The sequence below is a fragment of the Psammomys obesus genome, unplaced genomic scaffold (assembly GCF_907164565.1).
Source record: "Psammomys obesus unplaced genomic scaffold, mPsaObe1.curated_primary_1811, whole genome shotgun sequence".
NCBI lineage: Eukaryota > Metazoa > Chordata > Mammalia > Rodentia > Muridae > Psammomys > Psammomys obesus.
The window spans coordinates 2713980-2776003 of NW_026585626.1; the positions used below are offsets into that span (position 1 = coordinate 2713980).

General features: G+C 44.8%; 2 protein-coding genes across 4 annotated transcripts in view; one reads left to right on the plus strand and one right to left on the minus strand.

The window, feature by feature from the left end:
* Positions 1–17095: 17095 nt before the first annotated feature.
* Positions 17096–39093, minus strand: Ankrd66 (ankyrin repeat domain 66). 3 transcript variants are annotated; one of them, XM_055615027.1, is made up of 4 exons: positions 39040–39093; positions 28159–28329; positions 23897–24125; positions 17096–18335 (listed from the first exon to the last, which is right to left on the minus strand). In XM_055615027.1, the coding sequence occupies exons 2-4, from the start codon at positions 28319–28321 to the stop codon at positions 18149–18151; spliced, it is 579 nt and encodes a 192-aa protein (XP_055471002.1). In that variant the 5' UTR covers positions 28322–28329; positions 39040–39093; the 3' UTR covers positions 17096–18148. The 3 variants fall into 3 exon arrangements, with proteins under 3 accessions (XP_055471002.1, XP_055470996.1, XP_055470999.1); XM_055615021.1 differs by lacking the exon at positions 39040–39093 and adding an exon at positions 38172–38229; XM_055615024.1 differs by lacking the exon at positions 39040–39093 and adding an exon at positions 38172–38204 and having other exon boundaries at positions 28159–28332.
* An 18376-nt stretch (positions 39094–57469) lies between these two features.
* The window catches only part of Pla2g7 (phospholipase A2 group VII), a 35202-nt gene continuing 30647 nt past the window's right edge, over positions 57470–62024 (plus strand). Inside the window, exon 1 of the mRNA XM_055612247.1 lies at positions 57470–57641. The gene's annotated coding sequence lies outside the window, so the exon portion shown is untranslated. The remainder of the gene's footprint in view (positions 57642–62024) is intronic.

A 62024-nucleotide genomic window follows, 5' to 3' on the forward strand; every position in this document is an offset into this window, starting at 1 on the left:
TTTTATTTTATTTTATTTTATTTTATTTTATTTTATTTTATTTTATTAATTACACTTTATTCACTTTGTATCCCCCCATAAGCCTCTCCCTCCTCCCCTCCCAGTTCCACTCTCCCTCTCCCTTCTTCATGCATGCCCTTCCCCAAGTCCCTGATAGGGGAGGTCCCCTTCTCCTTCCTTCTGATCTTAGTCTATCAGATCACATCAGGAGTGACTGCATTGTCATCTTCTGTGGCCTGGTAAGGCTGCTCTGCCCTCAGGGGGAGGTGATCAAAGAGCAGGCCAATCAGATTAGGTCAGAGGCAGTCCCTCTTCCCATTACTATGGAACCCACTTGGACACTAAACTGCCATGGGCTACATCTGTGCAGGGGATCTAGGTTATCTCCATGCCTGGTACTTGGTTGGAGTATGAGACTCTGGGAAGACCCTGTGTTCAAATTTTCTGGTTCTGTTGCTCTTGAGATTCTATTTTTTTAATAGCCACCCCATGATTCTATGAACTATGTGTTAAAGAACAGGACTCTACAGAATTTTCACCAACAGATGATTCTGCCGGTCATTATTGGATAGCTTCTCCTGGTTATTTTCTTATAAGGAAACCAAAAGACTTTGCTAAAGGACTAGCAGTCTCTAGTCCCCTTGTGGTGAGGGACTTAGCAAATATTAAGAATCAGAGATTCCTGGGGTGAGAACCACTCCCTCCTGAGATTTTAAGATGCTTGGGGTGGATCTGGTTTGGAAGTTGTGAGACCCCAGCAGACAGGATGTGAAGAGCAATGCAGTGAGTCTGGTGAGAGCGTACAGAGGGTGTGCGCCTCCCCTGAGCACTAAGGCAGAGGCCTGCCGGCTCTCCCGATTTCTCCATCCAGGTTGGCATCCAGTAGATTCCATTTCAGGTTTTCACCTTTATGGAACATAAAGAACATACTTCCATACTCCTTCTTGGTATGGAGAGAAAACTTTACACCGCTCCTTCACATTTTTGCCAACAATCTTCATACTTGGTGAAACGGACACACAGAGAAGCAACTTTGGCTAAAAGGCACTGATTTCTCAATGTTGCCAACAAGGTAACTAAACATAGCACAAAAGCCTGGCGTCTCTGACTTTAGGCTCGATCTGTCTCCGTTGCATTGGGTCACCCGCTTCCCTTCTCAAGCCAGCATACTCTTCATTCAAGGAGTGCCTGCCTACCTAACCTCTCACATCACTTCTCAAGGCTAAAGTCACAGAGATAGGTCATTGCCCTAAGCATGCATGCACACTGAATTCGGGAAGAGCACCATCGAGGGCAGAGCCCTTCCCCTACCCCTGAGAAAGCCTCCTGACCTCTTTATTTGATCGTTTAATTTGCATATTGGGGTGGAGGCAGAGTATAGCCTGTTGGGACTGCCACTGCACCAGCTTTCGTCCTAAAGACTTGAATTACATTCAGACTTTGTGGAGTATTTAAATCTGTTAGTCAGCCTCGATCTGCACAGCCATTGACGTCTGGGCCAGGAGGCCCCACTGGACTGGGTTATCTGGAAGGAGTGTCTAAACACATGGAGTTGGGTGAAGACACAAGTGGGTCAGGCTTTTCTCAGAAATGTGGTTTTTGAGGGGGGAGAGGGAGAGATTCTGTTTCTCTCTTGATTTAGAAGTGAGGACCCAAGGAGACAAGCTCAGTTGCAAAAGGGACACTTAATCATTCCATATAAAGTCCATTCCTGGTCATCTGAGGATTCTTGGATCCTGAAGCATTTTTAAGGAGGGAGCTGGTATTAGTCATAAAGAATTGGTCTCAAGGCCAAAAGACTGATGAAATCCCTCTGAGGAAGATGGCATTGGACAAGGATTGGGTGGGGTATAGTTTAGAGAGGTTTTTCTTTTGTGTGTGTGTGTGTCCTAGAAAAAGTTTTTCAGCTTTGAAGTCTTAAATGGAAGCAAGATGGTGGTAAGGTCACACACATAGCTCGATCCAGAAAACAGGAGGTTCATCCCATTCAGAAAACAAATGAGATTGGGCATCTCATTTCCCTCAGAAAACCACAACGCTGATTTGGGGACATATGCTTCTTTTGTGCAAGTGGACAAGGGCTTCATTCCCAACAGCCCATCAACTGCCTCATCCACAGCAGTACAAATTCATGTAACCAGGAGAAGGTAATGGGATGCCCTGGGTAGGGGCAGTGTTGGAAACTCTCTCAGAATAACTAGTCCAAGCTAATAGATTGACGAAGGAGCCATCCTGAGTTCTATCTCCAGGCTCAGCGAAAGTGCTTAGTACAAACCCACATCTAAAGGGTGGAGGACCACAGGTCCAGCTGCTTTCTAAGACACCACCACATCCCACACTAATGAGGACAGCTTTATGCAACCATGTAAAAGTGTCAGCCACTAATGCCTGTGTGTGAATGGACGGGCTAAATGGCTTTATAAACCAAGTGAGGAAGAAAAATAGTCACACCTTGGTTTTTCAGTTGAATTTCTGGGACCAGCTGGTTGCCAGCCTTGTTTGAAGCTGCTCGCCCTGCATTTCTACTTGTTGGTGACTTAGGAGGCATCTATCATGTGGCAGCTTTTTCTTTTCTTTTGCTTTTTCTTTTCTTTTTTCTTTGTTTTATTTTTCATTTTAAAATTATAGACAGAGTTTCACTGTGCTGCTGTAGCTAGCCTGGAACTCACTATGTAGACCAGGCTGGTCTCAAACTCATAGAGCACCACCTGCCTCTGCTTCCCAATTGAAAGGCATATACCACCGAACCCAACCGCATATGACAGAATTCTAGCAATCACTTTATGTGGATGGTCTTGCTTGATCAACCTAACAGTCATAAAGTAATAATTGTTTCTCTCCTTTGATAAAAGGCCCAAGATTCTACAGAATAGTGCTCAACACCTAAAAAAAAAAAAATCCAAGTAAAGAAAGATAAGTATTTAAGTATTTAACAGACAGGGTCTCATATAGCCCATGTTGACTTCAAACTTCACAAACTCTGTCAAGAATGACCTTGAACTTCTGACCCTCCTTTTTCTTTTTCCCAAGTGCTAGAATTATAGACGTGTGCTTTCACACGCATGTGCTTTCAGGCTTTCGTCTCCAATAGGCAAGCACTCTGCCAACCAAGCTACATCTCTTCCCTCAAATAGAGAAATTATTGACTGACAGGTCTTTCTTTCCATTCATTGACTAAAGGAGTCCTGGCTGCTTTGACACACTCATTCTTTATTCATCCATGCATTTCTCCATAGAAGTGTCATCGCACACTTCCTGTGTGCCAGATATAATATCAGAGACAAGGAATCCAGTGTGGACCAGTGTTCTCTCAAGGGGCTCGGACCTTGATGAATGTCTAGATGACTAAACCAGCACAGTCTAGTATAAAAATGAACCAATAGGTAATATATAGAGTAGTAAGTTGTGATATATTGTGACAGAAAGCACAGCAGAACCTGACCCATGAGACACTATGGGCCCTGTGAGTCATGATCAGCCGTTGTTAGGGAAGTGAAGAGATTGCAAGAACTCCGGTATAAGGTGTCAACCTGTTCTAAGTGACATGTAAGTCTGTGACTTGCTCATCCCTTCCCTGAAGATCACCTTATCCTGATTCTTGAGTGAATTTAGTTTAATGTGTTTCATAACACTTTGTTTTTGATTTCCTTCTAAAAAGAGCAGCCTCCACATCTGAGCCAGACCTAGGTTCCTGGGTCAGCATGCTTTAGGGAAAACTCACCCATCTGCTCCAAATTTGAGCCATCAACCAGCTGAGCAGATGGAAACAATGTCTTTTGAAAAATGTTTTGCCAGTAACCACACATCCCCAAATAATTAAGAAGCCCTTGTCCTCCGTGTGGCTGGGTGCTGAAGGCGAGTCACAGAGTGGGCATGGGACAAAATGAGCTGTTGACAGCTCTAGGCCTGTGTTTAGGAAACGCTGGTTGTCTTCCAGCAACCTAGCTCCTCCGTGATGGCTGTTTCCCCCCAAAGAAGCAAAAATATGATTTCTCAATTCTCAAAGCAATGTTTCACCATGATTGGTTTTTGTTCGATTCTATTTAGCCTAGAGTTCACTTTGCTACTAATTTTGAACCCAACTATACTAAGAAGGAACATTTACAATTAGGAACATTTACAATTAGGAACATTTACAATTACAGATAATCCCTCTTGCCACAGTAACCACAGCCAGTATTTAATACGGGCCCTCACATACACTTGGGTTTCACACTGAATCCTGGGTAAACCAAGAGGAATGCTGTTTTTAAGTTACTACAACGGGTAGCGGCCAAGGCAGAGATGAATGACTGTTCAAATGCTAAGATTGGGACTGAGAATGCTCAGTCACAGAGATAAGATGTCTGTACCAATCTGCCCTACCACAAGACTCGGGGAACATCTTCAGAGAAGGTTAGAAAGATTGTAAGAGGCAGGGATGGGTGGGAGTGGTATGACATGCTCTCTTCTGGTTGCACACAGAACTCATGCTGTGCTCTGGTTCCCTGCACAAGATCTAGCCACTCAAAAGGCCAGCATGGAGGGGCGAGATGCTACCAAGAAGACACCGCTTCCTACCGAGCCGGTGTCGTCAGTGATCACACACTGATGGTCTGCTCAGGGAAGGGATGTCACTTCTCTGCGTCAGGAGTGGCCACTGTTGGCTGTCCATGCGCTAGTGGATAGCATGGATGTGCATACAGACATCTCTAACTGGACACAAAAAGTTAAAGAAAAGAAAAGGAAAAGGGTAGGAAGTTGAGGGGGAGATGTAGAGGAATTGAAGGGGAATGTGAAGGGTGAAAAAATGCTTTTCCAAGTCATGACATTTTCATAGACTGAGCAAGCATCTTAGAATAGAAAAGCATAATGCCATTTACGACATATACAGTTTTAACCCATTTCTGCACGCAAATATACGATAATATAAATATAACTCCATTCAAATTTGACCAGCAAGGCTTTGGGGGAGTTGCAGATTTGAGGTCTCATCAGTTTTCCTAAATGATCTCTTCTGTGGGAACCCATCAGTGTTCAAAAAAGCTGGCGTCACAGAGCTCTGCCCAAGACACTGTCCTTGAATGTCTCAACTTCAAAAACAAAACAAATAACAGACAAACAACAACAACAAAAATCCCCAATGCTTAAGTTGCTCTTGTTTCGCAATTCAGAGATGTTGAATGCAGAAAGCCAGAAAACACCCACTTTATTCAAATCCTCAGTGTTGGTGTCCACATACATGGCCAGGGCAGTTTTTCCTGTCTGTTCACTTACAAAAATAAATAAATAAAGGCTGGGTTGCGTTAGGCTTATGGACTGGCTTGCAAATGTTTTCCCATGTTGATATCCTTAGGCATCATCCTTTGCAGTGGCTAGAGATAATTTTCCTGCACATGTGCAGAACTTATCTAACTGAGCCTGTGCTGGGCCTATATAGATCATTTCCACGTGATCCAGTTTGTTACAGACAATGCCCCACTGATGCAGAAACTTGCACTGGTAATCTTAGGCACCGCAGGCTATTCCCTTAGAACAAATATCACAGAGAACCAAGATGCTTTCTTTTACCAAAAAGAAACCTGTTGCGGAAGATCCCTAATCCCCTCGCCCTCTGAAAGCATCCCATAGAATCTTCCTTTCAGCTCAGACCTTCAGAGTGCAGGAGCTGCAGGGACACAGCACAACAGCACTGTGGTTTGGGGGCTCACACAAGGTGAGCGACACAAAGGAAGCGACTGCTATTTTATCTTAGCGAACAATTTAACACGCTGTGGTTTCATCCCCGTGGACACCGCAGCTAAGAAATGTGAGGGAGTCCAGCGATTTATCCAAGGCCACAAGAAAGCCAGACAGCATCCGAATTCAGTTCTAGCTGATATCACATCCAAAATTACACCTGTCTTGACCTCTCGACTTTACAAAGACTAAAAATTGGTGTTACTCTAAACACTCCATGAATTCTTCAAGGCCCCCCAAACCTGTCCTTTATCTACATTTTTTTTAAAGTACCATGTTCCAGTACTTTCTCTCTTTTGTTGGAACACCCCTAAAATTTCCAATATTGCTAGCAGGAATAATATTTTAAGCCAAGGAATCTGATTCGTAAACATCCTTCATGACCTCACCCAATGTACAGTCCACCGAAGCCTTTTGAGACAGTATGCTTTCCTATAAAGCAGATCATATAAAGAAATGGACCAAGCTTACCCACTTGCTCATTAGTGATAGACAACAGTCAGACAAGGAAGACAGAATCCATAGTTAATCATAATTGAAATCAAGTTGAATTGTCATATCTGTCATGATTATATTAGTGGGTATTACTAAGGTTTACATTTATTTACTTATGTGTTTATGTGTTTGTTTGTTTGTTTATGGGAGTGTATGACTGTGGGTGAGTGTGCCATGAAGCCAGAGGACAGCCCACGGGAGTCAGGTCTGTAGGAGTTGAACTCAGGTAAGCAGCCTTGGTGACAAGCACCTATATTCACTGAGCCACCTCTCCAAGCCATGAATATTTTATTATAAGAACATTAACAGAGCAAAAACATACCAAAGCCTCCATTTCAACATATCCTCACTTATTCATTCAAGCCTGCCCTTCTATTCCTATCTCCTACCTCAACTGCTGACTAAATTGTCCAAAATCAGAAACACAGGAACCATCTTCCTCTCTGCTCTGTAGCTTCACTCTTATACTGAATTCAGCTCTCTGAGGGGTCAGGGCACTTATGACTTTTTGGATTTGCAACTTGATGGAATTATTTACGGGAGCTGCACAATTGAGTTACCAAAATAAACCTCATCAGGTTTTCGGTGAGTTTATGAGTTCGTGTTGGGCCATCCATAGCTATCCTGAGCTGTAGGTTGGACACATCTTCAACGGTCTGCTTCATGCCCTCCCCTTTGACCCCTCCCTACCTCATTGCCATGAGTGACAACTATTTGGCTGGCTACTAGCCGGAGTCCCACAGTTCATGCAGAAGGGTAAAAACATCAAGAAGGTCTGAGAAATACACAGAAGTAAGATACTGTAGAAAACATGTGTGTGTTTCTCTTGATGTATTTCTTTGTGGTGTAACAGGTGTTCAGCATGCCAGTTCTGGCTTCATGAACTGATTCCTTTCCCAGCCAAACACCAAATTTCTAATTCTTTTTAAAATTAATTCATAAATAATTAATTACAATTTATTCACTTTGTATACCAGCTGTAGCCCCCTCCATCCTCTCCTCCCAGTCCCCCCACCCTCCCTCTTCATCCTCTATGTCCCTTCCCTAGTCCACTGATAGGGGAGGACCTCTCTCCCCTTCTATCTGACCCTAGCCTATCAGGTCTCATCAGGACTGGCAGCATCATCTTCCTCTCTGGCCTGGCAAGACTGCACCCCCAAGGGGGAGGTGATCAAAGAGCCAGCCACTGAGTTCATTTCAGAGACAGCCCCTGTTCCCCTTACTAGGAATCCCATTTGGAAACTGAGCAGCCTGGACTTCCTCTGAGCAGGAGTCTAGGTCCTCTCCATTCATGGTCCTTGGTTGGAGTATCAGTCTCTGCAGGGGCCCCTGGGCCCAGGTTTTTTGTTTTGTTTTGTTTTGTTTTTGTTTGTTTGTTTTGTTTTTGGCTCTGTTGGTCTCCTTGTGGAGTTCCTGTCTACTTTAGGTCTTTCCATCTCCTTCTTCTTCCATAGGATTCTCTGCACTCTGCCCAAAGTTTGGCTATGAGTCTCAGTATCTCCTTCAATACCCTGATGGATAAAGCCCCCTGTGGAAGGCTCCTGTCCTGTTCTTTGTCTTCTCCTACTTCGGATGTCTATCCTGTTTGCCCTTCTGAGTGAAGATTAAGCATCTTCCGTAGGGTCCTCTTTGTTGTTTAGCTTCTTTAGGACTGTAGATTTTAGTATGATTATCCTATATTATATGGCTAATATCCGCTTACAAGTGAGTATATACCATATGTGTCTTTCTGCTTCTGGGATACCTCATCAAGATGATCTTTTCTAGTTCCATCCATTTGCCTACAAATTTCATGATTTCCTTGTTTTTAATAGCTGAGTAGTATTCCATTGTATAAATGTTCCACAATTTCTGTATCTATTATTCAGTTGAGGAACATCTAAATTTCTAATTCTTACTGTATGAGGGCACTTAACTTTTTAAAGCTTTGGTTACCTTAACTATAAAATGAGGTTACACATTCATGGTGTTGCTCTCAAATTCTTGTTTTTTCTGCTAAACATGTATCTACTAGTATTTTGTTTGCTTTTGTAACACACTTCTAGAGAATCTATGCTTAATAGAACTCCTTTTTATTGTTGAGCAGCACTCCATTTTATTTATTATTATTGTTATTATTTACAATTTATTCACTTTGTATCCCAGTTGTAGCCCCCTCCCTCATCTCCTCCCGGTTCCACTCTCCCTCCCCTATCCCTCTCCCCTAATCCACTAATGGGGGAAGTCTGTCTGACCCTAGCCTATCAGGTCCCATCGGGACTGCCTGGATTCTCTTTCTCTGTGTCCTGGCTAGGTTGCCCTATCAGGGAGAAGTGATCAAGTTCATGTCAGAGACTCTCTCTTCTCCTCTTACTAGGGAACCCACATGGAAACTGAAGAAATTCTTAATAGGATTTCTGGTAACAGAGACCCTTCTTTGATTTTGCACGTTCTCCACCAGGGGGCGACCACATTCTAGTGAATTAAATATTACACGGCTTTTTCACAGACATCATTTTTCTCAGACTTCTGGGAAAAAAACCACTATGGTTAATGCTGTCAACAAGATGAGACCTAGAGTCACCTTGAGGGCAAGCCTCTCGCTGTGTCTTTCAAGGATTACCTTGCCTAGGTTAGATCATGTGGGAAGATCCATCTTAGCTGTGGGAGAAAAGAGCTGGGTGCTTGACATACATTCATTCCTCTTCTCTGGCTGCAAATGTCATGTGACCAGTTACTTAAAACACCTGCTACCTTGATTTGTCTGATGTGCTAGACTGAACCTTGAGCTGTGAACTAAATGAACCTTTCCTTCCTTAAGTAGCTTTGGTCGGGCCATTTAGCACACAACAACAAAAGATGTTAAGGCATTACTGTGGGCACAGATTACAAAAACCCTGAAACACCAATTTTAACTTACTTAATGATTTCAAAGGATAATTTTTACTACAGAGTGACTTAAGATTCTTAAAAAAGTGGGGTGAGTTTGTGATTCTGGTCACTAAAATGATAAAATAAGGAACTCACCTTGAGGTTCTATTAGCACTATAGAAAGCTCTCCCTTCCTTAACTTACCAACACCCTGCTCAATCACTGTGCTTCCTAGTTACACCTGGGTGGCCTACAAAGACTGTGAAGATGATTTGGAACTCTGCCTAAATCCAAGTGTCCAACTCACAACCCACAGGCTACAGGTCACCCAGGGTGACTATGAATTAAGCCCAACAAAAACTAAAAAGTCACTTAAGACGTATGAAGAGGAGGCAGAAAGAGTGTAAGAACCAGAGGGGATGGAGGACTCCAAGAAAACTGGGCCTTCTAAACACAGCAGGATAAACACACAAATGAACTCACAGAGACTGTGGCAGCATGAACAGGGCTTGCATGGATCTGTACCAGATGGGGTCCCGGTGCTGAGAGAAGCAGACACAAGCCTGTATCCGGGTTGGCTGGTCTTATGTCAGCTTGACACAAGAAGAGCCTTCAGGGAGATTGGAGCCTCGATTGAGAAAAGGCCTCCACAAGAATAGGCCTTATCCAGGCCTGTAGGGCATTTTCTTAACTAATGACTGAGGTGAAAGGGCCCAGCCCAATATGATGTTGCTTTCCCTGGGATGGGGGTCCTGGGATCTATAAAGAAAAAAAAAAAAAAAAAAAAAAAGACTGAGCAAGCCGTGAGGAGCATAACCAGTAAGCAGCACTGCTCTCTGGCCTCTGCATCAGCTCCTGCCTCCAGGTTCCCACAGAAGATCATCATTTTAGGTAATGATCTTCATCACATTTCAGGGAGTGAACAAGCAACTTCAGGAGAAGGTTCCTACAGAAGATCACAGTGTTGGTAGAAAGTATGGGTTTTCAATATGGGTTTGCACGACCTAGAGAAAGTAAGTGCTGCTGAGCCTCGGTCTCTTGAATTTTAAGACGAGGATGGTAATATCTCTCAGTGACACTGTGAAGTATCAAACTTGTTTATACAAAGCTGCACAAAGTAAGTCTTGCAGGAAGGGCGCGGCTAATACTGCCATCACCATGCAATCCTCCTGCCTTCACTAATATCGCCATTGTCATTATCTTCCTGCCCACACGAATATTGCAGTCCTCATTATTCTCTCATTAACAGCGTCGTTGTCATTACCTGCCTGCCGTCCTCTCCATCATCACTTTTATCTGTCTTCTTTCTAAAACTGATATGCAAGTCCTTCCATGAAAGGACCTGGCTTGATGCTTGTGTGTTTTCTTATTCATGGCTACTGAATTTAAAACAGAGCTTTTGTAAAGTTTAGTGTGTGTGTGTGTGTGTGTGTACCCAGTGGCGAAGCCACTTCCCTCCTAGGTGATTACACAGGGAGAAATGAAAACACTTAATGAGCAGTCATTATAATTTTGATTACAGTGCTCTCAAACTGAAAGCTACCCAAATATCCGTCAGGTGGTGAGCCATTAAATAACATGTGGTATATTCAGGGCCTAGGCTGTTGGCAGAGTCCATAACTCAAAGCTCAAAAATACGTGGAACGGGAGGAATCTCACACAAAGGATTCATGATACTGAGTTCTTTATAGAAATTCAAGAAAGCCGAAGCTAATTTACAGTGACAAAAATCATAAAAGAACATAGATGGGGAAAGGGCTGGACTAAAATGTAGCATTGACTAAAAAGGCACATAGAGAAGGACACTCTTCGGCCATAGGGACATTCTAGGACCTTTTAAGGATTGAACGTCACAGGCACACACATAAATAAAAGGGTATGCAATGAACAGTCATTGTAGCTTTATTACGAAGTCCTTAAAGTGAAAGCAACTCAAATAACCATCAAATGGTGAATTGCTCACTTGGGCTTTGTGCGTATCAGACTTGCCCAGCAGTACCCAGTAAGAGCCCAGTTCTCTGGGTATGTTTAACTTCATGAGACCTCACCAACAGATGACAGACCACTAAGATATAGTGCAGGTCAGCAGGCAGGGAGGTGGCTTTGCTGGCAAACAGACAAGAGCAAATGATGTTAGGTAAAGAAAGAACAACTTTCTAGAAGAGTGGAAACATTGTAGAAGAGTGAAAAGTTGCCAACTGGCCAGAGCTACCACAGCCAAAGGCTTCCCTTTGCAAAGCTTACTTGTCATCAGACACAATTGAAGACCATGAATGGGACTGACATGACATGTTCTGAGCATCCGTGTACTCATCTTAGAGTTGGGCCCTCTGTCTCCTATGGAATGCTGTCCTCCAGGTATGGCATGGCCATGTCCTGTGGCACTCTCAGTAGCTATAATTAGCATAAGGATTGGGATTATTAGCTTTCTGTCATGGAGCAGGAAGTGCTCGGACAGTCTTACCTCTCCTCAAGGATGCATAGACAGTTAAAGTTGGTGAAAGAGAGGTTGTTTTCCTCAGTGAGGCAGCTGCTTCTCAGTGGCCCATTTCCTGGTAGTAATCTCTCACTCACCCCCACTCTTACAAGTAATTCTACTTAAACACTTGTTTCCCTAAGATAGATTTGCATGGAACCGTACCTTTGGTCTGCCATTGGTATCCTTTCTAGGCACATAAAGACAACTGTTCATATTGCCTCAGGAAGAACTCACACATTTCCCTCTAAAGCACATTCATGAATCTGAGTTGCAATGTATAGTTTCACCACAGCCAAAGAGGCCTGTAGAAAAATACAAAGACATAGAAGGACTGTGGCAGTCAATCAGTCGGTAAAGTGCTTGTCACACAAATATGAGAACTGAGTTCAATCCCCGGCACCCATGTAAAGAAGCCAGCATGGTAGCAAATGCTTGTAATCCCAGTGGTGGGAAAGTAAAGGTAGAAGAATCCTTGAGGCTCACTGACCGGCCTACCCTGCTTGGTGAGCTCCTGTGTCAAAACCAAAACAAACCAACGGCAACAATAAAAACACAAGATGGATGACACCCAGGCCCCAACCTCTGGCCACTCTGGGAAGTCCATATAATGCACACACACATGGACATACATAAGCACATTCATACACACATGTTCACAGAAAGGTTTGGTTTTACCCTGTTCCATTAACATGCCCCAAAGGTAGGAATATGATCTCCACCTGCAGTCACAGCACTTAACACATGTGAGTGCTCACTAAAGTGAGTAGATGTGGACAAGGAGGCGCTCCTGCTATCTGACAGCTCACGTTTGCAGGCACCAGCCCTGTGTCCAGCATGGTGAAATGACGCAGAAGCCTCTGTCTCAGTAAACAGGCCGGATGGATGGATAGTGACTAAGGACAATGCCTGAGGTGGACTTCTGGCTTCGGTGAACACACATGCATGGTCGTCTGCATACATATTCTTACCATAAACAGGTGAACACACACAAAACCCTAGAGCAGTGGTTCTGGACCTTCCTAATGCTATGACCCCTTAATACAGTTCCTCATATTGTACAGACCCTCTACCATAAAATTATTCTTGTAGCTGCTTCATAGCTGTAATTTTGCTACGGTTATGAGTTGTAATATAAATATATGATTTGGAGATTCGAAGGACTGATGCCTGGGTCACCACCTAATAGTATCTCTTACTCCAGTTACTTTAACAATATCCTTAGTTGTGTTCTCTGCTTGCATGTTTGCCCTCTCCTAGTGTGTTTGTCATATGTCATATGTCACCATGTCATAGGCAATCCTCCATAATGCCTGTCAGAAGCCTTCTAGGGGCCATATCAACGACATTTGTGACCTGCCTTAGCTTACTACGAGGGTCATCACCTCACCTGGCATTCCTAAACCACCTCACAAACAACACTGTACCAGAGCAGCTCTGGTCCCTCACACTCAGCACACAGTTTTGGGTCTAGGTGTCTCTTAGCAGTTCTATGTCTTGGAGTGTGTTCTTCCTTTGACAGACCTCTCTATCTCCTCACTCCTCCAGATATGTATGAGCTTCAGGGAAGAGCTCTGCAAAAACTGTGGTCCTCCCTTCCTTTTCTTCTTTTCTCTTGCTCTCCTTTCCTCTCCTTTCCTCTCCTTTCCTCTCTCTCTCTCTCTCTCTCTCTCTCTCTCTCTCTCTCTTAGTCTGCCTCTTCTTTCTTTTGACATGGTCTCCTGTAGTCTAGGCTAGCATCAAACTTGCTATGTAGCTGATGATGCTCTTGAGTTCCTGATCCTCCTGACTCTACCTCCCAAGTGCTAGGCTTACAGGAGTACACCTCCATACCGGTCTTCTTCATTGTGTTGATTGTGTAATGTTTCACCTTCTCCATGGAGTGAGACTGCATTGCTCACTTTAGGACTGGTCTCTAGCACCTAAGTAACTGGCACATAACACCTGCTGAGTATGTATTTGCTAAGCAGCTGGTTGAGTCAATGAGTAATGGAGATATCATTATCCTTTCATCTACACATTTGCATGGAATGTGCAGAAACGGCAGTTCCATAGAAACAGAAGGAGCTCAGGAGTGGAGAGTGACTGCTAACGAGCAGATGGCATCTCTACGGTGATGAAAACATTCTAAAAGTAGATTGTGCAATGTTTACACAATTATGTATGTTTGCCGAGTATATTATACACAGTGAGACTATTTTATGGCACGTCAGATAGACCTCAATGAAGCCATAAAACCTACCACCACCAACAACAACAACCAAAAGAGGTATCTGGCTCCTTGCCAACCAGTCAGAGAAATTTTTCTGATGACAAGGAAGAATCCCCTATCCTACAGAGCTTAACTTAACTTCTAACATCACTGGAGACTGAATAGCTCACTGTTTCACGTGCAACTTGACTTCTCAGTGGAAAGTAATTTGCCACGTCAGACTCTTCAGTGGCAACTGATAAGGAAGTCCAGCATCACATGACTGTGTGATTTCTTATACTAAGTATTAAAAGAAGAAAAGGAGGAGGAGGAAGAGAAGGAGGAGAAGAAGAAGGAGGAAGAGAAGGAGGAAAAAGAGGAGGAGGAGGAAGAGTTTGTAGCTCAATAAACTTGGACATTAGCCCAATATGTAGACCTGTTAGATAGGGCCAGAAAGGATAAGAGCCCAGTGTAGCCAAGAGAAGGTATGGTTTCAAATCACGAACTTACGGTACCATGTTGCCCAACAGCTACAGGATTCCCAGCGTGTGGGAGGGTTCTGATTTCTCTTCTGCAAATTTATCGTGAGTGTGTATTTTCTCAGCTCCAGAAGTGAGAACAAGAACATGCTGGCCTTGAGATTTTTAATCACATCCCTAGAGGGGGAATTTTTTGTCCTGGTCTTGTCAAATGAGATGGGGCGAAATGGCTTGTTGGGATGGATGCTGCCATGCCTATGACATTCCTCCTTACCATCTCCTAGCCAACAAACAAACAAAAAAAAGCAATGTTTCCTGGGTCCTAGACAGCTCATCTCCTTGTTCCAAAGTCCTTTTTCATATAAAATCTCCAACTATTCAAGTGTTCTAATCAGAGCAGCTGAGCCAGCAGGGCAGAGAGATCCACCGCCCTGCTCTTGGGCTGGCTCTTTGCCCTTTGGCACAGAAATGATTGATGAAACCTTACTACTTTAGAGGTCAGGTGACCTTTTGCAAACTATAAGAATAGTCCTCTGGAGGATGAGTGCAATGGAGGAGTGATTCCTTATCTGAAACACAGAGGTCCTGAGCACAAATCAACCTTCTGTAGTAAGTCAGCTGCGTGTCCCTGGAGAGATCACCTTTCCTCTCCAAGCATCTGATGGCGGGTGGTAAAACAGGGAGGTCTGGGTTAGAGTTTTAAGATCCTGTTACTGTGGCAGTAAGAATGGTTACAACTACAACTGGGCTGAGTTCACTCAGTGAAGCCATTGCTGTACAAGTGAGAAGTCCCAAGTTTGAGCCCCAGGACACATGTTAAAAAAAAAAAAAAAGCTGGGGAAGTAGAGACAGCTAGATCTCTGAAGCTTACTGGCCACCCATCCTAACTGAATCAGCAAGCTCCAAGTCGGTGAGAGAGCCTGTTTTTAAAGCTAGGAGTTGGAGAGACTCCTAGGGGTTAAGCCCAGGGGTTAACCCAATGTTTGTGCACTCCACTAGAATGAGAATTATAAGTATGGCGCCTTAAAAGAGATTTTCCTGGTTAGGATTGTTTGGTTTTTTGTTTGCTTGTTTGTTTAGTTGGTTGTTGTTTTTATTTTGTTTATTTGTTTTTGATGTTTTGGTTTGTTTGTTTGTTTATCAGCCTCTATCAGACTGGCCTGTGGGTAAGTCTGTTGGCAATTTTCTTGGTTAGTAGTGGGAGGAGCCAGATCACTATGTGCTGTGTCCCTAGGCTCATGGTACTGTGTTCTATAAGAAACTCATGTAAATGCCAGGCAGGTGTGGTGGCTCCCCTGTGATAAGCAATCAATGAGAAGAAAGCCACTAAGCAGCACTCCTCCATGGTCGCTGCTTCAGTTTCTGCCTCCAGGTTCCTGCCTTGAGTTCCTGCCCTGACTTGGATCAGTGATGGGGTTAGGTCTGAGAGTTGTAAGCTGATATAACCCTTTTCCCCTCCATTCACATTTATTTCTTCATGGAGATACCTGAACACATTGTTCTGTGTATGCAATCATTCTTAGAATCCACAGTACATACTGGCTTTTTAAAAGGTAAGATGAAGCCAGCCATGATGCCAGCACCTGGGAGGCAGATCTCTGAGTTCAAGGCCAGCCTTTCTAGAGTGAATTCCAGGACAGCCAAGGCTACACAGAGAAACCCTGTATTGAAGGAGAGGAAGAGATGGTTTCGTGTTAGAAGCCCTGAATGCTCTTCCAGAAATCTAGGTTCAAGTTTCAGAATCCAGATGGCTTCCCACAACCATATGTAACTCCAGTTCAAGAGGAATCCAACACCTCTTCTGACCTCTGTGGATGCGTGTGGTACCCTTCCATATATGTAAGCAAAGCACCCATGCACATATAATAATAAATTAAAAAGGAACAAGATGGAAAGGGGCTGGGAAGGTGGCTTCACCATGCAAGCATGAATGAGGCTTGGAGGTTGGTTCCTCAGGACTCATGTAAATGCCAGGCAGGTATTATAACTCCCCTGTAATTCCAGCTTTGGAACTGTGGATTCATAGCATATGGTTCATGAATTCATAGCAACCGTGATTATCTGTGCAACACTGGCACAATCTCAAGCCAGTCAACATTCTCTCAGAAATGGGAGAAGGACTCATGAAGTTCCCTGCTCCTGGCTGGGGAGTCATTGACAGTTGATAGCTACTGGAGTTGAGTTTTGTTTTGTTTTGTTTTTTTGTTTGTTTGTTTTTGTTTTTTAATTCAGAGATGGGGCTTTTCTTCGGAGGTGGAAACACTGGGAAGGTTTTCTATAGCCACATAACTTTCCTGAAAAGGTTTTAAGCTTTCTTTCTTACATTTGAAAAATTCAAGGCAAACGTAGGCCAAATCAACAGATAATTCAAAAAGAGTCTGTAGTAAAGATAATCAGTAGCTAAGGCCATTGACTCAGGCAGAGCAATTAACTGATCTAAAAGATGGTGGTGCAGGCCATTAATGTAAAGCATGCCAGCATTGCCTCCAATAGGAGGCTTCAAATATCTGAATTCTATAGCCGTGCCATCAGAAATTAGATGCAAGCCGCATCTAATTTTTTTAAACATTCCAGCAGACAGAAGCTTTCAAAAGTAAAGTAGAGCCGGTGAAACGAGTCAGTGGGTTAGGGGCCCTTACCACCAAGCCTGGTGAGTTCGATTCCCAGGATCCACAGGGTAGAATGAGAGGACTGATTCCCACAGTTGTTCTCTGACACACACACACACACACACACACGCACACACACACACACACACACACACACAATGGGAAATGTACATATGCCCCCACCAAAAGTAATCGATGTGATGTATAGATGCAAAACAAGAAAGCCCTACACAGTCTTCTCATAATGAAAAAGAAATAAAAATAAAAAGTGGGAAGAAATTGCTTTTAATAGTATATTTTACTTAGCACTGAAACATCTGAGATATTTCAGCAAATCAATATTAAAAGCAGCTAATGAGGCGTTTAACATTTTCTTTGTTTAACATTTCTTTTCAACACTTCAATCCGTATTTGTGTCTCAGTTTAGGTGCTCTATTTTTCTTGTAGTATCTGATCTAACTTGTAAAATCCATCATTGTAAAACCAGACCGACAAGCCCACATTCCACCGTTTTCTGCTGATGCCCTTTATGCGGGGCAGAGTCCCTTTATGTCCGGCTTTTCATTTGCTGTCTCTCAGCGAGAGGCTGCATTGCCCAGACCATTGTTCATGGGAGGATGTGATCATGGGTAAAATCATCAGTGCTAGGACTGTGGGCTCCCAAAAGGAAAAAAAAAAAAAAAAAAGTGAGCCAGTCACACACAGGCAGAGGCAGGGGGGTCACTGTGAGTTCGAGGCCAGCCTGGTCTACAAAGTGAGTCCAGGACAGCCAAGGCTACACAGAGAAACCCTGTCTCGAAAAACCAAACAAACAAACAACAAAAGACTGAATTGGCTCACGTTTTTGTTGTTTAGTTTTTGTGACAAAAAATATTTTATTCATAGATAGAATGTCATGTTGGGAAGATTTTAGAATTTGTTTTCATTTCCTTTTTATTTCTTTCTTTTTTCTTTTTTGCTCTAGTCAAATTAATTTCTTCGGAAGAGCTCTTTCTTTGATCTCAAACATTGTGTGTGTGTGTGTGTGTGTGTGTGTGTGTGTGTGTGTGTGTGTTGGTGGGGTGAGATGTAGAGCATGCTGACACTGCAAATCACTAAAAACAAAACGCAAGCAGCTGTAAGCTGACGCGTCCCCTTCGGGTCATCAGGTTTTCGCGAAGAGAGACATCGGCCTTTCTAAGAGGACACTCTGGCAATACTTTCCAGCTCAGTGGCTGGCCGTGACTTTCTGTAGAAGCCTGGGTAAAGGCGGCTGAGTCAAATCTTGTGAGACAGGAAGTCCGGTTCCAGGCTAGGCCTGCTTGAGCCTGTGTCCTGGGTCCCCGCTTTCTCATATCTTCCAGGCCTTGGGATGGCTGACCCTGGTGGAGCCTCGGATTCTCTTCTTCTTTTTGTTGGTGTTTTGACCTGGAGCTGGAAGAGACAGCTCTAGTTCTCTTTTCTTGAGGTCCCAATCCGGATCCTGCTCATCGAGCAATAGCCCTCTCTGGCGGCGGTCCCGGCATTCCGGTTCTGCCCTACAAAGACAGCAGCTTGTGAGGGTGGGAGGAGGAGCCCTGCTAACGTTGCTGCCCACCCCCACAACTCACCCCACCCCATCCCTACCCGACCCCATCCCCACCCCCATATCTCTTCCTGAGTGCCTCACAGCGAGCAGGACATTCATCTTTTAAATGAGAAGGAAGGAGGTAAAGTTCACAAGTGTCCGAATGCGCAGAAGGTCTCAGATACCAGGGAAAATACCTGAAGATGGAAGAAGCTAGCATGGCCCGGGTGTGATTAATTTCAAAGTCAAAAACAGCTGGAAGGAGGGGCTGCTCATTATTAAAGTGCCCGAACTCCCAGAACAATCATCATGTTATTATGGAGCTGTTCCTCTTAATTCTGTTTTCCTGATTATAAAAGCAACACACGTTCATTGTTTAAACATTTAAAATCTGCTCTGGTACATGTGCAATTCCAGCACCCAGGAGAATGAGACAGGAGGATGGCTACAGGGATCAAGGACAGCCACTGATGTAAAGTGAGTTTCAGAGCAGCCTGGCCTACAGAGCAGAAACCCCATGCCAGTCAATCAGTCATTATGCTGATATAAGGAAGAAAATGCCAGTTCCATACACTGTCTTCAAAAATGTAAAAACAGCCTAGGAGCTCACCCCTCACAATGTGAACTGTGAAGAAATCCACTGGTTCCCTTGTCTAGAGTTACAAAACCTCTAACTCCCCTATGGGGCACCCACCGCCACATCCTACATTGTAAGAGGTCATCAACTCCTTGGTGAGTTCAGCACTGGCTTCTTGCCCAACTGCCTATACTCCTCCACTCACCCCCTTTAGCCTTCGTGCCTCCTGACTGCGATCACCCAGTCTGTGATCACTCAGTGCTCCAGGCCCTTCATCCCTCCCCATTCCTTCCCTCCTCCTTCGGCCAGGTCTTCGCTATCTGTGCAGGAACGCACTAACTACACCTCCTTCCAGATGTCGTCCCTCCGAGTTCTCTAACATCCGAAGGGAAGTGACTTCCTGGTGGGAAATGGTAAGTAGCTGTGACTCACACGTGATGAGGCTGACATTTGTTTTTGCCTGCTCAGTGTGGCCTGCCTGCTTTCCCTGGCAGTGCCCACTCCATTTTATTTATGCTCTGGCCAAATGCAATGTACATCTGGTCATTAAGGAAGGGCTGGTGTGTGTGTGGGGGGGTCAATAAAAATCCGAGGGCAGGATTCTGAGGAATTCCAGCATTTGAAAGGCTCTCGAGGATAAATACTGAGAAACTGGGCATGGACGTACCTGCCTGTAATCCTAGCACTTGGGAAACCAAAGTAGGGTGATCATGAATTGAAGGCCAAGGTGCTGGGTTATATAGTAAGAGTCTCTCTCTCTCTCTCTCTCTCTCTCACACACACACACACACACACACACACACAAGAAAAAAGGAAGAAAGGAAAGGAGGGGGGAAGGGCTTGGGAAAGAAAGAAGGGAGGGAGAAGAATGAGAAAATGAAGGGAGGGAGAGAGGAGGAAGGGAAATATTTAAAGACTAACTCGCTGGGGGCTGGAGAGATGGCTCAGTGGTTAAGAGTACTGTCTGCTCATCCAGAGGTCCTGAGTTCAATTCCCAGCAACCACATGGTGGCTCATAACCATCTATACTGGGATCTGATGTCCTCTTCTGGCATGCAGGTGTACACGCAGATAGAGCACTCATACACATAAAATAAATAAATCTTAAAAAAGACTAACTGGCTTGGATGGAGAAGGGAGTGTTGTCAGCAACAGGAAGCTTATGATTATTCTTACAAGAAATGAGTCAGTACAAAGATGGGAAAGGCTTCCAAAAAGTGAGCAAGAGATGAGGAAGGAGAAACAATTCTGTAGATTAACTTCTCAGTAGCCTAGGGGAAGAGAGGTGTGTGTTTTGTGTGTGTGTGTTGTCTAGCTCTTTGCTCATTTGTTTAATAAGATCTATTTGAATATGTTCACAGAACATAAAAGAAGTGGGAAGGAAGAAGCAGAAACAATCAACTGTACAGGAGGAAGCCAAGACTAAGCAAAGAACTCAGGGTGGTTGTCTGGTAGAAGAAATGAAAATTCTAGCTGGAGGAGCACCATGACATAGAGAGGATGGGAAAGCAAGGGTGAACTCACGTGGAGGCTGACAAGTGTGTCCCTTCACGACTTTGGGTAGAAAGGAAGATTTAGCAAGCCCCTCAAGGGGCTTAGATAGAAGTAGACATCTCTAGCCCCCTGCCAGTATTCATCTGCTTATTTCTGGGATTTTCTTTATCAGTCAAGCCCAGAAGGCAGAGTAGAGATGTCAGGTACAAACAAACAAGCAAGCAAAGAAAAACTCAGGTCAAATGACTTACTGTGCTACCTATCCATCCATCCCAAAGTACATGCTGGCCTCCTGGCTCTTCTCAGCACTTCTCATCCTACCCCCTACCCTAAACTTCTCCAGCCCATGAGCTGCTGGACGCACCCTGATGTTTGAGGTTGCAGGTCTCCTTGTCTGTAAGCTCGGTGTTGAAGTACAGGACTCCCTCTTCCCAGCGGGGCCTCTTGCTATCTGCCTGACTTCAACTGGACAGTGTCTTTAGACACAAATGCCCCTAACCACTTTTGATATATGGCCTCTGACACAGCTACCTGTTAGTTCTTCCCTCCCAGGGTCTATATTATAATCAGGTACTGCGTTTCCATTCTTATGAAAGGAGAGTGCTGGGTAATACAAACCAAGCATCCTTGAAGTGCCTAGTTCCAACCAATTATGTATACCTATCCTTGGAGCAGGGGTATGTAGGCATTGTTCTCTGGAATTAAAGTTGAGCTAGCTTCCTGCTGGTTCCTGGGGTATGTGATCCCTGTATAGTACTGGCTGGCCACTCCAGGAACCTTCTCATCTCATGCCCCTCCTGACTTCATGGGCTGCAGGGAGACAACCCCAGGCAGGAGGAAAACCAACAATGAGCATCCTTTCCCACAGCTTCTCATTCTTATATAAGCCTGCCATTTCGGTCATGTACTCTCTTGGCTCGCTCTTGGCTCTTGGTCCTCTTGGCTGTCTCTCCTCTTTGCTCCCTCTCTTCTTTTCCTCTCATGGCCCAGTCCATTCTACTGGTCACATTCAATCTACGACTTTCTCTCCTTGCACTGCAGTATCCCAGGTGCCTCTGGTTGCACTCTCCCCCATATCTATAATAAACACCTTCTCCTTGACCATACCTTAGGGCAGTCATGACACTATTTCTAAAACAGGGTTTTGAGTGATTTCTATAGAGAGCCAATCTCAACCCAGGCAAGCGTTTTCTGGTTTAACCTTTTAGGGGATGGCTAAGATTGAACCCAGGGCCTCGCGTGCACTGAGCGAGTATTCCACTACCGTTAGCATATAGGCAGCCTGCTTCTGGGTTGCTGTGTGCCATCATGATATGTGGCAAATGCGGTTCAGCTGCTCACACACAGCTATAAGAGGACCAACCAGCCACTTTGACTCTCTCTTACCCCCCTCTCTTGCTGTCTGCCCCCTCTCTATAGGGGTACCCCTCCCCCACCGTGTCTGTCTGTCTCTCCTACCCTCTCTCCGTCTGCATCCAATAAATTTCTTTCATACCAGATATGTCATATGCATGACATATTTTAAAATATATGCCAACAACTACTAAGCCACATTCCATAATCTCGTTTTGGCTTTTGGTTTGGGAATTTGTTTGTTTTTAAGACAGGGTTTCTCTGTGTAGCCCTGGCTGTCCTGAAGCTCACTCTATAGACCAGTCTGGCCTCCAACTCAGTGATCAGCCTGCTTCTATCACCTGAATGCTGAGATTAAAGGTGTACTTGATAGAGGAGGAAGCCAAAACTAAGCAAAGAACAACCGGGGTGGCTTTTTTTTTTTTTTTCATCACTGCCCACCCAGTCTCATTTTACTTTTCTTTTGAGACAGTATCACTGATTTTCCCAGACTGGCCTTAAACTCACTTGTTAGCCTAGACAGGCCTGGGCTTCCATTTATAATCTCTCTGGCTCAGCCTCCTGAGCTGCTGGTATTGTGGACCTAAGCCACAACCTTGGCTGAGTTTACCATTCTGACAATAACTGTATTTGAAGTTCATACAAGACATCCCACTATTCTCTGTCCTCTACCATAAACTAGAATTGCTTCTAGGTTTTTCTGTCTGTCTCAACTTCCTTTCCAGGGAACAAAATTCAGACCAGGCTATTCAATGACCAAATTATAGATTCATAGATTATAGAGTCATAAATTTCAGTCCCATTCCTCTCAAGACTATAACTACAAAGAGCAGAATTTGTACTTAATTATACTGAACTGCTTGACTTAGTTTATAAAGGAATGAATGTTTGACAAGCTCTTGTCAGGCTAGCAGAGTTATAGGTGAATGCAGGTGGGTCTTAAAAATCAGATGTCTAATTCATCTGCCTCCCATTGTGTGTGTGCATGATTGTGTGTGGGCGCGTATGCATGCACACACATGTGTGTATGTGTGTGTGTGTGTGTGTGTGCGCGCGCGCTTAGGAGTACATGCGCACACATGTGCACGTGGATATGCCCGAGGTCAGTGTATTGTGCCTTTTACTTTATGTTCTGAGATGGGATCTCTCACTGAACTTGCAGTTTGCACTCTTGTCCAGGCTGGCTGCTCAGCAAGCCCCTGGGGTCCTTCTGTTTCTGAACTCTCAAACTGGAGCTACAGGTATGGCCACCTTGATGAGTGAATCTAAACTCAGGTCTTCTTGTCAGTGTCGAAAGGACCCCACTGACCGAGCCATCTCCACAGCCTCTGCTGGCCTCTACGTGTAAAGAAACTGAGGGCCAGGAAGCTGGTTTTAACTAGCTCAAGCACCTTTCAGAAACCTGAGGGGGGCTGGGAAGCTTAGGCCAATCCCATAGTCAAACTTAGTGTCCAGCTCTTATTAGAGATAATCTTTGAAGGGTTGAAGAGAAAGATCAGTGTACTTTTTACCCACAAGTTGTCATACTGATTAAAGAAAAAAAAACCTTAAAATCAATTTTAAAATTATTACACGGGCCAGAAAGACAGCTCAGATGTTAGGAGCACTATCTCTTCTTGGCAGAGGACCCTGAGTTCTGTTGTTAGCACCCACATCGCTGCTTATAGTGCTTGGTAACTCCACTTCCAGGGGGATCTGGCACCGTCTTCTGGCCCACACAGCACACACACATACACACAGGTAAAAGATACATATAAAATAAAAGTGAATAATCTGCAAAGAAAACATGATGGCAGTCAATTATCTGATCAAGTTCAGTGGTTCTCAACCTAGGGGTCATGTGTTGCATGTCAGATACCTTGCATGTCATATAGTTACATTATGATTCATAACAGTAGGAAAGTTAGAGTCGTGAAGTAGCAATGGAATAATTTTATGGATGGGGTTCACCACAACATGAGGACCTTGCATTAAAAGGTTGCAGCATTAGGAAGGTTGAAACCACTGGGTCAGATCTCTTTGTTTCCTTTTTATTAACCTGAGACTATTCAATTGACAAAGCTCTGATTCCAGGCTCCTTTCTGTAGCTGGGGAAACAAAGAACTTACTTTTCCAGGAAGTCCACACAGGCTTTCTGCCCGTAGATCTGTGCAATCCTCTTGGGTGTGTCTCCAAAGAAGTCAGCAGCGTCAACGGCAGCATACAGTTCATGGAGAGTTTTGAGTACGTTCAGATGGCCTGACTCAGCTGCAAAGTGAGCTGCGGTCCAGCCCACATCAGTCACCAAGCAGGGTCTGGCTCCATATTGTATCAGGAGATGTAGCACCTCCATTTGCCCTTAGATGTACCATGGAGACAGAAGACAAAGTTTAAAAAAAAATATCCTCAGTGGCCAGAGATCAGCACAGACATGAGCCCTCTAAGAACTTTCTGTATTCTTTTTAGAACAATCATACTTTCTGTCCACAATCCTAGGCCTTCTTCAAGTCCTTCCCATCTTTGCACTATTGAGCCTCACTGCTTGAACAACTGCGATACATTCTTTTTTTTAATTATTCATTTTGTAGAATTTGGGATTGAAGCTAGGGCCCCACATGTTCTATGGAAAATCTCTACCACTGAGTTATATTCCTTGGAATTCTCATTACTTTTTACTTTGAGAGAAGGTCTAGATAAGTTTTAAGACTGGTCTTGAAATTATTTTCTACCCCAACCAGTTCTTGAACTTTGTGCTCCATTTATAACAGTCAGACATTGGAAACAACCTAGACGTTCCTCAACAGAAGAATGGATGAAGAAACGTTTCCTACATTTTTTTTTTCTAGACAGGGTTTCTCTGTGTAGCCTTGGCTGTCCTAGACTTGCTTTGTAGACCAGGCTGGCTTCGAACTCACAGAGATCCACCTGCTTCTGCCTCTCCAAGTGCTGGAATTACAGATGTGCACCACTGTGCCTGGCTAAAATTTGGTACTTTTACAGGATGGAATATTACTCAGCTGCTAACCAAAATGACATCATGAAATTTGCAGGCAAATGAAAGAAACTAGAAAAAAATCATCCCAAGTGAGATATCCCACACTCACAAAGGCAAATATGGTACGCCTTCACTCATATGTGGATATTATCTGTGAAGCCAAAGACAAATAAACTCCAATGCAAAGTACTGCAGAGATTAGCTACAGAGTAATGCACCAAAGGCCACAGATAGATTCTTTAGGAAAAGGAAATAGAATATATAGCTATGGATGGATGGAGGAGGATTTTTTGTAAGAGGGAAGACAGAGAGAGCTAAAATTAAGAGGCATTTGAGAGGTAAAATAGAAATTTAATACAGTAGAAACGTGTGTGTGAAGACATTCTAAATGAAATCACCAAATAATGGGGGAGTCAGAGTCCCAACTTGCCATCTCTTTTCACCGAACAAAGCTTCCAGTATCAGGATTAGGTTAATTTAATTCGGTTATTGGATAAAGGGGTCCCATGTATATCCCCAAACAACACAGGTTGTTGTCAATACTATAGGTTGCTCTCCAGAAACTGACAGCAATGCCCCATTGCTGAAGACAACACCACAGCTCTCATTGAGGATGGAGATGTTGAGCATGCACCCTACACAGAGCCTACACCCCTATGTTCCAGCATCTTTGGTACAGGAATTTACTCTTCACACTCAAAATAGACACGTGAACACTGGGCCAGCCACAAACCCTTTATCTACAATGATGTCTTGTCTGCAAGGTGTGCTAAGGTATTGGTGGCACAAAGCCTGTGGGAGTAACCAACCAATAACTGATTTGCCTTAAGGCCCACTCCATGAGATGGGACCCATACCCACCACCACTTGGGTGACCAAGATCCGGAGACTATATAGCCTAGGGACCTAAGGTAAAACCAATTAATACTGTTCTAAAAGAATGTACTGGTAAGATGACTCCTGATGGTATTTTTCTATACTCCTCAACCAGTGCCTCGATCAGCCATCATCAGAGAATCTTCCTTCTGCAGCAGATGGGAACAAATACAGAGACCCTCAGTCAGACATTATTCAGAGCGTGAGGAAGACCTTGGAACACTCAAGCCTAACAGGGATGTCACCATCAAGTCTCTCCAAGAGCTCAGGGAACCCTGCAGAACAGGAGGCAGAAAAAAACTGTAGGAGCCATAGGGGATGGAGAACACCAAGAAAATAAGGAGGACCTGTAAATCAGGATAAACAAAACCGTATTAACTCACAGAGACTGAAGCAGCATGTACAAGCCTACACGGGTGTGCACCAGGTCTCCTGCATATATTATGGCTTTCAATGCAGTGTCTTTATGGGATTCCTGAGTGTGTCTCTGATTCTTGTGCCTTCTCTTGACTTTTTTCCTTCTGTTGGTTTGTCTGGTCCAACTTCAATGTGATAGTTTTTGTTTTATCTTATTATATTTTATGTTGAAAAATGAATTAATCAATCTATCTCTCTATCAATTAATGAAAACCTAGCCACGATGGTAAAGCTTAATAACTAAACTGTCACTTATGCCTGCTGGAACAGGAACTATCAGCTTTCTTCAACATTGGAAATATACAGTACTCCAGGACAGGCTTCATGTTCACAAGTAGTTAAGCAACTATAGAAGGGACTCCACAGTTTTGTTTGTTTGTTTTTGTGTCTGCTTTTATTTGGCTACTATTTAGTGGTTTTGTTGTTTTTTCTTCTTAGGTGTGGTTTTATTTGTTTTCTTGGTTGGGGAGGTTGTTACTGTATCGGTTTCTTCTTTCTTTTTTTGAGAAAGAACTTAAAGTTGGGTGGAATTGAGGGATAAAAAGAATATTCAGAATGTTTTTAAATTTAAAAATTGTTTTAAATAATAAAATATATTAAAATATTAAAAATAAGCAATTTAAAAATTTTAAATAAAAAATATTTTAAGACTTGGGTCAATAAAATAGCTCATCATGCAAGCCTGGTGACCCAAACCAGAACTTACATAAAGTAGAAGAAACCTAACTCCAAAAAATTGTCCTCTGACCTCCACATGTACGCCATCGTATGCACACATGCACACACACACCATACACACACACACACACACACACACACACACACACACACACACACACCAACCAAGGTAATTACAAGCAGTAATTTGAGCACACTTAGAATACAGCTGACCGTTTAGTAACACAGGTGTTCTAATCAGACAGGTGTAGGGTTCACATCACCAACAAATGACACCGTGGATAAGAAACAAAAGCCTGGCTGGGCAGTGGTAGCACATACCCTAAATTCCAGCACCTGTGAGACAGAGGAGACGTGGATTTCTGAGTTTCAGGCAATGGTCTACAGAGTGAGTGGTAGGACAGCCACAGCTACACAGAGAGACCCAGTCTCAAGAAGAAGAAGAAAAAAAAGAAGAAGGAGGAGGAGGAGGAGAAGGAGGAGAAGGAGGAAGAAGAAGAGCAGTAGCAGCAACAACAAGACAAGGATAAGAAGAAAAGAAAATGAAACAAATGCCTTATGCTCAATGCCCTCATTCCTCATTTGTAAATTAGAGTTGTTACCATTGCTCTCATGGAATCCTTGAGGAGGAATGAATGAATTCCCAGACATGAAGCTCCCAGCACAATGTCCCTAAATAGTTACCTGGTGTAGCAACCAACATTTCCTACTTAGATTTCTGCAAAAATATCCCAACTAAGTCTTGTGCAGCTGGCCTTACTTTTTGCCTCGTCTTTCTCCACAGGAGAGAGAAAACAAATAATTGAAAAGCAATGTTGACTAGAGTACTGCTTTACGTGGCATTATTTGGCGTTGTTTGTTACTAAAGACTTTTTAAATTTCCATATGCGTTTGTGTGTACAGATGTTCATGCACATGAATAATGTACACGTGTGCAGGTGCCCCAGAGGCAGGAGGTGTTGGTCCTCCTGGAGCTGGAGTTATAGGCGGATGTGGGTGCTGGGAATCAAACTCTGGTCCTTTCACAGTTGAGCCAACTCCCAATATTCAAAGGCTTTGAGTTTGTCACTAGCTACCTTATAACCTAGATATGCTGGGAGGGGTCAGGTGTTCATCTTCATATACTCCATTCATGAAGTCATGATGACAGAGGCCTGAGAGCATATTTTTAGTGTTATCACTGTACACATTATAGAAGTTCCTATCAAGAACTCCAGTGTAGCTTTATTGCCTCCATTATACAGAAGAATTCAAAGATGCTCCAACATTAAACACTGTGATCTGGTGCTATCATTAGTAAGGGTTCATGGCAGTGGTGAAATGTTCCATCCGGCACTAAGGATGGTCTAAGAGAGGTCCATTCCTCTTTTGGACACAGACTGATGCCCTCATGAAGGCCAGTCTGCAGAGGGATTGTCTACTCACCTCTGATGGCCGCCCAGTGAAGTGGGGTCCTGTCATTCCAGTCCACATCCTTGTAGTTTGGATCACAGAGACCTTTCTTCAAAATTTTCTTCACTGAATTGCAGTCCCCTGCAGCCACAGCCTGGTGGAGCTTTGTCATGTCTGACATCTTTGACAATTCCATGACAGAATCTGCTGGAGATATGGGTTGCTGAGGAAATTCCATATAAGCCCTCATCCCTAGTGAGTACTCCCTAGCTCTGCATCAATGACTTGCTTTCCTGTCTTGTGGATTTGCATCTGGAGTTGCTGTGTATTTGTGTGTGTGTGTGTGTGTGTGTGTGTGTGTGTGTGTGTGTGTGTGTTCTGCTGCTTGGGTCCCTAGCCCTCAGCAACTGTGGATAGCATCCACCATTCTCCAATCCCAAAACTACTGATGGTCCTTCCTGTACCCAGAATTATCTCCAAAGTCACAGACTGACACTTACAGTGCGCCCTCCACTCATCTTTCCATGTGACTTTTCACTCCTACATCAGAGTTCTCTTAGTTTTATGTTACCTTCAGCTGGTTGTGGAATTTCGCATCTTGTCTCTGTAATGTGTAGCAGCAGCCAGAGATGCTGTGGGGACATCAGCACTTGCATGAACAGTCTGGATTGAAAGACTCCATCCAGTGTTCCATGGAAATTAAGAGATATTGCCACACCACATGGGGAGCACAGCTTGCCAACACGCAAATAAAACAGCTAAAAGTTGTTATTAACGGTCTGCTATGAAGGGTCTGGGAAGGTGGCATGTCGGTAAAGTGCTGTGTTTCGGGAGCATAAGAAACTAAGTTTAGATCCCCAGAACTCACATAAAAAGCTGGGCCTGGTGGCTCACGATTGGAATCCCAGTGTGGGAAGTAGAAATTAGTGGATCCCCGAGGCTCCCTAGCCAGCTGGTCTGACCCATTTGGCGATGTTCTAGGCCAATGAGAGATCCTGTCTCAAACCAAAGATGGCAGGCTCTGAGAACAAGCCAATACACAAAGTTGTACTCCGAACTCTACACACACATCTACACACACACACACACACACACACACACACAGAGAGAGAGAGAGAGAGAGAGAGAGAGAGAGACATGTACGCACACTCCCAATACATATACACACATATACAAAATACTATGCCATGAACAACCAGCTCCCATGCTGCAATTAATCTGCAGACCCTTAGGGGTCCTTGATTTTTGGTTTGGGGGATTTATGAAGCAAAAAATCTTTTTGTTATAGTATTAAAATGTCACTGGCCTTGTTCATTTTGTTTTTATTTACTCTGTGGTTTAAAGGCAATGAGAGAGAAAACTGCTGTTGCCTGGGCACAAAAAAGCAATGCTCTCAGCAAACTGCTGTTCACCACACTTGCAGGAGATCACAGCCTTGTGGGCACATGCAATGTTACAGTAAGGAATACTCTCAGTAAATCTCTCGTCCTTGAGAGATTTAGTAAATGCGGCTTAGTAAATGTGATTGTAGCAATGAAAAGCGCCAACATAAGGAAATCTTCCTCACCCATGGACCAGTCTCTCCATATGCCAAGCACAGGCGGTTGTAAGGACAGAGCACAGGTAAGGAGAACCTTTGGAGGTGGGTAGTGGGTACATAATGAAGGATAGCAGGTACTCGGACATTTCAGATGCTACATGGAGGCAAATCTTTGAGCTATCACCACTTGGGCAGTTCTGATGGAGACCCAGAAAAGTCACGATGATTCAAAAAGGGTATAAAGACTTCTCCATTTCCAAATTTCCAAATGTCTGCAACCACCATTTTTCATGTACTTTTATCAGTATATGACAGTGAAAGCCAAAGATACTATAATGGTCCCGATGACTCCAGTTAAAAGGATTCTGGGAACAGAGAGCAAGTCAACATCATTCTTCACATCCTTTGTTGTTGTGGGAACCATAATTACTTTTCATTAAAGTATTTCTTATTGTTCTGTTAGTTTTATTCAATTCTATGAGAAATTTAATTCATAAAACTTCCTTAATACATTTTTAAAATAATCATCAATATCTTGTTAGGCAATTGATACTTGTCTTTTTTTATTAATTTTTTATACTAATTACAGTTCATTTGTTTTGTATCCCAGCTGTAGCCCTCTCCCTCAATCCCTCCCAATTTCACCCTTAATACATTTTAAAATATATGATTTCTGTCAATGTGACACAAAAGGAAAGAACCTTAATTGAGGAAGTGCCTCCATCAAATTGCCCAGTGGGCATGTCTGTGGGGGCATTTTATTAACTGATGATTGACGTGAGAGGGCTGAGGTCCTGGGGTGTATAAGCAAGCAAGCCAATAAGCTTTGCTCTATGACCTCTGCTTCAGTTCCTATTTCCAGGTTCCTGTTTTGTGGTCCTGCCCTGGTTTTCCTCAGTGATAAAACTATCTAACTTATTAAATGTATGCTAAAACCTCCACCCAAAAGTTGTTTTGGGTCAGTGTTTTATTTATCACAAAAGAAACCTAAATAGGACACTTATAGAACTAATTTATTACAATTCCCACTGACGAATTTATCTACACTTTAGAATATTCTGTTTGAGGGCTGACACAGTGGATCAGTGATTAAGAGCACACATGCTATTCATGCAGGGGACCAGCATTCTACTCCCAGAACCTAAATCAGGCCGATCACACCCACCTACAATTTCAGTTCCAGGAGATCAAACATCTCTAACATTGGGCTATAAACCCCACAGGCCCCTCCAAAGGAAGTAAAAGAGATCTTTAAAAATGGAGGCTACTCCTTTAACTTTGCATGGTGGTAATATCAATGAATATAATCCAAATTAACAAAAGCTCTTTGGGTGATGTTTAAGAGTGTAAAAGATCACTGGAAAAGATCATCCTGAGTGAGGTAACCCAGAAGCAGAAAGACAAATGGTATATACTCACTTATAAATCGATCTTAACCATATAATATAGGATAAGCATACTAAAATCTATAGTCCTAAAGAAACTAAGCAATAAGGAGGAGCCTAGGGAAGATGCTTAACCCTCATTCAGAAGGGCAAATAGGATAGATATCAGAAGTAGGAGAAGATAGGGAACAGGACAGGAGTCTACCGTAGAGGGCCCCTGAAAGACTCTACCCAGCAGGTATCGAAGCAGATGCTGAGACTCATAGCCAAACTTTGGGCAGAGTTCAGGAAATCTTATGGAAGAACGGGGAAATAGAAAGACCTGGAGGGGACAGGAATTCCACAAGGAGACCAACAGAGCCAAAAAAAAATCTGGGCCCAGGTTCCCTGCAGAGACTGATGAATCAACCAAGAACCATGCATGGAGAGGACCTAGACCCTCTACTCAGATGTAGCCCATGGGCATCTCAGGCTTCATGTGAGTTCCCTATTAAGGGGAGCAGAGACAATTACTGATATAGCTCAGTTGCCTGCTCTTTGATCACCTCCCCTTGGTGAGGTAGCCTTACTGGGCCACAGAGAAAGAGGATCTAGATAGTCCTAATGAGACCTACCTAATAGACTAGGGTCTGATAGTAGGGGAGGAGGACTTCCCCTATCAGTAGACTAGGGGAGGGATGTAGGGGAAGAGGGATGGAGGGTGGCACTGGGAGAAGATGAGGGAGGAGACTACAGCTGAGATACAAAGTGAATAAATTGTAATGAATAAATAAATAAATAACAACAACAATAATAAAGAAAAATGTATAAAAGATCCTGAGATCTAAAATCTTGAGAAATGCTGATGCAAACACATGAGGAGTCAAGGCAGAAAACTGGAGTGGTCCCGTTGCTTGAATGACATTCCCTGGGGATGTCCTATATCTCAAGTCAAGTTAAGAACTAGAGAAGAGGCTCCTGTCCTGTTTCTTGTTTTCTCCTATGTCCAATGTCCATCCCATTTGTCTTTCTAAGTAAGGATTGATCATCTTACCCTGGGTCCTCCTTCTTGTTTTGCTTCTTTAGGTGTACAGATTTTAGTATGTTTATCTTATGTTTTAGTTCTAGTATCCACTTATAAGTGAGTATATACCGTGTATGTCTTTCTGCTTCTGGGATACCTCACTCAGGAAACCTTGGGAAGAGTGCAGGGAATCAATGAAAGAAGGGGGAGTTAGTAAGACCTGGAGAGGACAGAAGCTCCACAAGGACCAAGTATATCTGGGCACAGGGGCCTCTTATGAGATTGATTCTCCAACCAAGGACCATACATGGATATAACCTAGAACCCCTGCTTAGACATAGCTCATGGCAGCTCAGTATCCAAGTGGGTTCTCCAGTAAGGGGAATAAAGACTGTCTCTGACATGAACTCAGTGGCTGGCTCTTTGACCTCCCCCTACCCCCAAGGGAGGAACACCCTTACCAGGCCACAGATAAGGACATTGCAGCCAGTCCTGATGAGACCTGATAAGCTAGAATCAGATGGAAGGGGAGGAGGACTTCCCCTATCAGTGGACTTAGAAAAGGGCAGGGAGGAGGGATTGAGAGGGAATGAGGGAGGGGGCTACAGCTGGGATACAAAGTAAATAAACTGTAATTAATATAAAAAATAAAAATTTAATAAAAAAAAAAAGAACTAGAGAAGAAGTCAGAACCTACCTTAAAAACTGTCATCACCAGCAGCTCTAGAGGTTCATTTGAATTGCAAATTATTGGGCTCAATATCCACCTGAAACTCTGGGACAGGGACCAAGGATTCTTGTGTGATATCTGCTGTATAATCAAATATGAGAATAACTCTAGAGCCAGAGAATCGGAGAAGTAAACATAGTTAAAATGCAGTGCCCAGGGGCCAGGAAAAAGGAGCCAGTCACTAAGACTGGGAAGTAAACAGGGCTGTCTTTTCAGAGTCCTAGGTTTAACCCTGTGGAGATGGCAGCCGACTGTGAAGGAGAGACTGGGAGGCACGCACTGCAAAGTGTGAGAGCTTCCAATTCAGAAGTGTAGACCAGGGCTTGACAACCTTTTCTGCAAAGCACTTTTACTCCAAGGGCCAAAGTGAAGGCAATTTCATAGGAACTTAGAAGCAACTTATATAACAAGAGGGGGAATTTTGCTTCCATCTTCTTCTCCATTTGCCCGGAGTGGATGTGCTATCTACTTGGTATCCAGCACCCACAGGCTGTAAGCGTTCTTAAGACAAAGATCTGAGCAGGAAGCAACTGGCAGGTGAGATGGTCAGGTTTCTCTCAGCCCTGAGCTGCAAAGTCATCTGGAGACCTCGCTCCTCCCAGAGGTTGGCAGTCTCACCCTAACTGCAGGCCAGTGTTCAGCTACTCACAGTTTGTGGCTTGCTTTGGACCACTGATGGGTTACTAAGAACTTAATGTTCAAATCCAGCTACTGCCCCTCAGGCCACAATACGTGCAGAAACTTCTTCTCTTTCATACACGCCTCCAGGCTCCCTAACTGAGACACTATCTGCAATTCCTTAGCTAACAGATTTTCAGATATCTGGATCACTCATCTGGGGCAGTGAGTTTACTTCAAAGGCAGACACATATCCTGTTCCTCAGGCCTTCTCTGCCTCATGCCTATGAATCAGAGAGAGCCTGGTTACCGGATTTGAAACCTCCTCCATCCTGAGAAAAGGCCCTTACTTCTGCCATGTGGCTCTGATTCTTCTTCAGAGACCACGCCACGCTGTCTGTCTCTTACTGTGACTTGATCTCAGAATCCTGCCACGCTGTTTCCTACCTAGCAATAATAATTCTCTTCGAATAAAATTAATCCTCAACAATTTATCTCAGCATCCTTCTTAAGCCCCCATCCGAGACCTTTAAGGCTGTCCCAAAGTTTAGTGACAGGGCCAAAGGGTAGCATCCCTCTCCCCCCCGCCAAAATGGTTACTCTACTGACTTGGTCCAAAAATAGAGTCTAAGCTCAGCCCATGATGGCCTATAGAAGAATTTCTGGTGGTTAAATAAAAGCCATTATTTCTAAGGAACTTGGGAAATTGGTTTCCGTCTGCCGAAAGGATGGGAAGCCTTGCCTCTGTCAGTAGGGGCATATGGCTCTCCGTTGACATATTTGTGTAGTTGAATATCAAAACCTGTGCTGGCCTTCAGGCTCCTTCAGCCCCTAATTGTACACACTTTTTATATATTTTAAAGCCCAGCTAGAGCTAGCCTTCTTCCTTTCTCATGTCTCCGCAAAGCTGTTCCAGACGTAGACACAGACTCACCTGTTCACGCATGCGCACGTGCATGCTCTCTAATATCAAGCTTTCTCAACCAAACCATTGCTAGTCTCTCTTGCTATTGTGTACCATTCCTGCTTCCTCAGTCCTGGCCATACCTAGTCTGCTTCCTTTCCTCCGTTCGTGCTCTGGACTGATGACTCCCCCCCTCCCCCCCCCCGCCCCCGTAGAAACCTTCTCCCTAATCATGGAGTGGCCATCTTTTTGGTTTCTCTACTGCTCCCCTCCCACACATTTCGGATTCACCACTGTGATGAACAGGGCCTGAAGAAGAGACCAAGCATAGCAGGGCTCGGGCAAGCAGGTGATTGGGGTGTGAAGATCAACAGGGGTGTAGGGAGACATGACGGCTTGCCCTCAAAGCCTTCAAAACAGGTGTGGGACAAGGCCTAGAGAGCACAAATTGCCAAATTCTGTCTGCACAGCTCACTTAAGGAAATTGTTTAATTGTGATTCTGCCTCATCAGGTATTAGATAAGGCCCAGGATTCTGCTCTTGGAGTGAATTCCCACAACAAACTTAGTCACTTACCAGAGGGGATAGCAGCTGCTCTCCGAATGGGAAGCAGGGAAACAGAGGGCAGGGAGGGACACTGGAGGCCCGCAGGACACAGAAGGGAGGGGATGGTGACTCTCACTGGAGAGGGCACATAGTATCACCAGTAGAATGTTGGAAACAAAAATGCTTGCCTAGCCGGTCAGAATCTCTGGTCAGGCAAGACGAGGGTTAAGTGTGTGGCAAGAAGCAGATGTTCCTCAGATGCTCTGTTAAGTAGCAGAAGATGGTATGCACAGCATTTAACCTCTTTTGGCATGTGTGTGATTGTGTGCTTGCACATGTGTAGATGCATATGTGATGCGGTAAGGGTGGGCACGCGTGTGTAGGACAGTACATGCAGAGGCCACAGGCTGAGTGTTTTCCCTTCTTCCACCTTATATACTGAGGCAGCGTGTCTCACTTGAAAGTCACAGCTCGCTAATTCAGCTGGGCCAGTTAGCCAGCTGACCCTGGGGATCTCCTGTCTCTGCCTCCCGGGAGCTGGGATTGCAAATGGGCCATGAGAGAGTCCACTCAAGATGACAGCTGCCGCCAGCACCCAGTGGAGCCTGAGAGACCCACGAAGGCTTCTAGGGAGATGCAGCGACAGAGGAGGAGCCTACAGAACATGAAGTATCTCCAGAGCAACTTTAAAAGGACACATCTTATAGGAAGATGCTTTTTTAAAGTGCTTTTATGAAGCTGGGCTGAGGTGGCACATGCTTTTGATCACAGCACTCAGGAGACAGAGGAAGGCAGATCTCTGAACTCTGGGCCAGCCTGGTCTACAAATTGAGTTCCAAGACAGCCAGGGCTACACAGAGAAACCTTGTCTCAAAACAAACAAACAAACAAACGCTTTAATAAATTGAAAAAAAAAGGTGGTGGACAGGTATGCAGGCATGGCCACTGAGGACAAAGGAGCATGTCGTTGCCCAGTGACATGGGCTAGTCCTCAGCTCACTGGAAGGCTTGGGCCACCACCAGGCCTGACCTGCCTCCTGCTCGGTGGACCCAGTGGGCCAGCAGATCCCACTTTCAAGCATGCTGTCAAGCTGCAATACCGCCCCGACTCTGAGCAACAACAGGATGTCTGAGATACATCTCAGTGATAATCCAGTATTTATGGCGCTTCAGAAACCTTGAACCAGACCAATCATTCTTACAATGTAAAGCTGTTTGTGTGGGGGGAGGGGGGCAATACACACATACACACACACACACACACACACACACACACACACACACTGTGTGACACACAGCAGTTTGCAATGTCACATTCATAAATGAACGTGAGATAGAGAGATGGCCGAACAGAGCTGCGAGCCTATGGCAGTGGGCGGAGGCAAAGCTGGAGACTGTTGGCACCATCTGCAGGTGAGAGCACAGCTACAGCGGACAATGTGAGGGTGTGAGGGCAGTGGACACCAACCTGGAGCTTGCGTGGTCCCTGTCCCCCAGAGTGCTGCCCAACCACATGACCACCCTGACTGTGACCGACAACAGGGTATGAAGATCCGAGATGAAAAACTGTTCATTTTCGGGATAAAGCCTCCTCCAAAGCCCTCCACAGTCTCTGAAGTCTACAGTCTGTACGCCAGAGGCCATGTTGATGCCTGTGATCCGTGCCACAGCGGGAGGCCCTGCTGAAGTCTGTGGTCTGTACTGCCCCTGGAAACCATGTGGAAACCCATGATCCATGCTGCTGTCAGCTGTTATGGGCAGGGAGGCTTCTTTTGCTGATGACTGCAGACTCATGATCGAGAGTGAGAGACATTGAGAGCTTCTGTGGCAAACTCTCTCCTACCTCTCCCCACACCGAGGGAAAAGAAACAGTCCAGGCAGGAAGCTGGTAAGGAGAGTCCTTGAGAATTTTGATGGAGGTGTGACTTTGAGGAGTGAATTTTCTTGGTTGACGGCTTCTGGTAGGGTGGAGGTGTGGGGTAGGGAAGTTGGGAGGTTTTGGGGGTGGGGGTGGGAAGAGAATCAGTTATCTTTAGGGGGCTGGCCACTGGGAGTTGGACTATGCTCAGGTGAGTTTATGAGCAACACAAATTGGAGTCTGTGTGTGTGTGTGTGTGTGTGTGTGTGTGTGTGTGCGTTCTTCTTTTGTAGGGGTGGGAAGGTGAGCCTGAGAGGAATGTCAAGCAAGTATGACAAGGGTACACTGTATAAAATTCCCAAATAGTTAGTAAAAATATTATGTTGGGGAAAATAAGTGAATACCAACAAAGGGGGTTGTGTGTGACATTAGACCCACACCTAGCATTTACATGGGTGTCAGGGTTAGAATTTTGGTCCTTACCTTTAAGCATCAGCCACTTTTCCTGTACCTACTGAGCCATCCCCTCAGGCCCTGCATCTTGGCTTTTAAATTTGATGTATCAAGGGCCAGGGGAGATGGCTCAGTTGGTGAAGTGCAGGCTGTGCAAACATGCCTGAGTTCAGATCCCCAGAACCTAGGTCAAACAAACAAACAAACAAACACAAAAACAAAACAAACAAAACAAAACAAAATAAAACAACAAAAAAAAAAAACAGGCTGCTACAGCTGGCACCTGCAATCTCAAAGCCAGGAGACTAGAGAGTCAGGAAGAGCTCTAGAGATCACTGGGCAGCCAACTTAGCAGGGCAGATCACTGGAGGTTCAGTGAGAGACCCTGTCTCAACAGAATTAGGTGGAGAAGAAGTGAGGAAGACACCCAGAATTGACCTATGCTGCCACACATATGTGCGCGCGCACACACACACACACACACACACACACACACACACACACACACGAACATACACAAAACTGGGTGAAGAGTCATAGATGTTTCATGGATGAATCATAAAACATGCTATTTGAACAAAGTCAGACATAGAAGGCCAGACATCACATGCTCCCATGTGTGTGGCAAATTTGTGGAGTCAGATGCAGGTTGACGGTTGCCTAGGCTTGGGTCGGGGTAGGGGTGAGCAGTGAGTGCCAGTAAAGCACAGGATTTCGTTTGTGAGTGGTGAACTCTTTTAAAATCACACTGTGGTGACAGCGGTCTCCCAACTCTAAAATCCCAACACCCACTACATTGGACACATATCCAGTTCATGGTATGTGAACTGACCTGAATTCACTGCTCTGTCAATAACTGCTGACATTTAGCAAACTTCCCTTTGCGTGAATCTTGTGAATGTGATCAAGTATATCTGAACTCTAATCTTTTAGGCAGATATAGCTCGGTACCTGAATTAAGTATGAGTTATCTAATTTTTAAAAGATGGACTAAGATTGACACACTTACTGTCTTTCCAAGGAACTCTGTGCGGCAGGCCACCTTAGTTGGCTGGAGTGTTAGTATATTTGCACCATGGAAACACACTAACACCCCTCCCTCCTCCTCCCCTCCTCTTTCCCTCCTTCTCCTCTCCTCCTCCTCTCCTTTTCAGCTTTCTAGTCTCTTGGAGTCTGGTGGGGCAGGCTTGCCTCTCTGCTTCCCATTCAAACTCATCAGGAATTCCATCTTCTACTATAGTTTATCTGTGATGGTCGGTCCTCAACAGGTTCTTAAGAGCATTTGATAAACAAACTGAAATGGAAAAGCAGCCGGTTACTGGCAGCCCACAAGATACTATGAAACAAGCCAGCTGTTTAGTTAGCCTTCTGGGACTCGAGGAATGTCTATCCACCATGGCGTACTGGGGACAGCTGAGTCCCTCATATTCAGAATCAACTGTGAGATCCTGAGCAAATTCCTTAGCTTTGATTTTTTTTTTTTCTCACCCCTCAAAGGGAACATTTTTAAGCTTTCCCTTCTGGCTATTAAATAGAATTAGCAGAAGTACTTTATAAAACATTTCATGCAAGAAAGACATTTAAACAATAGCATCTCCCGGATGCTTTCTCCTGGCCTGCTTTCCCCTCCGGCCCTACATCTACCATGTCTACCATACCGCTTATGTCAAACTCCTCTGACCCTCCCTCTCCCCCTTCTTCCCTGTCTTTCTATTTTTCATTCCTTCCATTAGTCTTCTTATTTTGTATATGTTGGTGGCTGTACTGGGCCAATGTTCTGGTTAGCTTGAATTGTCAACTTGACACAGCCCAGAGTCATCTGAGAGAAGCCTCAACAGAGGAACAGAGGAACAGCCTACATAACTGTGAGGGGTTACCTTATTATAAACGGATACAGGAAGTTCCTTCTGGCCCAGTGTGGAGAGGGTGGTCCACACTAGGAGGGACACAACTTGACTCCTGCAAGAAATAAAGAGGGGAGGATGTGGCTGGCTATGGAGTGTGAACCATACTCCATAGAATAGAGATGGAGTTCAGGCAAGTGCTAGACTGCTCAGTGTGTTCTGGGACCTGGTCGGAATTGTGGATCCCCCCCTCCCCGCCCCAAAACAACAGTAGCCAGTGAAATGTTTTAAGCACTGGCTGAGAAGAGATGGTACAACTTATATTTCCTTCAAAAATTACTTTGTCTGCTAATTGGAGAAGGGAAGGAAAGGAGATGAGACTGTAAGCATGAACACTCGAGAGATCCACTGCAGGAGTCTAGATAAGAAAGGATGGTGAGTTAGTGAATGAAGGCCCCAGGGGTCATGGAGAAATGGCAAAGTACTGAGACTAGAGTGTCAGGAGAGAACATTGACATATGTGGATGGCTTAGGCATGGGTAGTGAAGAGGAAGGGAGAAGCAAGGCCGACTCCTCTTGTCTAGGTGATGACATCGGTGGTATGGGAATGAGGACAGTGGTGCCAGCTTTGGATGATGGGAGAGCACAGATGCACAGATTAAGTGTTAGGTTTTGGTCTAAGTCTGAGTAGCCTGGGCAGCATTAAATATAAAGGAGCAGTTCAAAGTCCTGTGGCTCTGGGGTTCAAGTTACATGTTCAATATCACAAACATGTGGGTGACATTTAATGATCTACAGAATATAGACGATAAACTAAGTCTGATCATGGTATAGGGGAAGCTCTAGCCCCAGCCTGAGGCCCTCCCTTCTCAAAAGTCTGGTAGCAGAGAGAGAATTATCGAGGTAGACAGGTCACTGCCAGGGAGGCTATAACTTCATAAAAACCAAGCGAGAAAAGCATAGTTGGAATGACTAAGATCAGCTATGTCAAAGAGAGCAGTGTTTAATGGGTGTCTATTTACAGGCTAGAAACAGTGAGCCTGAGAAGCTGATTTCTGACCTCTGGTGTTCATGCTGCATTGCTCTTCCCAAACTCCACATGGTTGCAGTTCAGCTTGACTACTCTGAACAAATACAGAGAGCTATTCTGCACTGGGTGACACAAGGGTTCGAGGGCAGAGGTCCTCCTGATAAGGTACAGAGGAACTATGATAAGAGAGGCATTGGAAGGAACATCGTGGGAGCTTCTGTCAGCAAACCGCAGGCTTCTGGGGCCCTGTCAACTACTACATGTTTCTTTCCCCTAATAAAAACATTTCTAATATCAAACCGCTTCCCAGTCATGAGCTGGCCAGACAGCAAGGTCAACCAAAGAGAGAGGCCCCATGATTTCTTTTAACAGTGAGCGTCTCCCAGTACATTAAAAAAAGAGTTGACCCCAAAAGTTTGAACTTAATATATGTACTGTAAAAAATGACTAAATTTAAAGAATTAACTTAAGCAACACACAAGGATGAATACAAATAAAATAAAAACAATCATAATAATATAAAATATTTATTTATTACAAGCAGCAGAATATGCTAACAGGACATGCAGATTGTGTGAGAGGTGTTACCCAGTGTTTTCAGTGTGATCTTGTGATCAGCTATATGAATGCCAAATATCTATACCCTGGAGCTAGGGATATGACTCAGCTTCTAAGAGTACTTGCCTAGCATATACATAGTTCTGAATTTGATTTATAGCATGGCATAAAACCTGAAATGGCAGTGGATTTCTGTGGTCCCAGCAGTTGAGAGATAGAGGCAGGAGGGTAAGATATTTAGAGTCATCCTTGGTTCAAGGTGGGATACAGAAAATCTTGTCTAAAAGAAGGAAGGAAGGAAGCAAGCAAGGAAGGAAAGAAGAAAGGAAGGAAAGAAGGAAGAATGAAAACAAAGAAGGAAAGAAGAAAGAAAGCAAGGAAGATAAAAAGGAAGAAAGCAAGGAAAGAAAGAAAGAAGGAAGAGGGCTGGAGAGCTGGCTCAGAGGTTAAGAGCATTGGCTGTTATTTTAAAGGACCTGAGTTCAATTCCCAGCAATCAGATGGTGGCTCATAACTGTCTGTAATGAAATCTGGTGCCCTCTTATGGCCTGCCTGCATACATGCTGGCAGAATGTTGTATAAATAATGAGTAAATAAATCTTTTTTAAAAAGGACTCATGTATTTTAAAAAAGAAGAAGGAAAGAAGAAAGCAAGGAAGGAAGAAAGGAAGGAAGAACGCAATCGAGGAAGCAAGAAAAAAAAAAGAATGTAGTTTGTCCTTTGATTATTCTGTGATAGTCCACTGGGTCATATTTATGGGTCAGTCATTGGTCAGAGGCTGCTTTGCCTCAAGAATTTCTGGCTGAGGTGATTTTTTTTTTTTTTCATGAAATTCTCTCCCCGCATAGAATCAAAGTCAAAACCAAGAAAGGAATTTAGGGACTGGAGAGATGATTTAGTGTTTAAGTGTACTTTCTGTTCTTGAAGACCCAAGTTCAATTCCCAGCACCCACATCAGGCCGCACACAACCTCTTCTAACCCCAGCTCCAGAGGCTCTAACGCCTCTTCTGCCTGCCACAGACACCTACACTGACGTGCACATAACTGTTCCCACACATGCACGTAACCATGCTCACACACGTACACACACGCACACACACGCACACACACGCACACACACGCACACACATGCACATACCCACACTCCTGTACATAAGCATACGGACATATGCCTCCGCACCCAAGCACACACCCACTCCTACACGTATGCACACAGCCAACCGCAGACGGATATATGCACCATACACATTAAAGCTAAGATATTTTTGGAAAGAAAGTAGTCTAGACATCACGAGTCAGAAGCTTGCTTTATACACGAAAATATCGGGAGCCTTTAGCACCTAACATTTGCTGTGCTCTGCTACATCGCCACCTTCTCCACCTCAGTGAGGCCTCCACAGGCTGACAGAGGAAGCTGTGGGGTACATGTGCTGGGCAGCCGTGTCACCCTTGGTACACTTGCTGTCTTCCTTGCTTGGAACTATATGGTCTGATTCTTTTGTATCTCACTCTAACTCCCAGGAAAATGATCACCATTGCAAGGCCACACAGGCATTGTCACACAGGTACAGGCTACTTAAACATGCAGCCAGAGCACTGTGTGAGGCAGGTACCACGACTATCCAGCCCTGTTTTGCAGACAGGTACACTGAGGCACAGGATAAGAGGTCACACGCTGTTCTTTCAGAAAGCTCTGATGTGGTTATGGTATCTGTGTTCTTCTCTGCAGTCTTGCATTGCCTCCTGAGGGGTTCAATCAATGTCCCATGAGAAAGTTACTGGACTTGAGACTCCCTGTCTAGGAAATGATGTAATTTGCCTCTTTTAAAAGAGTTTTGGTTGTGAGGTGCACAAATCAGTGAGACAGGCTGCCCTGAGAAAATGTGCACGTGGGGACTCATTATTCAACGTACGCCTTTATGTATTAGACGTTAGAAAAATTTTCTATAAATTGTCTCATTACCCCTGGCTCCAAAAATGAAATATAGGGAGTTTGCACATAAGGAATCTAAGGTCCAGGGGGCTTAGGCATGTTCAGGTCACCTCGCTCCATGTCTTCTTCACAGTAGTGACTCAGCTGATCACACTCAGGGCCTGTTGACATCATCATCAGAGCCCTGGTCTCGGGGAGCTTCAATGGTTCCTCATATCTTGAGCTAACAAGCTGAAACTCTGTGTCCCTTTGCAGTCCCTAGCGCTTTTGTTCCCATCTGTATCTATCCTTCAGGAACCTTGGCAGAGCCTCCTGGTGAGGCGGTAGGAATTTGGCTCCCTCAGACTTGAGAAGGGGCCGTGCTGGAGCTAGGATTCCAGCCTTGTGCTCATCAGCTCAAGCTGGCTCTGCATGCTCATCTGTTTGAAGACTTGAGACGCCTTCTTCATGCAAGTTGGGAGATTCAAAGGTGTTGTCATTCAGTGTGTCAAGGGGTGCCTCTGTATATGCAACTATTCAACTGTTAATGTACCTGGAGAGAGCCATGGCCCATCACCAGGCTCATATTTTTAAATATTTGTTCCTTCCGTACCTGCCTAAGGAAATCTAGAATTGTGTCTGACTGCTTTAATAAAGACTGCTTTTAATAATCAAACTGCACATCTTGGTCTTCATGTGGGTCCCCTAACATGTGGGGGTACCCGGTGTCTCTGGTTCTGTTGCCCACCCCTAGATCTCATTCCTCTCACTGGGTTGCCTTGTCAGGTCTCAGTCGAGGATGTGCTTAGTCCTGCTGTGACTTGAGGTGCCAGGGAAAGCTGGTACCCCTTCAGGGCCTCCCCTTCTCTGAGAAGAAGAAGAGGGGGTAGGGGGCTGGAGAGAGCGTGGGAGGGTGAGACCGGGAAGATAGGAGGGAGAGGGCTGGAATCTGGCTGCACAGTGGTTAAATATATTAAAATGATGTTAAAAAAAAAAAAAAAAGCTGATGCCAATAGCTGGGCAAGAAAGGGAAAGCGGAACTTCTGGGAGAGGGACTCTGGGAGGAAGAAGGCAGCTGGACATGAATCGGAACTGATGGACCACTGGGCGGGGTTGTGGGCAGGAATAAGCTAGATGAGCTGCCGAGAGCCTGCCCGGCTAAAACCCTAAGCTTCAAACGTTAATAAAAGTTGCGTGCACGGTTTATAACTGCTGGCGGGTCCGAGGAAGCCCTGCTAATACGTGGGGTCACATTTCTTTTAACTAAGACGCTGTTTTCTAGGAGGGACCGTCTGAAGAGCAGAGCTGTGGTTCACTCTCCACCCAAACTAGATGCTGTGTAACCTGAGTGGGTTGTGGATAACTCGTGTGTGTGTGTGTGTGTGTGTGTGTGTGTGTGTGTGTGTGTGTGTGTGTGTGCGTGCCGTGTGTTGTGTGTTCAGCTACGGTTCTTCGGACACCATCTACCTTGTGTTTTGACGCAGGCTCTCCTACTGGCCCACAGCTACGGAGCAGGCTGTACTGACTCACCAGCAAGCTTTAGGGATCCGCCTGCCTCGGCCCCCCAGAGCAGGCGTTCACTCCCTTCAGCACGCTTTGTTTATTTTATATGCTTGGTTGTTGTTATGTGGGTCCTAGGGGATTGAACTTGGATTCTGACGTTTGTAAAGCAATCACTTTCCCAACTGAGCTGTCCCTCTAGCCCTAGGGAGTCCCTTTAAGAGAAATTCACAACAAATATTTTTTTAATATTCTCATAAGAAGTGTGAAAAAAGTCAGATCTCTCCGGCTTATGGGGGGGGGTGTATTAATATATTTAAGGAAGTCAGATACTGGAAAAAAAAAAATCAAGTGTAATTCTGACTGTGTTAAATGGCTTGAGAACAACAACAAAGAGCTTTGAGACCCAGCATTCTGGAATAAGAATGAAATCTTCCATTTGTCTCATTAGATCCAGCCACTTCCTCCCCCCCCCCCCATCATTCTGCCCCAGAGAGGCTGATCTATCTGGAGGCCATCCTCATGCCAGTGACTTCCAGCTGGGTTGGGAGGAGTTAGAAAAAAGAGGGCCTTGGGAGGCCTGCCAGCCTGGCTGTGAAGGTCACAGCCCTGTCAGGACTTGGCAATCCTGGCCAAGTCCCAGACATTGCTTTCTGCCCTTACTCCTGATGCACAGTCCGTCAGCGCTCTAAGTGCTGCTCAGTGGTCAGTTGGTTGTGTTCTCTGAGTTCTGTTTCTACCTTTTTCAACAGTCCCTTTATTAACACTCATCAACTAATCCACTTGGCTTCCAACCAGGACCGGAACAACAACAACAAAATGCCAAATCCTACCAGCAAAGGGAGATGCCTGAATATAATATACAATTATATTCAGAGTCATTGAATATAAACCGAGCTGAATATGGGAGACTGCCAGGAGAAGGTGAATGTGGCCAGATGCTGTAAGGACATGAATGCCATATCAGCATGACTCCGCTGTATTTCTCCCAGTGAGTAGTGAAAAACATTGACAGTTTCAGAATGAGGAAGTTGAATCTGCATAGCTCTCTCAGTACACTTTCTTTTGGAGAAGTAACTTTTTCCACAATAACATAAAATCTACTCTGGGCAGAATCAGGACATCATGGATGGGGGGAAATCATGCACTCATTCTGCCTCATAAAATTCATTCCTAGGTATTCCTGATGAAGAAAGAACTAAAAAGTACACAAAGATTTGCCTGCAAGGCTGTTCATTGAGGTGCCATTTTAAAACCTAAACATAATAAACAACCCAAGTTTTCACTAACAAGGGAGAAATCTATAGCTTTTAAAACTGATATGTAGATGTGGTTACATTACACTTCTTAGAAGGCTTGGAAGGACATAAGTGTTATATTGCTAAATGAAAACAGTATGCTATGAACATAATAAAGTCAATGCTTACAATAATATCCATTTATATCCATAGAGTCAGGAGAAAATCTTAACTCCATACTGATTTAGTAATCGATACCATTTTCCCATGAGTGTGCTTTTCATACCAAAAGCATTTGTACATATCAAGGGTGTGGCTTTCGATCTCTTAATTAACATGGTGGAGTAAAGGAATGATATTCAAAACATAGGATCAAATATCTCAGCACCAGACAATCAAATGACTCAAGCAGACAATCAAATAACTCACAACCAGGTGAAGGAGCTAGGTGACTCAGTCACAATGACATTGAGACACCCAGGAGTCTTGGGCTTGGCAGGCTATGTCCTACATCTGTATTGAAGAAGCAAGGTCAAGGTCATACCCCAGAGGATAGTTTGGCAGTCTACGCACAAAGTTCCCCTACTGAAAACATACAAATGATTTGGACATCCCAAGTTCTGGATAGCCAATGTGAATGGAGAAAATCAAATCCATAAAAGGTGTTGAGTCAGTGAGATAGGAAGCCAATCCTCTGGCCTGGCTAAAACATTGACTAAGAGGTTCTTCAGAACCTCAGAAACTCAGAGGAGTTACCATTCTGGACTTCTTGTCCCCTGTTATTTCACCCTTCAACTCATAGACCTCAGGTTCCATTCTCTGACTTGGTATTCTGTTTAGCTACTTCCTTCACTCCGCCTCAGTGAGTTTTCTCCTGACCCACCTATAGCATCCGAAATTCTTATTCACATAATATGAAGTAGCTCTCCTTTGTATTTTATGAATTTGCATAGCTTACATATGTATAAGTAGCTGACATCTACCAAGTGCTCACTTTGCTTGCCAAATATTGTTTTAAGCATTTATGTACACTATACTATTGATCTGTTTATTTGTTTATTGAGATACAGATGGACCTTGCTTTGTATCTAAGGTTGGCCTCAAACTTTTTTTTATATATTTTTTTAAATTTAATTTTCTTTATATAGTTATTCATTACAATTTATTCACTTTGTATCCCCGATGCAGCCCCCTCCCTTGTCCCCTCCCAGTCCCACCCTCCCTCCGTCTTCTCTGTCTATGCCTTTCCCTAGTCCCCTCCCTGATAGGGGAGGAACTCCTCCCCTTCTATCTGACCCAAGCTTATCAGGTCTCATCAAGGCTGGCTGCATCATCTTCCTCTGTTGGCCTCGAACTTTTTATCCTTCTATATCCACACCCCAACTGCTGGAATTAGTGTTACATGTTCACCCTTGGCTGAAATATCTCTCTTAACTCCCAGTGGAAACTTGTCATGCAGGAAATGCTGTTATTTTCAGTTCGTAGATTAGGGAACTGGGAACTCATGGGCTCTCTAACTTGCCCAAAGCCTTGGAGGTAGACTCAGTGAGCTGGACTCAAGCCCAGGTCTGCCTGTTTTGTGATTTTGTTGTTTGTTTTCAAAACAGGGTTCCTCTGTGTAGCCCTGGCTATCCTGAAGCTAGCTCTATACAGCAGGCTGGCCTAGGCCTCACAGAGCTTCTTCTTCCTCTGCCTCCTGAGTGCTGGGTTTCTTGGTGTGTGCCACCACCAGCCAGCTGCTCTGTGCTTTAAATCACATCTATATCTGATAAAATATCTATAATATTGTATCAAACTGTTAAATAATTGTTGGATGAAATTGGGATTGCAACAGGGCATAATTGACTCCATGATGGAAGTATCATTCAGGTCATAAAAGCATGTAGAGAGCAACATCTGCCAAAATGAAAACAAAGACCTAGTCCATCAAAGTCCATAGTTCTGGGAAAACCTCTAAAAGTACCAACCTTGCTTTTTGGCTCCTGTGTAGTTCTGCTTCTGGCTAACTGTTCTTGTTAAGTGAAGTATGTCAACCCAGAACATGGCTTTTGTACTTCAAAGCTCACCCTGAGAAAGACTCAGGGCTACACTGAGATCCTGAACACCGAGTGTAGTCACCAGCTCGCTAAAAAAGACTTTCTAGTTTTTGAAAGGTGGCTTTCGCGTCTGTGGATGTCGGCCCCGAATAGTAGTTACATTGCCTTTGCTATTTCTGGTTGAACCAATAAAGTCTGAACCGTAAAAAAAAAAAAAAAAAAAAAAAAAAAAAAAAAAAAAAAAACCTAAAAAAAAAAAAAAAAAAAAAAAAGACTTTCTACTGGCTTAAACCCATGCTCAAGCAGTCTTCTCTGGTGAATACCCCACAACATTTCTGGAGATCCTGGAGACTAGGCCTTGAGACACTGGTGGGGAGGGGGGTGTCTCTGAGCCCCTAGAAGAGAGAGGACTCCTGGGGGGGTTCGTAACCTGAGATTTCCTGGTCCTCTCTCTCTCTGACCTGTGGTCCCTCCTGCTCCTATTGGGGACCTGAATCCTTTTGTCTCTTCCAACTTGCTCAGGAACTCCCCCCCCCCCCCAAAAAAAAAAAACAAAAAAAAACAAAAACAAACCACCACCTCTTCCACTCTGAGAGTGGAGTGTTTGCTTGTTTGGTTGCTTGACTCCTGCTTATGGTCAGGGTTGGTTCCTGTGTGGAGGCTGGGGAAGGTCTGGACTCATCTAGGGCCTGTGCCAACTAAGTATACACACTCATCCTAAGGATCTCTCCACTCAGTGCCTGCCTTAAGCAGCCCAGGGAAGGGGAAATGTTCCCATGGGCTGAGCCTGAAAGAAAAGAGAAAGTTCCACTCCTTTATTTTTCATGATTTATGTCTCCCTTTTAACCAGTGATCTGGATAACTGGAAAATTCAAAAGCCACCATTCTCTGAAGAGAGTGAAAAAAATTGCCCATGGGCTGGACAGAGGGATTGATGTCCACAGCCTGGACAGAACAGGAGTTTCCCTTCTGTTTAAGGCTGACCAAGGAGACTTAACCTTTTTTTTTTTTTTAGGAGAACTAAAGGCATCTTCTAGAATGATGTCTTTTGTCACCCAGTCAGCATCAGGTATTAGGAAAAAGTTATGAAAAGTCAGAAAATTTAAAGGTGTAAGTAAGGCTCAAAAGGAATTTAACAACAGAAAGTCGATTGAGAGACAAGAACTTTTGCATGAACTGAAAACCACTGTCACCTTCTTTGGTGAAGAAACACAGGTAGAGATGCCAAGCACAATTTTGGTGTCTTACCCTCTGTTGGATGAATGTCTTCAGGACCAAAGTTCTGCCTCTAATCAGAGGATAACAGTGGGAGGATCTCTAAAACTGATAACAAGAATTTCTGGGTGTATGGGCAGTAAGGAACCCCCCAGGACTGGCCTCAGTTAAGATACTCCCTACCAGACTGAACAATATGCAGTGACCCTGGAAACAAAAAGAGACACTGAAGGCCATACTGCCTGGCTTGCCTGTGACCTGCCAGCTACCCTGGCACACACCTCTCCTGCCTCTGAAGAACTCTAGAACCTCTGACTCTCATGAGTCCAATTCCTCCAGAAAAACACTGTCTTGGACCTGAAAGAGTCATTCTTCAGCCTCCCATTGGCAGAGGTGGGCCAACTTATCTTTGCTCTTGAATGGGCAAACCCAGTGGGAGGAAACAGCAGGCAACTTATATGGACCAGACTGCCTCAAAGATCTAAAAACTCTCCAATCTTATTTGATGAGACAATGCTGATAACCTGCCCTTCTATGAGAGGTTTCCCTGGAAAACAGATTATAAAAGGACCATGGAGGGACTTCTGCCAGAATTACAGACCTTGGGCTACAAAATGTCAGCTAAAAAAGCCTGATTGTATACATCAGAGACTACCTATCTTAGCTACCAGTTGGGGGGGGAGGCAAAAGGAGTCTGAGCGTAGGATCGTAGGATCGCTGCCATCACCTTCAGATCCCAGCTCCAAAGAGACAGGTTCATGAGTTCCTAGGTGCAGTTAAGTACTGCCTCTGGATACCAGAGTTTGCAGAAATAGCAAGACTCTCTATAGCAACACAAATGGGGGCACTGAGCCCTAGTCTAGACTGGGACTTAACCAAAGACATTTGAGGCTTTAAAACCAGCACTGACTTCGCCTCTCACCCTAGTACTTCCAGATGTCAAAATCTTTTTATCTGTTGGCCCGTGAAACAAAAGATATTACAAAAAGGGTTTTAACCTAAACTTTGGGGGCATAGAAACACCCTGTGGCATACCTGCAGCAAGACTGGACCCTGTGCCCACAGGATCGCCCATCTAAGGGCTGTGGTGGCTTCTACTAGTCTAAAACAAACACACACACAAACAAACAAACAAACAAGTTAACTCTGGGTTAATATAATCACAATACCCCAAGATGCAGTTGAGCCCTCTTCTGAGGAACATCAGAACGCTGGCTGTTTAATGACTGTGTGAACCAGTACCAGGCCCTATTCCTGGCCCAGCCCCGAGCCTAGTTTAAGAAAGCCACTGCCATCAATCTTGCTAAGTTCTTGCTTGACGGCAAGCTGAAGGGCTTATCCATGACTGTCGTGAGAAGAAAGATGAAGCCAGATATGTGAGAGCTGGATGAGTTAGTTTAAATGAAATGATTTGGGCTCAAGCCAGGCTCCTGTAACTGACCTTCCCTCTGCTACCCATCTGGGGTCCACAAAACTCTCTGAGATCAAAGTATGTTATACCCAGACTGGACAGCCTAGCACACCTGTCTCAGTGAAATGCCAGATTTGTGCTTGAGTAAATCCAAAATGAAGCACCCTTACCCAGGAGGTGGCCCAAATAAAAGGCAAACTCTGGAAAAACTGACTTTGCTGAGATCAGGTCTGCCAGGGAAGAATAAAAATCCATGCTAATTTTAATAGATATCTATTCTGGGTGGGTGAAAGCGCTCCCCATTCCCCCCACCCCCGACCAAAACTGCTCAAACAGTAGCCAAAAAGCTCCTGCAGGAATTAGTTCCCTCACTTGGCTTCCTCCTAGTCTGACAACAGCCTGGCTTTCATAGCCAAACCTCTCAATTAAGAGCTAAAGCTTCAGACATAGATTTAAAACATTATTGTGCAGACAGCCTTTAGAGTTCTGGGAAGGTAAAACAAACAAACAAACAAATTAACAAACAGGACACAGAAAGAAACCCTTTAGAGTCCAGCAAAGGATGGATATACCTCTCTTATTTGCTTTGCTTTGGCATGCTGCAGCATCCCATATAGGAAGGGAGTTACCCCCTATGAGATTCTGTTTGGAAGACCTCCTCTGCTGCTTCCCAGGCTCAGACACCAGCAGTCGGCAGGACTACCTAAGAAGTCCTTTCTCAGGTCACTACAGGAACCCCACCTCTCCATAAAGGCTACTTATCAGGCTGTCCAAGAGATCCAGCCGACCTCTGCGTCCACCACCAGTCTCCACCTGTTCGAGTCTGGTGATCCTGCCTGGGTCAAACAGCTGGAACCAACTTGGAAAGGGCCATACTTGGTGACTGTCTCCTCTCCTATGGCTGTGGTGTAACTGGAATTACACCATGAAGCCACCACACCCACGTCAAAAAAAAAAAAAAAAAAAAAAAAATCAAAGCCACAGATGGTGCCAAATGGGCTGTCTCTAGACTATGGACCCATTAAAATGACGGTTTCAGTAGGTCCCAGGACCTTTCATTCCCTGCCCTTCTACTTCCTCCTGAGATTTGAATTTGATATGAATATAGGGTTATGGTCTACCCACTCTGTATCTGGACCTGGGAACTCAGGAAGACAGATACAGGGAAGGTATTATTAGCTACTGTGGCTACAGACCAACAACCCATACTCATCATGAACTTTGCCCACTTTAAATGTCTGGTTGGAGGAAGGAAAGATATGGAAATTTATCTTTTGAAGTAACAATTACCATTCTATGCATGCCTTGCACTGGGCCCCCTATTGGCAAAAGTTGGGATTAGCAAACAGGGGCTTCCTGGAAAATTCCTTAAAAAATATTCTGACCTTGGGGAAACAGGCAAAACCTGGGAAGTCAGGCTTTATGCCGAAGGAAGGGACCATGGGGATGGGTTTACTAGAAATTACCCCACCTAGGTCTCCAGACCTTTGTGTCCTAAACACACCCAGGGTCAAATTCCTACCACTTGATGCCCAGAAAGCTGAGGGTTCCCCATCCCTGTTTTCCACTCCAGACAAGCTCCACTGCTTAGCTAATCCTTCCCAGCCAGAAATTGGTCAGGATTGCTGGTTATGCTTAGACCCCTGTACTACATGGGGATAGGAGCCAACCAGACTATCAGCCCATTCACTGGCAAAACTCACTGTGACTAGAGACCCCCCAGTCAATGTCAAAGAACTGACAAGGGGGTGAAACCTGTCTAATGCCCAAAGCCTTTACCCTACACACTTCGCCTTCTTTTGATGCTTTCCATTCTGTCTCATGGGTTAATTGATTTGGATAAGAGCAATGTTACCGAGCCCCTGAGAGCACTTGCTGAGCATGTACTAATGGTTTGACTAAATGTGCCTCTTCTGATGCTTTCCAAACCAAGTAGGCAGGTTGATCAGGACCTAAAGGTATTAAAATGGCAGTTAGATTCCTTTGCAGAATTGGGCCTACAAAATTTGAGAGGCTTAGACTTACTGCTCATTAGATAATAGAAACTAAATCTGCCTTTGGGAAAACCTGTGGTTTCCATGCTAACTGATTAGGAGTAATTTAAAAAATCTGCTGATGGCTGGAAAAAAAAAAAAAAAAAAAACTTCAAAGAGAAAGAGATTGATCAGATAATTAATACCAGCCTCTGTTCTCTTGTTCCCCCTGGCTAACTACTCTGCTATCAGCATTGGCTGGGCCTTTAGTTCTTATTCTGGTTCTTATTACTGGCAGAGCCCTGTATCTTAAATTATACAGCTAATTGTCTATCAGCTCCGTGAAATGAATGGTCCTTAGAACCAGCTACACCACCTTAAAGCAGGATGAGCCCAGGATTTGACTCAGTCACTAAGACCAGTGGGGAATGTTACAAGGCACCAGAATTTAACTGGCCCTGAGACCTTAGAACACCTGGCTGCCATGACGGGAGGACCATTCATTCAGGCGATAAAAATCAACGTGTAGAAAGCACCACCTGCCAGGATAAAAACAGAGACCTAACCCATTAAAGTCCATCGTTCTGGGAAAGTCTCTCAATGTACTAACCTTGCTCTTTGACTTCTGTAGTCCCGCATCTAGCTAACTGTTCTTGTTAACTGAAGTATGTCAACCAGGAACAAGCGAGAAAGGCTCAGCTCAGTGCTGTCCTGGGACCCTGAACACCCAGTGTACTTGCTGGCTGTTAAATACTTTCTATTGGCTTGAACTCATGTCTGAGCTGTCCTCTCCGGTGGACACCCCACATCAGGCTTACGGAAGAATATCCACTTCCTACTTTTATTTTTCTATTTTGATTAGATTTTTGGAAAAATGAGTTTATTAAATCATTCTAGAGATCTCTTCCTAGCTTTTTTTGCAACTCCTCCCAGGTCCCACGACCCTTCCCCTTTCCACCCAACTTTGTATCTTCCCCCTCCACCCCTCTCAAATGGTCAAGTTTGTGATGCTCATATGTTCATGTGTGTGAGGCCTCCCACTGGAGCATGCCCCCCAGTGGACAACACTCTTAGGGAAAGCAGACTGCCCCTGTCTCAGAAGCTATCAGTTGCCAATAGCGCCTCATGTAGGAGGTGCGAATTCCTGTTTCCCTCCCCTCCCCACACCGGGGCTTGAGTGTTCAGGGAGCTTGTGCATCCTGTCAACTACTGTGATTGACTATGTGCAGTTACCCTGTTGTTTCCAATGGACACTGGTCTTTGTATTTGTCTTCTTCCTCTGGCTCGTAAAGTCTTTCTGCTCTCCCACCGCCATTCCACAATGATCCCCGAGCTTCGGGAGGAGAGGGTGCAGTATAGACGTTCCAATTAGGGCTGAGAATTCTCTGCTCCTTGACCAAGTATGGATCTCTGTGTTAATCACCATATGCTGCAAACCAAAACTTCTCTGTTGAGCAAATTCACTCATGTATGGGCATGAGTACTTAACGATGGAAATACATCTCTTAAAGTTAGTGTCGGCTCTGGAGTTTCCTAGTCTACCTCCCAGTCTGTAAGCGAGGGTGACCTTCCTCTCTGTATTTGTTCCCACACCGGAGATATCCCTGTATGGCTGGACTCCAGCATAGCTGACCTCCCCCACTCTGAAGTGAGTTTAACTATCATCAACTATCCTCATGTGGGACTCAGAAAGCATCCCACGGATCCCGGAAGATTCCCACATCACTCCCACATTCTTACCCTCCTTGTTTTCTCCTATCCGGGCTACAGCCATGTCTTATTCTTGTTTGTTTCTTCGGATTTTGTTGAAACTCCACAAATGTTATTTTGTGATCCTGAGGACCGAACCTAGGATTGATTGCCAAAGACGGGAGGAGAAAAACCAAGGGCCCAAATCATGGTGATCCAATGAATTAAAGCAATTTTAAAAATTCATGTGCAGGGGTTACCTCCCCCTAAGCTGGGGTTCGGGAGGTCGGCCTGGGATGTGAGGAAGACAAGGCTTTTATAGTTCAGGAGTGAGGAGTTTCCAAATGGGGGGGGTGGGCAAAACAGGCAAGGTTACGGGCATAGAATATAAGCCTAACACGTCAGTCCCACTGAAACAAAGACATGATTGCAAGGTGGACACAAGAGAGTCATTGTTAGGCTAGAACTCCTGACCAGCTGTGCACAAACCCCATCTGCTCTCCTTCCCTCAACCATGCCCACAGGCAGAAAACAAAAGACTAGCAGGTTATCACCCATTGTCTCCCACCAAGAGTGCCCTCCCAGGTGTTTAGTTTTTGACATATATGGGCATGATTCCAGCTCCTGGTTGACACGTCATCACTCCATGCCTAAGCTCTATGAAACCCCCTTGCTTTAGCCTTGGGGCATGTCTCTACTGACTTCCTCATGTGAGACTGAACCTGCCCAAGAGCTATCTCCCAATGAACCTGCTTTATATTCTTGATTTGGCTTGAATTAGCTTATTGCATCTGCGCAAAAATAACAAGGTAGTTGTAGGTGGTCATATAACCTTTTGAAACAAAGGTAGGATTGCAAGATGATTATAAAAACCTTTTGAAACAAAGGCATGATTCATTCCTGGAATAGGCAGTGTAGAAACATCTGTAGTTAAGTTTATATTAGACCTTGGAGTGGGCCCATTTTCTTTATTTTATTTTTCATTTTTTAAATATTAGTTACAGTTTATTATCTTTGTATCCCAGCTGTTTCCCTTTCATTCCCTCCCAATCCCACCATCCCTCCCTCACTCCTCCTTGCCTTTTTCCAAGTCCACTGATGGGGAGGACCTCTTCCCCTTTCATCTGACCCTGGTTTATCAGGTATCTTCAAGACTGGCTGCAAAGTCCTCCTCTGTGGCCTAGCAAGGCTGTTCCTCCCTCAGGCGTGGGGGGAAGTCAAAGAGTCAGCCATTGAGTTCATGCCAGAAATACTCCCTGTTCCCCTTACTAGAGTACCCACTTGGATACTGAGCCACCATGGGCTACATCCGAGCAGGGGTTCTAGGTTATATCCATGTATGGTCCTTGGTTGGAGAAACAGTCTCATAAAAGACCCCTGTATCCATATATATTTGGTCCTTGTGGAGCTCCTGTCCTCTCTAGGTCTTACTAACTCCCCCTTCTTTCATATGATTCCCTATACCCTGCCGAAGGTTTGGTTATGAGTCTTAGTATCTGCTTTGGTACACTGCTAGGTAGAGTCTTTCAGAGGTGAGAAGGCCCATTTTCATGGCTGTCTGATGAAACAAGTTTTATTCAGACTAGCCAGTTGGTCGCCTTTCTCCAAATCGGGATTTCAGGGAGTAGCTCCTCAATGGTTTCTGAGGTTCCTATTATGGGGAAGGGAAAGTGTGTGACAGAAAACAGCTGTTAAGATAATTAATTCTCTGTTAGGTGTCTAGACAGAAAAGTGGAGGACTTAGGGCTCAGGGATGCCTATGGGGTAGAGAAGTGTGGTAGAAAACAGTGGTCAGTATAACTAGCTGTTTAAAAGGAGGCAATAAAAATAAGTGCAAGAATACATCTTTGGAAGGGGAGTCATGAAAGTATCTGGGACTCCAGCATTTTCATTAGGCAAAAGGGCAACTGTGTATCACAGGTTCAGGAATTTATCAAGACAAAGGGGTAGGCATACATCACAGGGTCACAAGTTCACTGTGGGTTGAAAAACATGGTCTGCAGGGTGTGAGAGGCTTATTTTTGTAAGGCTTGGAGACATAATAACAATGTATAACAATGTGGCTCCTGTTTTGGTTTCACAGTTACAGGTGGGGCATAGCTCAATCTTTGAGAAACAGAGTTTAAATCGTGGACACGAATGAACCTTTACTATGCCTTTACTATAAGATGGCTCTTAAGTCTAACCTGGAGGCAGGCTGGTTCTTTAAGACTTTAAGCATCTTAAGCAAGTGCCTGTCCACTGACTGGTGTCTGCAGGCCGCCATAAATATCCTAGAAGTGGTTTTCAGTTACTGTGTTTGTATTTAAAGGTCTCTAGCAGGCTGAGCGAGGCAATCATGACTCTGACAGGTGTGGCCTTTCTCTCCCATTTCCCCTGCCTTGCTAAACCTTTAGATTACATTCCTAAAGGTAACCATCAAGGTCCACTTCTTTATTTGGCTACTTCCTCCTCCTGAGGTTGACTACCAAGGTCCAGCTATGGAAGTATTAGAGTCCAGAAATCAAAAGTCTTCCCCCTTTGGGCTTACCTATTTAACATCTATGCATACCCTCTGGGGCAAATAAATCTCCTGAGAACTTAGTCTTGGGGTGTTTTGTTCCAACTTTGAGGAGCTCTCATCATTTTCATGTCCACTCCATATTGTTTCTCCACCCTCACTCCTGCAGAAAATTACTGTTTAAAAGTTCATAAAGACTAAGATAAATTAAAAAAATGTAAAATTCAAATGTACATCCAAAAACGTAATATATATATAATACTGTTAATACTCCATATAAATTTCAACCTAATTTCTCTCAAGCTTCTAAACAGTTCTAGATGAAGGTGTTTAAAAATTATTGGAAAGTGGGTTTGGGGAGAAACCTGTGGAAAACCAGGGACGGCATTTCAGGGAAAACGGAGTTGTGTGACAGACTGTGGGGGAGATGCAAGACACTTGCCTGTTCACCCCAGAAAGGGAAGCCAGCATACCCAAATAACAATTACTTCAGTGTCTAACTTGTTGAACCAATGAGTGTTTATTGGGGCTCCTAGCAGGGATGTGGGAGAAGGGTTACTTACAAGGAATGCACAATCGCATCACTGAAAAGGCCACACATTAGGAGGAGGCAAGGACTCGTTTAAAGCGGCAACCCCGAGCTCTCTACATACTTCCAAGCACCCCAGCAAACCAAATCTTTCCGGTGCTCTTCGGCGGTTAGTCTCCAACAGCGCCCACCCCCAACAATGTTTACTGCTCTTTATACTGCTGAGAAGCTGCCCTCAAGAATCTTCCAAGTTTCCCCCGGACTCGGGACCTTTATTTACCTTCTGTGGCTCCTTCTTTCCTCTCCACCTGCACTCCCTGTCACCCCTGGAGGGAATGCTTCCATTTGGATGGAAATGCCTTTCGTTAAAAACCGAGTCACGTTGAGCTTTGAGTCGGACACTTCAAATTGCCATGTTCCTCAAAATCTGCAAAGCAAGAAAAGCTACGCTGCGGCAGGCCTCCTGGTCTGGGGCAGAGTCTACTGAAGGGGTGAAGTGGGGTTCCGAGCACAAAGTATCAAAATAGGAACTGCGCAGAACCTTTCGGATTCTAGACCGGTGCTCAGAGATTCGGTGAACTTGGTTGATTTTAAAGAACAGGATGGAACTTGAACGATAGGCTTGGGGGTGGGACACAGTTCATCGGGGACCTGCTGAGAATCGGGTGTCTGACTAGGGACCCATGAGCCATCACAGCCGCGGGCGCTGTCAGGATCCACGCGTAGGAGCTTAAGGAGGTCCAAGTGATGGTCCGCCCTGGCGGGAGTGCGGTGTGAGCCTGAGTCGCAGCTGCTGGTAGCTGGCTAGAGGCCGGGCCACACGCTCCTCCCCTGTCCCTCCCACACAGCAAGCAGAGAAGGGGAGGGTCGAGTGTAAGGGTGGATTTTAAGAGGCCGGGTGCTCAACCCACCTCTGAGCTACGCTGTCCTCCAGTGAAAACGACTGTCCGGAATCCTGCGGTGCTAGGATCTGGATCGCCCTGGTGGCGGCATTGGTACTCCCAGGACCCCGGGTACCCGGGAGTAACAGCCGAGTAAGCAGGTGAGGAGCCCTAGGAGAGCGTGGGGCTTGAGCTGTGGGCTTGAGTGGGGCTACTGAGCGGCCCGGAGGGAGGGCGGGCTGGAACCACAGCTCCCGCTCTCCGGTTTGGTCAGGGACTGACCTCGGAGGACCCCAGAAACAGGGGCCGCAGAATTGTTGCTTGGAGTTGATGGATTGCCTCCAAGAATTCAGTATTGAGAGGGCGGCTGGTGAAAATGAGCAGCAGCGAAATGTTTTGTTCTTAGATCACTTTCTGGGACGCGCGCGCGCGCACACACTTGCTAATGAGGAGTATTCCGGGTCTAAGAAGTCTGCGAATAGTAAAATAAAGATAAAGCAATTCTGCTACTGCTTGGAGCATCCTGCTGCTGGCCAGGTGAACTGCTGCTTAGTCCACCCTTAAGGCTGGATTTTTACAAGGCCAAGCAAAACTAGAAAACATAGCATGATCCTCTTGCGGCTTCCTTTTGGTCCATGGTAGTCACTCCCAGATTGGGGAGGGGGCGAGAAAGAATAGATGGATGGATAGGTGTACCAGGCTCTTACTCACGCAGGAGCTGTCACCTCTAAAGGGCAGTCTGGTTTGGGCGGCACACATTACCAAATCAGACTTACACAAATTATCTCTGACCCAAATGAGAAGGCAGAGCTGGGCACTGGCGTAGGAGCAGGAGCGGGCCAAAAAAATACATTCCCTGAAGCAGGGATGCTGGCAAGCAAGTTTTGCAGTCACACTGAACTTCTGGGTCAGAGTACCAGAGTCAAAACAAAGAGAAGGCCTGGAGGGTACTGGAGAGCTGCCAGTACCCAGGTGTTGTTGTTTTGTTTTTGTTTTCTTACCGACATGATCCTGGTAGACTTATAAAGGAGACAATCTGCTGCTTTAGCATCCTCAGAATGCCAGCTTCAGCTCCTTGCCATGGGGAATGGAGGGGTGGTTTTCCTTCCTCAGACATTTGTGCACAGAACCTGTTCCTCACCATGTACTGATACTATCCTTGAAGTGGTAGCTTGGTGTGTCATTCCAGACTGTCACTGGCCTCAGTGACAATGAGGCTGAAGGCTCAACATACTGAGCCAAGGATTGCTTGTGAGGAGGGATGCTAATGAGTCTCAGCCACTTGTTGAGCAAGTGAGAAATTCCCTGTGAGCTGTTAAAGGGCTGGTTCAGGTTTCCCTCACAGCCAGGCAGCTAGCCTTTCATTTCTTCTTCATCTGCACACCTAGGTCATAAGGAACACATAGGAACCTAACTGACCCCCCACCTCTGTTTGTAAACAAAACAACTGAACATCTGCTTTGAGACTGCCTTAGCATACAGCATTAAGAGAAGGCCAATGGGGTACTTGGAATAGGAGTCCCTGGGAAGGACTTCCTCAAGCCCTTCTTTGTCCTTATCTTTTTGTTACCCAGGCTGCGTTCAGACTTGCTATATATCTTGAGATGAACCTTGACTTTCTGGCTTTGTTGTCTTAATTTCCTGAACTGTGAGCTCACAGGCCTAAGGCGCCCCTCCTGATCCATGAGGCACTGGGGATGAAGGCACTCTACCAACTAGCCTTTATTTCCCCATCCTCATAGCGTATCATTTTTTACTATTTTATTTTATGTACATTGGGTGCTGCCTGTAAGACTTTTCACCATGTGTTTCCAGTGCTGGAGAGGGGCAGAAGAGGGGCACCATATCCCCCGGAACTGAAATTACAGATCGTTGTGAACTGCCCATGTGGGTGCTGGGAATTGAACCTAGGTCCTCTAGGAGAGCAGCCAGTGCGCTTAACCATGGAGCCATCTTTCAAGCAGCCTCCCCCCAACTGCCCCCCCCCCAGCTCAATGTGTTAAACCTGCCATTATTTCATGATTCATGATGATGAACCTGGATTGACCCACTGACCCTAGAAAACCACGGAGATAGTTCCATCAAGCCTGGATGAGGAAGTATTGAATAAAGAGAAGCTGAATGAGGGAATCTTTACTTGTAAATTAGGTTGCTCTAGAATTTTTGAGGAAGCTCAGTGGTCTGCTGGCAGGGACAGAAGGAAAGTCCCTACCCCTTTTCTCTATCAAGTCTCAGCCAGCTGTGTCCCACCAGCCCTGCTACTGTGATAAGTTTTATAAGAGACTCATGGTAACAGAACAGACTCCCATAGACTTGCAGGGCTTTTGTTTTTCAGTGAACTTAGCAGCCGAGAAGGAGAAATAAGACTATAAGAATACTCGTATTAGCTGGTAGTTAATTCCTAGAAAAAGTTGTGTTCATTCATTCGTTCATTCGTCCATGTCAAAACCTTTCTTGCTGGATTCGGTGGTACAAAGTCTGTATTTGCAGTGCTGGGGAAACTGGAGCAGGGGGATCTTACACATTCATATTCCGCTTGGGCTATGTAGCGAATTTAAGGCTGGCTTGAATTACATAGAAAGATCGTGTCCCAGTGAAAATAACTGAGGGCTGGGCTGATAGTTCAGTGGTAGAGAACTTGACTAGCTTGTGCAAAGAAAGCCTGGTTCAGTCTTGAACTCTGAAACAGACAACACATTTTTCTCTCTTCGGAAAATCAGAAACCATTAGATGAACCATGATAACTGTAAAGACACAGAGGCTAAACCAATAGCAAATTTAATCCTAAAAGTTGAACATGCTCCAAAAGGTAATATTAGAAACTGGGAATGGAAAAACATGTTGGAAAACTTTTCAGAGGACAGGCTGGTCTTGGATCAGGATAGGACGGTGCAGATGTCCAGGAGTGCACAGATCTGTTGAATGGAAATCTCCATGGGGAAACAGAATTCCCCCGAAGGGCCCTGACAAGCACTGAATCGCTTTCCCTTAGCGAAGCATTCTCTCTCGCAAGAGGCTCTGCAACTTCCCTGGTTGATGGCTAAGTCAGAGAGGAGGGCTTTGAAGTTGTTTACTAACTAGAACAGGGGTGACCTTCCCATGACAGGACAACTCACTGCCACAAGACGCAACCCTATTTCCTTCCTCACTTACTTCGAGGTGCAGCTTGCAAGAACGAGATGTCCTGCTTTAGAAGAGGGGCCCCTTCCTTATTTGCCCCGTGTGCTGGAAAAATTTCTCCCACGACAGCCTGTGTGGGTTACATTCTCTTGCTTGAAGCCGTTAGGTATATAGGAGTGAATGTCTGAGTTTGATTCTGAGCTAGCTAGCCTGCTGGTTCAAATTGAGGACAAGATGTGGCCGTGATTCTGGGGCATATCCACCACATTCCCTTAGGATTGAGTTTGTGGGATGTCTTTAAGGGGGACGTTGCAATCTTGCCTTTGTCCACATACACTGTTCTTTTCCATTTTTTTTAAATTCGTGTGTGTAGTTTATGTCTCATGTGCACGCTCACGTGCAAGCCGGAAGCCAGTGTTGCCTGTGTTCCACTGGTATGCCCACCTTATCTTTTGATCCAGGGCCTCAGCTGAACTCTCAGCTCCCTTATTTAGCAAGACTGGCCGGCTGGGCAGTCTGCAAAACTTTCCTGCTTCCACCTTCCAGCGTTCAGACCACACGCCATCACACCCTGCTCTGTATAAGGGTTCTGGGGATCCGAACTCGGCTCCTCATACTTCTGCTGCAAGAACCTCACCACTGAGCCATCACCTCAGCCCCACGGGCTGTAGATCTATTTAGTTTGACTTCTGCGGTGTAGAAATGTTCACTTTCCTGCTATCCTTCAAAAATCAGTGAAAGCATCCCAGTTTTTCTTGAAAAGAGTCAAAAGTTGTAACATTTGGCTCTCTTTCCTTCGTGGAAGCAACCTACTGGTATGGATTGGTAATGTTCTTTTGTGGCTAGTCCAGTTGGCCGCACTCTGTATTCTGTTGCCTAGGTCTGCTTTCCTCATTTCAGTTACCTGTGGGCTTCCAGTCTTGACCTCGGGCCAGGGCTGCCGTGTCCAGCTTGCCTCACTTAATGCAGCATCCCCCTTTGGGAGAGCACAGACCCGTATCTTGCTAACTATGGAAAGCCTTCGTTTGGAGATTCAGGTAAATTCAGGGCCACCCTAGCAAACGGCCGAGACCGTCTGCACAGCACTGTATTTGTCATGAGCCGCCTGGGTTTTCCATGTTCCTTCAGCACCTACTCCTCTGACTTGCTTTCCTGACCCCACATCACTCAGGTTTCTGTTAGGTTACTGTATCTTTGCATGAACTCTCATTGGTTAAAATCCTTAAAGTGCCACCAGTTTAGTGAGAGGTGGTCCAGCAGGTACAGGGTTCAACGGGAGGCGGACTTTCCTTTCTCTAAGATGTTATTCTGCTTCAGTTATGCAGCCTGGGATGTCTTGAGGTTGTACTGGATTGGCTTGCTTCTTTCTTTCTTTCTTTCTTTCTTTCTTTCTTTCTTTCTTTCTTTCTTTCTTTCTTTCTTTC

Bases quoted from the DNA above. Each gene is read 5' to 3' on its own strand.
- Ankrd66 (XM_055615027.1), bottom strand. From the start codon at position 28,321: ATGGAATTGTCAAAGATGTCAGACATGACAAAGCTCCACCAGGCTGTG. The intron at 24,126-28,158 runs GTGAGTAGACAA...GGTACATCTAAG, and splicing joins TCACTGGGCGGCCATCAGAG to GGCAAATGGAGGTGCTACAT. The intron at 18,336-23,896 runs GTAAGTTCTTTG...CTGTCTTTGTAG, and splicing joins TGTGTGGACTTCCTGGAAAA to GGCAGAACCGGAATGCCGGG.